The 72,089-nt window shown below is 39.0% G+C and overlaps 1 long non-coding RNA gene across 1 annotated transcript; it reads right to left on the bottom strand.

Moving 5' to 3' along the window:
• Positions 1 to 27,163: 27,163 nt before the first annotated feature.
• On the bottom strand, positions 27,164 to 67,756 carry LOC136863414 (uncharacterized). The gene is made up of 2 exons (XR_010859218.2): positions 67,673 to 67,756; positions 27,164 to 27,790 (listed from the first exon to the last, which is right to left on the bottom strand). It is a non-coding gene; the product is annotated as an uncharacterized lncRNA (long non-coding RNA).
• Between the last annotated feature and the right edge of the window lie 4,333 nt (positions 67,757 to 72,089).

The raw sequence follows: 72,089 nt of genomic DNA, 5'->3' as shown, positions 1-72,089 counted from the left end.
CATGTGTCACTCAAAATCGAGGAAGAAATACAATATTATGGAAGTTCTATGTAAAAAAAAAAGAATATCATTAAGAATATTTTCACTTATTATTTGCTTATGTGAATAAATGTCAGTGTTGTTTTAATATTTCTTTTTATCCTGCTTGGTCATCAACCCTTAACTTCCCTTAAATGCCTATAGAAAGTGATAGCCAACGATCGAACGGTCCACCTCGGGATCTCTCGTTCGCTGGCTGGGCTTAGCCCGGGAATAATGGGGGCAATATGATTAGATAAAACCAACCATATTTACTTTATTTGTAGATCTAACAGTCGTGTTCAACATTTATTGTCTTTTTAGATTTAGAAGTACTGCCTTTCAAAGAAAATTGCCAGTATAACAGAAATACATTCAAGGTTTGTTAAAGAATGGTATAGAATGTTTATATGTACAATTTATAGCTCTTTATAGGCTAGAAGTCATATGTTCACTGCACAAAATTTGAGGTTTTCATATATTGGACCCCCGTTTATATTTTTGGCTGAAAAAGTGGAAAAAAATGCGGTCTTATACGCGAGTAAATATGGTATACATCCGTATTTGTGTTCCTATCTTTCTAATCAGACCATTTATTTGCCACTCATTTGTTCGCTTCCCTTACTTATATTTATTCAAGTACATTTAACCTTTTTTCAAAAGTACTACATAAAGAAAAAGAGATGCTGTGTAATACGCGTACAATTTTTTTTTTTTGAATCCTGGAAAGGGGCTAAAGAGAATGGGTCAATGACTGAGCCTGCAGTGCCTACAATAAATGTATACAGTAATTTGTGAAGTCCTACTCACAAAACCCAGCTTTATCGTAAACATTTATTAACTGTTCAAAATGTTTAGTATATTTCCAAATAACTTACAAATTAGAAATTCAGCCTGTGGTTAGCTTCCTTATCGCAGACAATGTAAAGTGTAAAAATAAACTTTTTAATGATGAAAGAGGGCAATAAGGGAGGAAAATGACCAAGTCTCAAGCATCAACCCACAACACATCTGACGTAAGTGGTAATAAGACAAACCATATAGTACCGAGCTCGATAGCTGCAGTCGCTTAAGGTGGCCAGTATCCAGTATTCGGGAGATAGTGTCGGCAGCCATGAAGATGGTTTTCCGTGGTTTCCCATTTTCACACCAGGCAAATGCTAGGGCTGCACCTTAATTAAGGCCACGGCCACTTCCTTCCCACTCCTAAATCCTTCCTGTCCCATCGTCGCCATAAGACCTATCTGAGTCGGTGCAACATAAAGCAACTTGTTAAAAAAAAAATAAAAAAAAAAAACATAGTTTGGAGCTCTAGGTCCTCATCATCAGCACTCAAGCTCTGACTATTTTAGGTACACTAACAGCATTCAAGGTGATACCTACCCTGCGAACCATGTGACCTTGCCATCGTGGGAGGCTTGCACGTCCAAATGAAGCATATAGCTGAGCTGCAGGTGCAACGATATCAGACGGGTATCTGTTGACAGACCAGACCAACTAATGGGTCATCGAAACGAGGGTAGCAGACTTTCGGAAGTTGCAAGGGCGGCAGTCTAGATGATTGATATGTCCTTGTCGTAATACTCAACATGGCATAGCTGTGTTGATACTGCTACACGGCAGAAAGCAACGGGAAACTATAGCCGTAACTAATTCCCGAGGACATGCAGCTCTCCCCGTATGAATGATGTACTGATGATGGCTTCCTCCCGGGTAAAATATTCCGGAGGTAAACTAGTCCCCCATTCTGATCTCCGGGTGGGGACTAGACGAGAGAAGGCGATCATAAGGAAGATGGATACCGACATTCCGTGAGTCGGAAAGTGGAATGTTAGAAGTTTGAATCGTCGTGGTAGGTAGGAGAATCTGAAAAGGGAGATGGATAGACTAAAGTTAGATGTAGTTGGTATAAGTGATGTACTTTGGCAGGAAGCACAGGATTTATGGTCAGGCAACTACAGAATCATCACAATTTATTAAAATTCGTATCCACCTTATCCAATACCAAAATTGTTAAGATGAAATTACAGATACACAGAACACGTCAATGCAATAAAATATAAGAGATTTTTAGTGGTAGGCCAGCATGTACATGATCTAAAACATAATTTCACTTCTATAGAACAAGACACTGAAATTTTGGACAGCTTAGGGAAAGGTAATTTGCTGGATGTTACAGAGGGCTGTTATATACATTTAGATCAGTATTTTAATCCAAATTTTAATTTAAATGAAATTTCCAAAAAACCAAATATTCTTTTTGATTTTCTTATTGAGTTTTTTAAAAATATACATATACCGGACAATAAGACGGTTTTTCATATTATGCGCAGTAGCTTTACATACTGCCTTCCACGATCACGCCCTCCGGAGCTCCAACAGGTTGCCGCCCCTCAGTTGCTCCTCCCTCCTTCCCCTAGTTCCCCTCTTTGACCCAAAACCAACCTTGGACACTGGATTGCTGACACAACAAGGTTCACTTGGCTACACGGTGGTTTGCAAGGACAGAGATCTCACGAGGTGAGTCACATGTTATAAGACGTAAAGATTCACACTTTTTCAGTTAAAGTGAAGTTTAATATATTCATATTATTTCAGGTCCGCATTGAACTGAGAATGAAATAATTGGTAACTTCATAAAGCACCAGCTTCTGAGTCCGCCTCTTTTCACGATCGCCACATTTCAACATTTTGAAGATTTCATAGAATAATTTTAATATGGTTTTAAAAGATTTTGAAGTGTCAAACAGTGTCAATGTCATTTAAGAAGATTGTTTAACCTTATTCTGCGACATTATGTTCACTACACGGCAATAGCCTGAGGACTTTATTAAATGGTTTTAATATGGTTCTACAAAAACATTTTTAAAAAAACGTCAAACAAAGTGAATGTTTTTAAGAAGATCGTGATTTTATTATTAGTTTTGTTTAATTTTAATGATTATTTAAACCAAATTGCATCAGATTGAGCAATCCGAAGTTTAATAATTGCAAGTCTTGGACAATATGGACTTGGAAATAGTATAATTATAATATGGTTTTTAAATCTTTATCATAGTTTTTATAATGTGTGTGACACAGATAAACTTATATATGTTTGCCAATGTTTCCAGTGTATATCAGCTGATGACGCAATATAAAGCGTCGAAACTAGTCCTGATAAAATAAATATACATGTTGTAATTTCATCTTAACAACATTTTTGGTATTGAATAAGGTGGATACGAATTTTAATAAAATGTAATCTTGGTTCAATACGGATGAATAATGAAATTTATATACTTAACTACAGAATTATCAGCACAAAATCAAACAGGGGAAATGCAGGAGTTGGTCTAATATTGAATAAGAAAATAGGGCAGTGGGCAAGCTACTACGAACAGCATAGTGAATGAATTGTTGTAGGATGCTAATTAGTTTATTAATAACATAACCTATTCAATACATTAACATTTTTAACAGTTAGGAATTTATCATTATTACCATAAGAATGTGAGACATATTTCGCCTTTCATATAAGGTATCATAAGTCACTGTACCTCCTCAAGGTTAAATCAGGTACCTATTTTATATTTAAATTATAATTATTAAGAATTAATATTAACATATTTACAGTAGGAGCAAGGCATATAACAGCGTCCATCAGCAAAGGACTGACTTGAAATTCTGACACTACACTATTTGCAATGTTAGGAAATGTAATTACAAAGATTTATATTGACATATTTACATGGGAGCAGTCTAAGGTAAAAGATACAATTAATCGGCACCAATGCGTAAAACAACATCAGCCATTGGCTGCTGATCATTAGTTGTCACGAAGGTACAATACTCTGAATTAATGTGTATTACAACTCATAAGCCGTTGGTTGTTGATTGCTAGTTGTGTAAGGCACATAACGGCGTCCAGTACCAGTGGTCCGAGATGAAACTTTGACACTATACTATTAGAATTGTTAGGAAAAGTAATTACCAAGTTTTATATTAACATATTTACATGGGAGCAGTCTAAGGAAATAGAATACAAACGTCCAGCACCAATGCGTATAACTATATTTCTGCCGTTGGCTGATGATCACCAGTTGTGACAAGGTAACTACACCGTGGCTAGCAGCAGTGGTGTGATTTCAGCTCTCCCTGTATGAAAGATGTACTGATGATGGCTTCCTCCAGGGTAAAATATTCCGGAGGTAAACTAGTCCCCCATTCTGATCTCCGGGAGAGGATATTATTAATAAACTAATTAGCATCCTACAGTATAATATCTTCAATATGGATCCATAATGATATGTATCACTCGAAAGAATTAATGTCGTGAAGATAGACACCAAACCAAGGCCTACCACAACAGTGCAGGTCTATATGCCTACTAGTTCAGCGGATGATGAGGAAATCGAAAGAATATATGAAGAGAGAGAAGATTTTATACAATATCTAAAAGGTGATGAGAATCTAATTGTGATGGGAGACTGGAATGCAGTGGTAGACCAAGGAAGAGAAGGTAATACAGTAGGAGAATTCGGATTGAGACAAAGGGAGGAAAGAGGAAGACGGCTGGTTAAATTCTGCACTGATCATAATTTAGTCCTTGCCAATACTTGGTTCAAACACCACAAATGACGGCTGTATACGTGGACGAGACTTGGAGACACTGGAAGGTATCAAATAGACTTCATTATGATTAGGCAGAGATTCAGAAACCAGGTGTTGGATTGCAAAACTTTCCCAGGAGCAGACGTGGACTCTGACCACAACTTGTTGGTCATGAAATGCCACCTGAAGTTGCAGAAATTGAAGAAAGGAAGGAATGCAAGGAGATGGGATCTAGACAAATTGAAAGAAAAGAGTGTTAGGGATTGTTTCAAAGAACATGTAACACGGGGAATAAATGAAAAGACTGAAGGAAACACAGTAGAAGAAGAATGGACAGTCATGAAGAATGAGATCAGTAAGGCTGCTGAAGAAACGTTAGGAAGAAAGGAAAGATCACCTGAGAAACAATAACTCAAGAGATACTAGACCTGATTGATGAACGACAAAAAGTACAAGAATGCTAAAAATGAGGAGGGCAGAAAAGAAATACAGGCAAATAAAGAATGAAGTGAATAGAAAGTGCCAGGTAGCTCAGGAAGAAAGGCTGAAGAAGAAATGCAAGGATGTCGAAGGTTGTATGGTCCTAGGAAAGGTAGATGCTGCATATAGGAAAATCTAGGAAACCTTTGGAGTAAGGAAATCTAGGTGTACGAATATTAAGAGCTCCGATGGAAAGAAGACAAAGCAGAAAGATGGCAGGAACATATCCAACAGTTGTATCAAGGTAAAGATGTAGATGATTTGGTTCTGGAACAAGAAGAGGCTGTTGATGCTGATGAAATGGGAGACCCAATTTTGAGGTCAGAGTTTGACAGAGCTGTGAGTGACCTACATAGGAACAAGGCACCGGGAATTGATGACATTCCCTCTGAATTACTGACTGCCTTAGGAGAAACCAGCATGGCGAGGTTATTCCATTTAGTGTGTAAGATGTATACGACAGGAGAAGTGCCATCCGATTTTCGGCAGAATGTTGTTATACCTACTCATAATAAACCCGGTGCTAACAATTGTGAAAACTACCGTACCATTAGTTTAGTATCTCATTCCTGCAAAATTTTGACACGTATTATTTACAGAAGAATGGAAAGACCCATTGAAACTGAGTTGGAAGAAGATCAATTTGGCTTCAGAAGAAATGTAGGAACACGTGAAGCAATCCTGACTTTGTCTGATCTTAGAGGATTGAATTAAGAAGGACAAGCCCACGTACATGGTGTTCGTAGATCTGAAAAAGGCATTAGATAATGTTGATTGGACCAAGCTATTTAACCCTCTTAGTGCCAGGCCTGGGTGATCAGGGTATGCCAAGAGTGCCAGACAGATTTAGAGGATTTTGCAGGTTCTCACTATCTGGGCTACATAGTTCACAAATATTACCACTATGACTTGAAATTTTTAATAAATGTTAACAAGAAGACACTCTTACTGCTGAACTAAATTAAAACACTATAATGTTCTTGGATATTTTGAAACGAAATATTTTCCAAACAATTTTAAAACACAAAAAAATTAAAAAATCAGAAACAAAACAGAAAAATCAGAAAATTCAACTCAACGATAAATATTGATGACTTCTTTAATATGTCCTATTTCAGATGAATAAACATGTAAAGTATCATATTTTTATCTTGAGTAGTTCAACAGTTATGTACAATGGTATCGTAATAACAATTGGCATGTTCAACAATGGGATTGAACCTGGCACATGGGTTGTAGTCAGGGTGACCAGATAGTGATAGATTATCATTGTTCACAAGGTGAATCTCAAGATCAATTGGAATCTGTTTCTTGAGAACATATTTCCAAATTATGGAATTTAACAGGAGTTTTTGACCCTATATGAAAATATGCTCAGCCTTCTAGTTATACCCATTTCCAAGAAAACAGCAATGAAAGCCTTCATTTCTGTCAATGTAACTGGGTGCCATTGCTGTGCTCTGGCATGTGTTGACAAGACATGATTTCTCATACCTGTTTGTTCCATAAGTGAGCCGTGAAAAGTAAAATAAAAATACGCTATAGGTTTTGCGACTGACGAAGGGGGTGTGTCTCGGGCCAGGAGTATCATAATAATCATCTTGACCCAATTGAAATCCACGGAAAACAGGAAATCACTCAGACGGTCATTACCACTTTCACTGTTTACACTAAGACAATGAACACGGGCTCGGGTGTTTACAGAAAAATCGCCGTTATCACTCCCAGTAACACTTTCACTTTCCCCTGACTTGTTGGAGGAATGAATTTCTCATCCGTGTCTTCATCATCCTCTTCTTCACTTAAATTATAAAGATATACAGCCAGTTCATCACCATTAACAAAGTAACTTCTCCTGCTAGTTGCCATTTTACTCACGCGGCAAGGAGATCATACGTCGTAGATGAACACGTACTTTAGAAATTCAATGCATGATAACGAATGAATTTATGCACTATCTAGTGGCGTAGTTAAAATCTAATGACCATTCTCTATGGACGCGACACAAGCTGTTGCCATCTGACGGCCCAAGTTGTACCAACTCGTATAGAATAGCGCGCTATCCAAACAATGATATATCGTGGTTGGCACTCTACGCATATACAAGAAACAACGATATATCATTGTCTGGCTCTCTACGGGTTAAGATTCTGAAGGTGATTGGGGTCAGATACGAGAACGAAGAATTATCTACAATCTGTATAAAAATCAGTCTGCAGTGATAAGAATCGAGGGCTTTGAAAAAGAAGCAGCAATCCATAAAGGAGTGAGCCAAGGCTGCAGTTTGCCCTGCCCCCCCCCCCCCCCTCCTTTTCAATGTTTACATACAACACATAGTCAAGGAAATCAAAGAAGAATTTGGAAAGGGAATCACAATTCAAGGAGAGGAAATCAAAACCTTGAGATTTGTCGATGATATTGTTATTTTATCTGAGATTGCAAAAGATTTCGAGAAGTTCCTGAATGGTATGGACGGAGTCTTGGGTTTGGAGTACAAGATGAAAATAAATAAGTCCAAAACAAAAGTAATGGAGTGCAGTCGAACGAAGGCAGCTGATGCAGGAAATATTCGAATAGGAAATGAAGTCTGAAAGGAAGTAGCTGATGATTAGTTACATGGGTAGTAAAATAACTAACTATGGCAGAAGGAAGGAGGACATAAAATGCAGACTAGCACAAGCAAGGAAGAACTTTCTTAAGAAAAGAAATTTGCTCACTTCGAACATTGATATACAAACTATAAAAATGTGTTTGAAGACTTTTGTTTGGAGCGTGGCATTGTATTGAAGTGAAACATGGATGATAACTTGCTCAGAAAGAAAGAGGACAGAAGCTTTTGAAATGTGGTATTACAGAAGAATGCTGAAGGTGAGATGGATAGATCGAATCATGAATGAATAGATACTGAATCGAATTGGTGAGAAATTGATTTGGCTAAATTTGACGAGAAGAAGAGATAGAATGATAGGACACATCTTAAGACACACAGGACTTATGCAGTTGGTTTTTGAAGGAAGTGTAGGCGGTAAGAACCGTAGGGGTAGACCAAGGTATGAATATGACAAGCAGATTAGAGCAGGTGTAGCATGCACTAGTTATGTAGAAATGAAAAGGTTAGCACAGGATAGGGTGGCATGGAAAACTGCACCAAACCAGTATATGGACTAATGACTCAAACAACAAACAAAAACATTTCAAGTGAGAGAAAGTCTTGTCATTTATGAGCAAAGCAGCCAAGTTTGTAGCATTACATATCCCTTTTCGGCGGAAGATTTTCTATTTGTGTCCACGAGTTGTCTGCCACATCATGTCAATTACAAAAATTCTAATTCCATTTTGCATTCAAGTTGGCAACAATGAAGTACTGACCTTGCACCTCGAGAAAGTAATATCGTTACACTGAATAACATTCCAGCTTAGTGTGGAAGTTGTGCATTTAAAGTCAATATGTTAACAATTGAAATGAGTGTTTTTAGTGGAGTACATCTTCTGTAAAGGCAATAAGTTCTCGAAAAACAAACTTATATTAATTAAATTTCATGTGTCGGGCTGAGTGGCACAGATGGTTGGCAGGTTCGATCCTGACTAAGTCCGGTGGTATCTGAAATTACTCAAATACATCAACCTCGTGTCCATAGATTTACTGACACATAAAAGAACTCTTGAGGAACAAAATTCCAGCACCTCAACATCTCTGAAAACCGCCAAAATAGTTAGTGGGATGTGAAACAATAACATTATTCATTATTAAATTTTGTGAACATCTTCCAAATTTGGTACGTCCTAAACGTGACACAATTAATAAATTTTGTGAAACCATATCTGTACATGATGCTCCGAGATGCAGAGACATAAAATTTTTTCAGAGACACAATAGGACAACATTTCTGATGTAATGTTGAGGAACCCCACTAAATCAATGCAGAAATTAGGACAGGAGACAAATGTACCTGTGCAGTCGACACATAACGAACCGTATGTAACGTATTTAAATCGCATCCTCATAAATTTAGATGTCCACGAATTAAAAGAAGTAACAATGGTTAAGTCATTCAACTCAATTTAATTTAATTCAGTACATCTTCATTTCCAATAATGTATCCAAGTTTAGCAGGATCTATGCTAATGTAGCTGACTGTGCAAACATACCAACCTCACTGTGGATACATTTTTGCCACATACCATCTTGAATGTTGCCAGAAATGTATACCAAGTTAATGGGTTTATACCCCATGTATTGGATTTTCCTCCATTCTTATTTCTACGAATTCTGTAACCTTTTACTTAGGTCAACTCTGATTTCAAGTAACTTTTGTATCCCCGTCAAGTTCAGCAAAAGGTTGTGACCTTATGAACATTCCCACTATACCTCCTGAAGCTCCAATTAAGATGTATAGTTACAATATACTTATGCTCATTTGAAAAAGTCACTGTTAACATAGAATGACTGAGGTTGAAGGAGATAAACCATAATTTTATTTTGGAGATGTATCCCTTCTCCCACTTTGTTTAGTAATTTATTGAATGAAAACCAACAATCTGATTTCCAGTCAGTGACCGGGTCAGCGATAGATGGAATGAATGAAGCCCCCATCTTGCGGCAAGGATAGAAATTGTGCCGGCTGCCGAAGCCTGTCACACTTCTCTGGGGCAATGATTAACGACTGACAAATGAAATGACAGTGGAGAGTGTTGCTGGAATGAAAGATGACAGGGAAAACCAGAGTACCCGGAGCAAAACCTGTCGTGCCTCCCCTTTGTCCAGCACAAATCTCACATGGAGTGACCGGGATTTGAACCACGGAACCCAGTGGCGAGAGGTCGACGTGCTGCCGCCTGAGCCACAGAGGCTTTTAATAATTTATTAATATTAGTTTATTTCCTACATCTGAGAACATGATAAATCACAGACGATAAGAACTGGACCAACATAAACGAGGACAAAGTAGTGGCATCTGTATACCATAGGTTTGCCGGTAATTTTCATTAAAAGACAAGGAAAATCCCTCATCTATAATACACTTGGAACTAATGCGTTAACATCAAAGTGTATAGTTGCTTTCTACTGGAAAACTGCAGAAATATGAAATGCATTTAACGTTGTAATGTGATAGGAACGTGCATACTGTATTTCCTCGTGTATTAGACCCCCTGGTTTTCTGAGACAAAGAAAATGAAAAAATAACCTTGCATGTAAGATCCCTCAATGTAATTCATCAGAGAAGAACACTGATTCCACTTCGAAGTGGATTCCAGCTGTAATGCAGCTCTAATGACATCACACAAATAGGTGAATGGTTTTGTCCGTCCGACCTGCGCAATGCAAACACGCACCAAAGTTGTCATAAGTACGCCAACCTACTCATAACCTAATAAAACCCTCAATTATAATGTTTAATATATTTTACTTATCTTTTATTGAACGATAAGTACTACTATACCCTTTAAATATGTATTGCACATTTGTATAACCTCAAATAGGTATTCTTAAAATATTTAAACGTTTTATTAAATGTTAAGTACGACCATATTCTGCAAATATGTACTGTACATTTGTATAACCTGAAAATTTGTGCAATCGAAAACTGCAGAAAAATCTGTAATATTTGTATATTGGGTATAATCCACTATCATTCTGTTACATATGGAGGTTTCTGGAAACTTACAATAATGGTTTATTATCCAGATACAAGTGGAAACATTAGGAATGTTGTAGACATATGTGTGTTTGTACATGACAACTGAACATTCAAGTTTGATCCACTCAAATCGAGAGGCCGGTCGATAGACTGTCCCTCGTATGTTCCATTTCGAGTGTTGCAACTTGGTTGCAAGAACAGTTCCAGAAGTCAACATTTCTAGACTGTTTGTTGAACAGTATATGTATTGGGCGGACAGGCCGACAGTCTTTTGCTAGTTGCTTTACGTCGCACCGACACAGATAGGTCTTATGGCAACGATGGGAAAGGGAAGGGGTAGGAGTGGGACGGAAGCGGCCGTGGCCTTAATTAAGGTACAGCCCCAGCATTTGCCTTGTGTGAAAATGGGAAACCACGCAAAACCATTTTCAGGGCTGCCGACAGTGGGGTTCGAACCTACTATCTCCCGAATACTGGATACTGGCCGCACTTAAGCGACTGCAGCTATCGAGCTCGGTAGGCCGACAGTCAGTCAGTGAGTGTTGGACTCTGCGTCAAGAGTTCGGCTGCATGGTGAAGTAAGTCAGTCAGTCAGTCAGTCAGTCAGTCAATGAGACAGTGCAGTAAGAGAATGTACAGTGTGGATTAGAGTGAGCTGATATCTGTATTTGTCAGAATCAACTTAAGTGAGAGGGTAGTCAGTCTTGCCTTGTGATGGCAAAGGGAATAACCAGTGTACGGACTTGCTGATATCCGTACTTTTCAGAATCGACTGTGCAATGGTGAGGTGAATAACCAGTGTGAGAACTTGTTGATATCTGAAATTGAGAGAATCGATAGTAAATTGCTTCAGTGTGTTTCCCTTAATAGTGTAGTGTTGTGTATAACTGTGTGTTGTTAAAGAATAGAAATAGAGGCAATAAAGTGGTTTTATGTAAGGAAATTAACGTATCTCATGTGATATTTATTTACATCAAAATAAAATCGCATTGAGAATGATAAAGTAATGTGGTAAGTTTGTGTTTCATAGTTACAAAAAGTCCGCCTCAATAGCATACTGCAGCTCTGATGATGCAGGCGATGACATGGCACAAATAGGTAAATATATTCATATGTCCAACCTGTGCACTGCAAGCATGCATCAGTCATGATATATATATCTGTGTTTTGTAGTTAAAAATGTCTGCCACTGCAGCATACAATTAAATGCTGTTCTCGGGGACCCAAGTATGAGTCCCGGTATTGCCAGAGATTTAAGAATGGCAGCTCATCTTTTTTGGGGCATGCTTAAAAAAAAGCTGTAACACCTCAGAATGAGTTTACGTCAGTTTAGCTATTGTCATGAATATACACAGTTCAAAAAAAATTAGGGGAACACGTATTTGAACATACCGTATTTCACGGCATAATCGTCGCCACCGCGTAATCGTCGCATCCTGTATTTTCAATACAAAAATCAGACTTTAAACCTTTAATTACATAATCGTCGCACGTCCAAATTTTTTTCACTAATCTGGTTAAAAGGTAAATGGAACTGCAACGTAAGTTGCACATGAATGCGCAATTTAAATACGTGTATGGTTTATGGGCAATTTGGCAACACAGTCACGTTTGCGACATGTTGCACAACGTATAAATAAATAATACCGGTATATGTACGACGCATGGCTTACCGGTAGACTATCGGCAGTTTGACAACGTGGTCGCGAGACAGTGTACTATTTATTCACCACCTACATATTATGCTTACCGGTAGGCTATCGGCAGTTTGACAACGTGGTCGCGAGACAGTGTACTATTTATTCACCACCTACATATTATGAGTTCCCATTTGAAATACGTAAGGCTGTAAGTTATCGCTTATCGGCAACGTCGCCAGGAAATACCGGCTAGGTAGGTTGAATGGACCTCGAACCAGCCCTCAGATACAGGTAAAATTCCCTGACCCGTCCGTGAATTGAACCCGAGGCCTCCGTGTAAGAGGCAAGCACGCTACCCCTACACCATGGGGCCGGCTCCTGTGTTATTGCGCACGAAGTGAAATCCAAGACGATAACGCAGATTTCCACGGAATTATTCAGCCGAATTATTTACGATGTCTCAGTTGTCATCGCTAGACTCTTATCTTACTACTACGTCATAAGTGTCCGGGCATGGGATGAAAACTTTTATCCAAGCAGTCAAGATAATTATTATCCAATGCTATTAAAGTTTTATTTTATAAACTCGTCAGTAATGTAATGTAAAATCATCAATAACTGGGAAGAAATATTAACCTAATTACCGTATGTTTAAAAGAAAAGAGCTCCGGTTTGCGAGCTTTGCGCAAGCGCAGTAGTGTGTCGCAACCAACGAGCTGAACTGATAAATTGTTGCATGCTTCCTTGCTGCCTAACAGTATTGGCTGCTCTGGAATGGACAGATCACAGATGCATTTATTTGTTTCAGATTTACGTGATTACTGTAGACATGTGTGCGTGAGAATTTAAGTTTTTAATTTGTGTTTTGGGTGTTTGCAGAAATAATTTGTTTTAATAGTGAACAATTACGGAAAGTCATTTATATCGCAAAACATTAACGTGTGAAGCATTTATAAGCGATTATGTGTAAATATAGAAACTATACTGCGGGCTTCAAGCTAAGCGTAATTGCCTTCGCTGAACAGCACGGGAACAGAGCTGCAGAAAGAAAATTTTCTGTGAGTGAAAAGTTGGTGCGTGACTGGCGGAAAGTAAAAAACAAGCTAAAAAGCACAAACCCTTCTAGACGCGCGTTTAGAGGTCCTAAAACAGGGAAGTTTCCTATAATTGACGAAGAAGTGTTTAGGTACGTCAGTGAAATACGTAACAATGGCTGCAGTGTATCATATGAAATGTTACAAATTAAGGGACAGGAGGTAGCGCGCAAACACAACATACCGGTAACTCAGTTTAAAATGGAAATTCTAAGTTCCCATGGAGGGAATTAGATTCTTTTCCACCAATAGAGCATATCAAAAATCAGATGGATGGCTTTTCCGGCGTTTGCTCTATTAACCAGCGTTTCGTCTTAGGTCTGACACTAGACTCTTCAGAGTGGGATGTGTCAGACCCTACCCACTGACGCTGGGGTGTATGCAGGTGAACTTATCAGAAGCTTATTTATGAAGCACAGTCTGATAACTGCATACAGGAGACAAAACTCCACAATGGAACCAATGCCCGCCTAGCAATTCCAAATGGAAATTCTAAGTTCCCATGGAGGGAATTAGATTCTTTTCCACCAATAGAGCATATCAAAAATCAGATGGATGGCTTTTCCGGCGTTTGCTCTATTAACCAGCGTTTCGTCTTAGGTCTGACACTAGACTCTTCAGAGTGGGATGTGTCAGACCCTACCCACTGACGCTGGGGTGTATGCAGGTGAACTTATCAGAAGCTTATTTATGAAGCACAGTCTGATAACTGCATACAGGAGACAAAACTCCACAATGGAACCAATGCCCGCCTAGCAATTCCAAATGGAAATTCTAAGTTCCCATGGAGGGAATTAGATTCTTTTCCACCAATAGAGCATATCAAAAATCAGATGGATGGCTTTTCCGGCGTTTGCTCTATTAACCAGCGTTTCGTCTTAGGTCTGACACTAGACTCTTCAGAGTGGGATGTGTCAGACCCTACCCACTGACGCTGGGGTGTATGCAGGTGAACTTATCAGAAGCTTATTTATGAAGCACAGTCTGATAACTGCATACAGGAGACAAAACTCCACAATGGAACCAATGCCCGCCTAGCAATTCCAAATGGAAATTCTAAGTTCCCATGGAGGGAATTAGATTCTTTTCCACCAATAGAGCATATCAAAAATCAGATGGATGGCTTTTCCGGCGTTTGCTCTATTAACCAGCGTTTCGTCTTAGGTCTGACACTAGACTCTTCAGAGTGGGATGTGTCAGACCCTACCCACTGACGCTGGGGTGTATGCAGGTGAACTTATCAGAAGCTTATTTATGAAGCACAGTCTGATAACTGCATACAGGAGACAAAACTCCACAATGGAACCAATGCCCGCCTAGCAATTCCAAATGGAAATTCTAAGTTCCCATGGAGGGAATTAGATTCTTTTCCACCAATAGAGCATATCAAAAATCAGATGGATGGCTTTTCCGGCGTTTGCTCTATTAACCAGCGTTTCGTCTTAGGTCTGACACTAGACTCTTCAGAGTGGGATGTGTCAGACCCTACCCACTGACGCTGGGGTGTATGCAGGTGAACTTATCAGAAGCTTATTTATGAAGCACAGTCTGATAACTGCATACAGGAGACAAAACTCCACAATGGAACCAATGCCCGCCTAGCAATTCCAAATGGAAATTCTAAGTTCCCATGGAGGGAATTAGATTCTTTTCCACCAATAGAGCATATCAAAAATCAGATGGATGGCTTTTCCGGCGTTTGCTCTATTAACCAGCGTTTCGTCTTAGGTCTGACACTAGACTCTTCAGAGTGGGATGTGTCAGACCCTACCCACTGACGCTGGGGTGTATGCAGGTGAACTTATCAGAAGCTTATTTATGAAGCACAGTCTGATAACTGCATACAGGAGACAAAACTCCACAATGGAACCAATGCCCGCCTAGCAATTCCAAATGGAAATTCTAAGTTCCCATGGAGGGAATTAGATTCTTTTCCACCAATAGAGCATATCAAAAATCAGATGGATGGCTTTTCCGGCGTTTGCTCTATTAACCAGCGTTTCGTCTTAGGTCTGACACTAGACTCTTCAGAGTGGGATGTGTCAGACCCTACCCACTGACGCTGGGGTGTATGCAGGTGAACTTATCAGAAGCTTATTTATGAAGCACAGTCTGATAACTGCATACAGGAGACAAAACTCCACAATGGAACCAATGCCCGCCTAGCAATTCCAAATGGAAATTCTAAGTTCCCATGGAGGGAATTAGATTCTTTTCCACCAATAGAGCATATCAAAAATCAGATGGATGGCTTTTCCGGCGTTTGCTCTATTAACCAGCGTTTCGTCTTAGGTCTGACACTAGACTCTTCAGAGTGGGATGTGTCAGACCCTACCCACTGACGCTGGGGTGTATGCAGGTGAACTTATCAGAAGCTTATTTATGAAGCACAGTCTGATAACTGCATACAGGAGACAAAACTCCACAATGGAACCAATGCCCGCCTAGCAATTCCAAATGGAAATTCTAAGTTCCCATGGAGGGAATTAGATTCTTTTCCACCAATAGAGCATATCAAAAATCAGATGGATGGCTTTTCCGGCGTTTGCTCTATTAACCAGCGTTTCGTCTTAGGTCTGACACTAGACTCTTCAGAGTGGGATGTGTCAGACCCTACCCACTGACGCTGGGGTGTATGCAGGTGGAGTTTTGTCTCCTGTATGCAGTTATCAGACTGTGCTTCATAAATAAGCTTCTGATAAGTTCACCTGCATACACCCCAGCGTCAGTGGGTAGGGTCTGACACATCCCACTCTGAAGAGTCTAGTGTCAGACCTAAGACGAAACGCTGGTTAATAGAGCAAACGCCGGAAAAGCCATCCATCTGATTTTTGATATGCTCTATTGGTGGAAAAGAATCTAATTCCCTCCATGGGAACTTAGAATTTCCATTTGGAATTGCTAGGCGGGCATTGGTTCCATTGTGGAGTTTTGTCTCCTGTATGCAGTTATCAGACTGTGCTTCATAAATAAGCTTCTGATAAGTTCACCTGCATACACCCCAGCGTCAGTGGGTAGGGTCTGACACATCCCACTCTGAAGAGTCTAGTGTCAGACCTAAGACGAAACGCTGGTTAATAGAGCAAACGCCGGAAAAGCCATCCATCTGATTTTTGATATGCTCTATTGGTGGAAAAGAATCTAATTCCCTCCATGGGAACTTAGAATTTCCATTTGGAATTGCTAGGCGGGCATTGGTTCCATTGTGGAGTTTTGTCTCCTGTATGCAGTTATCAGACTGTGCTTCATAAATAAGCTTCTGATAAGTTCACCTGCATACACCCCAGCGTCAGTGGGTAGGGTCTGACACATCCCACTCTGAAGAGTCTAGTGTCAGACCTAAGACGAAACGCTGGTTAATAGAGCAAACGCCGGAAAAGCCATCCATCTGATTTTTGATATGCTCTATTGGTGGAAAAGAATCTAATTCCCTCCATGGGAACTTAGAATTTCCATTTGGAATTGCTAGGCGGGCATTGGTTCCATTGTGGAGTTTTGTCTCCCGTATGCAGTTATCAGACTGTGCTTCATAAATAAGCTTCTGATAAGTTCACCTGCATACACCCCAGCGTCAGTGGGTAGGGTCTGACACATCCCACTCTGAAGAGTCTAGTGTCAGACCTAAGACGAAACGCTGGTTAATAGAGCAAACGCCGGAAAAGCCATCCATCTGATTTTTGATATGCTCTATTGGTGGAAAAGAATCTAATTCCCTCCATGGGAACTTAGAATTTCCATTTGGAATTGCTAGGCGGGCATTGGTTCCATTGTGGAGTTTTGTCTCCTGTATGCAGTTATCAGACTGTGCTTCATAAATAAGCTTCTGATAAGTTCACCTGCATACACCCCAGCGTCAGTGGGTAGGGTCTGACACATCCCACTCTGAAGAGTCTAGTGTCAGACCTAAGACGAAACGCTGGTTAATAGAGCAAACGCCGGAAAAGCCATCCATCTGATTTTTGATATGCTCTATTGGTGGAAAAGAATCTAATTCCCTCCATGGGAACTTAGAATTTCCATTTGGAATTGCTAGGCGGGCATTGGTTCCATTGTGGAGTTTTGTCTCCTGTATGCAGTTATCAGACTGTGCTTCATAAATAAGCTTCTGATAAGTTCACCTGCATACACCCCAGCGTCAGTGGGTAGGGTCTGACACATCCCACTCTGAAGAGTCTAGTGTCAGACCTAAGACGAAACGCTGGTTAATAGAGCAAACGCCGGAAAAGCCATCCATCTGATTTTTGATATGCTCTATTGGTGGAAAAGAATCTAATTCCCTCCATGGGAACTTAGAATTTCCATTTGGAATTGCTAGGCGGGCATTGGTTCCATTGTGGAGTTTTGTCTCCTGTATGCAGTTATCAGACTGTGCTTCATAAATAAGCTTCTGATAAGTTCACCTGCATACACCCCAGCGTCAGTGGGTAGGGTCTGACACATCCCACTCTGAAGAGTCTAGTGTCAGACCTAAGACGAAACGCTGGTTAATAGAGCAAACGCCGGAAAAGCCATCCATCTGATTTTTGATATGCTCTATTGGTGGAAAAGAATCTAATTCCCTCCATGGGAACTTAGAATTTCCATTTGGAATTGCTAGGCGGGCATTGGTTCCATTGTGGAGTTTTGTCTCCTGTATGCAGTTATCAGACTGTGCTTCATAAATAAGCTTCTGATAAGTTCACCTGCATACACCCCAGCGTCAGTGGGTAGGGTCTGACACATCCCACTCTGAAGAGTCTAGTGTCAGACCTAAGACGAAACGCTGGTTAATAGAGCAAACGCCGGAAAAGCCATCCATCTGAACTCAGTTTAAGGCGACTCGTGGGTGGATTAAGGGGTTCATGCGACGAAACAATCTGTCAGTGCGAAGAACAACACTAAGCCAAAAGTTGCCTGCTGATTACACGGACAAGATTGTAAATTTTCACCAATTTGTCATACGTTTGCGCAAGGAAACTTCGTACTTGCTTTCTCAAATCGGTAATGCCGATCAGACTCCAATCTTTTTTGATATGCCTCGCAACAGCACTATTGCGCTAAAAGGATCACGGAGTGTATTAATGAAAACCAGCGGTAGTGAGAAGTTGCGATGCACGGCAATGCTAGCCATTACAGCTGACGGGAGAAAGTTGCCGCCTTACATCATTTTCAAGAGGAAAACGATGCCTAAGAATATACAGTTTCCCCGTGGAATTCATGTACGAGTGCAACCAAAGGGTTGGATGGACGTAGAACTCATGCTGGACTGGGTGAAAACTGTGTGGAATAGAAGACCTGGTGCACTACTAAAACAACCAGCTCTGCTTGTTTTAGATAGTTTCCGGGGTCACATCGTGAACGAAGTGAAGCAAATTCTTACTACAAATAAGACACGACAGATAGTCATTCCTGGTGGCCTAACATCTGCTTTGCAGCCACTAGACGTATGTGTTAATAAAACCTTTAAAGACCACTTACGTCGATTGTACAACGAGTGGATGATGAGCGGCGATCAGCAATTGACGCCCGCCGGAAATATCAGGCGTCCACCCTTGGACTTGTTATGCTCGTGGGTGAAGAAGAGTTGCGATCTTATACCACCTGAACTAGTCTCCAAGAGCTTCAAAAGGACTGGGATTTCGAATGCACTAGACGGTTCCGAAGATGACGCAGTGTGGCAGGGAGACGAAGAATCTGATACTGGTATTAACAGAGGCGAGGATGGCGCATCAGATAGCGACACCGAAGATTTGGAATAAATTGCGTACCGGTAAGTCCGCATTTCACAACAAAGCGATAATTTTTTGCAAGTGTAATATTTTAACTTTAATACTCAAATTAATGACAAATTAACTTAAGAAGATGTACAATATTATAGGGAAGGATCCACCTTTCAATACTCCGTAGTAAGTTGAACTAAAAAGTAGTTACAACCTGTTTATTCGGACCGGTTTCAACATATTTCAAGTGTCATCATCAGCCAATTAGCGAAGATCTTAAAACAACTAATATATTGAACACAGGCAAAATATTAACATTGTATCATATCGTAGCAATTCAGTTAATGTTCAAAACACAATAGTCACAGTCAAGAGAGTAAATAGAACATCACTATCTTGCGCCGAAAACAAATATAGTTGAAGTCCATAAGCAGATCAAGTATGCACTTATGTAAAGTCGTTGCTAGGCAGGTCTTGTAGGCATTTGTTTCTCTGGCCGAAGAGTAAAAGGTGACGTGAATGAAGTCTTAGGAAAACAGTGTAGGATTTAATTTCGTCAAATTCAAAGTGGATATATAGGTTTTAAAATAATTTAAAACGTTAAAAAAGAATAAAGCCAAATAAAAATATATTAAAAAATAGGAAGAAATAATGAAAGAAATACGAGGTTCAACTCGAAACAACTTGCCGTAGTAATTGATAAAGAAATGATAAATAGAGAAAGGGGGTGGGGAACGTTTATTAGAGGGTGGTGATGGTGGTTATTGTTATTAGAGGAAATACAATTGGGCAACAATCCTTTATATAACACTAATTCGGGGAAAAAAGAGGAAGAGAACCGACACTTCGAAAAATGAAGATATCGGTTAAAGGAAGACAAGAGCCACGAAGGGCATGAAAATGAAAGACTCCCTAGCCCTCGCAAACCTAATAGCATCGGGGTCGGAAAAGAACAAGAGTTGACCAAGGGAGGTCGGACAGGATAGATGAAAGTGAGGAGCCTGGCACAAGTAAGTGGAAGCAATGCCAGGACTCAGCTAAGGGCCCCGTGGTCGCCAACCCACGCTCCGAAGTTCAGAGCCCCTTGGGTGGGGAGGGGGGAACTAAGGAGGATCAAGGGGGGTGTTGCGGAAGGGGGAAGTGGCATGAGAGGGTATTGTGTAAATTGTGAAAGATTGATTCCTTATTTGTTGACTTCAGGTTATTTAAAAAGGAGATGAGAAAATCGAAAAGGGCATTGGGTTTCTCAGAAATATCATTCAGATTAAGATTTGGATTGAAAAACTGGTCAAGGTGTATAAAACAGTTTTCGGTGATGTCTAGGAGAGGGCCTTTATTTAGAGTGCTGAGAATTTCAATATCCTGGTTTATTGTAGTGAAAGCATGTTTTGTGTCATGTATGTGTTGTCCCACTGCCGAAAATCTGTTGTGCTTTATTGCATTAACGTGTTCAAAGTACCTAATTTTGAAGTTGCGACCAGTTTGACCTATGTAAGAAGAATTACAGTTGTGGCACTTAAAACGGTATACGCCTGATTTAGAAAAGACACTTGTTCTATTTAAAGAGTGGGAGTTATGTAATAATTCAAGGTTTCTATTATTAGTTCGAAAAGAAATCATGGTATTGTGTTTTTTGAAGACATTAGCTATACTATAGGTATTTGTATTGAATGTGAATGTGGTGTAAGCAGCTGGTTTGGGAATATCTTTTAAGAGTGTTGTGTTAGGGCGGTGTCTAAATTTGTTAATGATTTGTTCAATAAAATAAGAGTTATAACCGTTAAATTTGGCAATAGAGCGGATGATATTTAGTTCTTTATTTAAGTTTTCCTTTGATAGCGGAATTTTGAAGGCGCGGTTAACCATACTGTTGTATGAAGCACGTTTATGTGACTGTGGGTGAAAAGAGTCTTGTTTTATGGTATTAGGGCTAGGGAGTCTTTCATTTTCACGCCCTTCGTGGCCCTTGTCTTCCTTTAACCGATATCTTCATTTTTCGAAGTGTCGGTTCTCTTCCTCTTTTTTCCTCGAATTAGTGTTATATAAAGGATTGTTGCCCAATTGTATTTTCTCTAATAACAATAACCACCATCACCACCCTCTAATAAACGTTCCCCACCCCCTTTCTCTATTTATCATTTCTTTATCAATTACTACGGCAAGTTGTTTCGAGTTGAACCTCGTATTTCTTTCATTATTTATTCCTATTTTTTAATATATTTTTATTTGGCTTTATTCTTTTTTAACGTTTTAAATTATTTTAAAACCTATATATCCACTTTGAATTTGACGAAATTAAATCCTACACTGTTTTCCTAAGACTTCATTCACGTCACCTTTTACTCTTCGGCCGGAGAAACAAATACCTACAAGACCTGCCTAGCAACGACTTTACATAAGTGCATACTTTATCTGCTTATGGACTTCAACTATATTTGTTTTCGGCGCAAGATAGTGATGTTCTGTTTACTCTCTTGACTGTGATTATTGTGTTTTGAACATTAACTGAATTGCGACGATATGATACAATGTTAATATTTTCCCTGTGTTCAATATATTAGTTGTTTTAAGATCTTCGCTAATTGGCTGATGATGACACTTGAAATGTGTTGAAACCGGTCCCAATAAACAGGTTGTAACTACTTTTTAGTTCAACTTACTACGGAGTATTGAAAGGTGGATCCTTCCCTATAATATTGTACATCTTCTTATTTCTCTATTCAATATGGAACAATCATGAAGTTTTTAACTTTAAATTAACTTAATACGTTCATTTTTATTTTCAGGTTGGAAAAACGTTCGCCGAATTGTTGCGAAAAATTATGAATTTTGTTTTAGACTATTTTAATTATTTTGATGTATAAACGCGAGTATTACGTGCATCTTAAATTTGTAACAAACACAATTTAGTTATAAATACATTTTTTGAGTAATACAAATACTGGTATTAAATATTCACCGTATAATGGTCGCACCCTACAATTTTTTTCGAAAATTTTGGTATAAAAAGTGCGACGATTATGCCGTGAAATACGGTATGCCATGCTCCACAAAACAATACCTTACACCCAGGTATACTAACAACTAAACCTTTATTGTTTACTGTTGAAGTATACAAAAGAACATTGATTGATTCGCGTTCATTTTCAGAACACAAACGGAAATGTCCAAATAGGGGCGAAAACAAAGTGATATCAGTTATCCAGGGTGGATTTTTATCACAGTTGGAGAGCTTCAATCATGGTGTATGTCTTCCACGACCATTTATCACAGCTTGGCATGCTCCGTATAAGTCGACGGAAGTCACGTTGCGGTATCTGGTCCCATTCTTCAATGAGAGCCTGTTCGAGGTCTTGGAGAGTCTGTGGTGGAACAGGATGCCCACGAACACTTCTGTCAAGCCTATCCCACACATGCTCGATGGGATTATGGTCGGGACTCACTGTTGGCCATTCCATCTCTTGAATGTCAAGTTCTCGCAAGACAGCCCTGGTGATGCGCGCTACACGAGCCCTGGCATTGTCGTGCACAAGTACAAATTCAGGGCCAACACCGTATGCAGCAACCAACATATGCTGTATCTGCTGAACGTACCCCGCAGCGGTGAGATTACCACGGACGACGATAAGATCCGTACAGCCATCAGTACTGATGCCACCCCACATCATCACAGAACCTTGTCCAAATCAGTTGCCTTCCAGGACATTTGGCATGTACTACTCATCACGGCGTCTCCACACACGTTGACATCCATCACGCTGTGTCTGGGAAATCTGGACTTGTCTGTGAACAACACAGGTCTCTACTGGCAAAGTTGCTAGTTGACGTGGGTACGGGCAAACAGAAGGCGAGCTGCATGATGTTGCTGTGTTAAACGGGGCACTAGAACTGGACGTCTGGGTCGTAAGGACACTTTTCTTAACCTGTTCCTCACTGTCTCGTCAGACACCGCAACCCCAGTGACCCTCCTGAGGTCTTGTTGCAGTTCTCTGGCAGTTGCTGAAAGACGCTGCAACGCACAGATGGTCAGATATCAGTTATCCTGTGGGGTTGTCATGTGTCCACGACCTTGTCCAACCCTCCTTGTGAACTGGCCTGTCTCACTGTTACAGATCTTATCTGTAACTGTAAAATTTCGATTCAATACGGACCAAAAAATGAAATTCTTGACGTTAAAAAAACTGTCTCACTGCAGCGATTCCACAAGCGGTGAATAACTGACAGAGACATTGAAATCCACAGCAACATGAGGAAGAGGCCATCCTTCCTGGATGAAAGTGATGGACCTTGAGACTTGAACCACGTTAAGATGTCTCATGGGATGTGCTGGTTGACGTACGTGCTCAAATGACCGCAGTAGTCTGTGTACCTCACAACAACGCACAGATGCACCGCTATTCACTTTGTTTTGAGGGGTCACCTGACAGTTTAATCCATGGCTACGCCTACAGATGGAGTATAACTTCAATTTGATATACCCTGAGTAGATAAGGTCTCAAGGCATGCTGTATGACCATTGGAACCCCATCTACCAAATTAACGTTCACATACCAGACGTTACAAAACATGTTCCCATAATCTTTTTGAACTGTGGAGCGGGCGAGATGATTATCAAAGTAATTGTTTAGTAAAAACGACACAATCATAATGATGGTTTTACTCGGCAACGTACCAAACAAATCATAATAATAATAATGTTATTGTTTTTATATCCTACGAACTACTTTAAAGGTTTTTGGAGATCCAAACAAATCATACAACGTGTTAATACAAAACAATCCAACTGACGTGCCCACTGCTACACTGGAGTGAAACGCTGTTAATTTCTTCATTGAAAAAGGCCTGAAGTTCTTAAATGTTTTAAACATTTGCTATCGATGAAATTAAATTATGGTTTCCTTCTGAAAATTTAATTTTTTAAATAAAATCATGGGTACAATGAACGTACAAAATTAAACATTATGACAGTAATACGCATTACATCCACACCTTTAGACATCCATAAGACCGGCAAGCTTTCCTGTTATTTTTTTTTTTCTTCGTGGCACTATCTGGGCACTCAGAGATAGCATACCTAACCTAATCAATAGGTAGCCGATTTTTACGGGCTAAAAATGTGAAAAACATTTATTTTTTATGTGCTGAAAAACTTCAAAATATGTGATAACAAATTAAAATTATTTTCCTTTAAATATCACGTAACTACTCGCGCTCAAGAAGTAAATAAGTATAACGTTTTGTATTAGATTATGGTGCTACCAAACATGCTCATTAAGGCAAACTGGGGTCTGTGTATGGAGACGTGCAGTATGGTATATTAATGTTTCAAATGCCAGAATAGATATTATGGTTATTTTTTTTAAAGTAATGTTTTGTTTAAATATGGCAAAAGCAACATATCATCTTTGAAAAAATGGTAAGAGTTTGTACTCACCCATCATACGCTGGAATATTAGTTGCTAGAAGTAGTCTCAGAATTGCACTGATCAACAAAGGTCATCTCCAAATTGTCCATCACAAATGTATGCAGATCATCACTAAAGAACGCCTTATACTGCGAATCGTAATCTATAATCTTCATTTCCGTATTGACGAATTACACAATTAAAAATAGGAAAGAATTTCCACCAATCAATACTTGTTTTTTTTTAATGCTTATATTAAGCTACAGGACCGGTTTCAACCCCATATACAAGGTCATCTTCAGCTGAACCATGAATACATATTTATATGATGAAGCTTTGATTAAATTGCATTGTCAAAGGAATGTTATATGATGTGCATTTAGTCACATACAAATGGGGCATGTCTTATCGTGAATTGGCATATATGTCAGTATGTACAATATTGCAACTGTATGTCTAAAATACTGCGAAAACGATCGCTCCACATCACGGGAAGTCAGACGTGCATAGTTGAAGAGAGGAATGTCACCAACACTAACGCAATCAATTTCACCAATATGAGCAACCTCTAATACATTAGAAATTTGGTACATTGTTTGAAATCCTGTTTTTCCTGAACAAGTTTTGATATTTGACCTTTAACAGTAACTGTACCTGTGAAGCTGGGAGGGAATCTAATTTATTTTCAACAGCACGCACTTCCTTCACTGTTTCGGACCACAGGTTAGTGGATTTTTCAAGTATGTCTATAGTTTTACACAAAGACTGGCAGATATAAACGCCAAATCATTTTTCAAAGAGCTGTCTTTCAGTATCTCTTGGAGAATCTCAATTGACGACGCGCTGTTTTTATCTAGTGCATTCACAACGGATGAAAAACTTTCAAAATTGCCTGCGTAGTACACCACAGCGCTAAGCCAGGTACCCCACCGCATAACAATAGGCAGAGGAGGAAGCGCAAGATCCGGGTTTTTCTTTTCAAACAGGTCGATTCTTGAGGCTGGTTTTACGGAGACTTTTTTGCCATTAGACACTAATTTATCCACTTGAAGATACTTAGCCCGCACAGTTTCACATAACCTGTGTAGAGCATGAACAACGCAAGTTACGTGTATCATTTTCGGAAAGCTCACAGAGAGGCCTTCGACTGTCTTTTTCATGTATGCTGCACTATCAATGAGGAAAAGCTATACATGGTTGTATTTTATACCTCTTGGCCAAAGTAAGTGCATGGCTTATTGAATAACCTAGCTACAGTGACATGCTTTGCAGCAAGCATTTCTTTACAGGCTAGCAAATAAGAAAGTTCACAAGCGGTTTTGTCATTCTTCAACACACCAACTACAACATTTCCTACTTTTCTGCCAATTGAATCAGTGGTTTCGTCAATGCTCACCCACAAATTTTCGCCCGAATTCTCTGCAAAATTTCTTCGTAATATTTTGGGAGATAGTTTTTCCTTAATGTGGATTCTTCTGGAGGCTCAAAATTAATGTACTTTGTTAGGAAACTTCTCAGTCCCGGATTATTTACTTTGCCAAGAGGAATGTCGGCGCAAACAAATGCTCAGCACACATCTAAATAATACTGGGAATATTTAGATCGGCCTGCATTTGAAGTAGCTGGTTCAACTATTAGTAATTGTCGCGAACGCACAGCAGCCGCAGTATGCTTATTTCCAGACAAATGCTGGGTTACTTGAGAACGTTGATCTGCACATACTGTTTTCCCACACGGTTGGTAAAATAATACTTTTCCATCGGTAGTGAAAATGCTCTTAAATTCCACTACATATTGTTGAAGACGCGAACTTGTCCTCGACTTCTCTTCTGGCATTATTTTGCAGGTTATAAAACGCGCATTTACGGTGAATCACTGTTTCAATAAAAACAATAGCAGCGGACACTGAAGGAAATATTTCTTAGAAATCCATACAAAACCACACGACCATGGGAATGATATATGGACCCGAACAGCTAACCTTACTCTTAGGAGTGATGAAATCCCATTACCTAATGGTGGGACAATATCCTTCCCAGTCTCCCATGTCGAAACGATATTACCAATCACCTTATCTCTCCGGGATTGCCTTTCGCTGATATTCTATAAACAAAACCTGAGCGGGCTGACTCATAAAAGAGAGTTGGAATGACATCATGTAAGGAAACATCTTTTGCACCAAATCAAAGTCTAAATGTAACGGCGTAGCCAGTGACCAGCAAGTTTTTTTTTTTTCCTATTTGCTTTATGTCGCACCAACACAGATAGGTCTTATGGCGACGATGGGACAGGAAAGGCCTAGGAATGGGAAGGAAGCAGCTGTGGCTTTAATTAAGGTACACCCCAGCATTTGCCTGGTGTGAAAATGGGAAACCACGGAAAACAATCTAAAGGGCTGCTGACAGTGGGCTTCAAACCCACTATCTCCCGGATCCGAGCTCACACCTGCGCACCCCTAACCGCATGGCCATCTCGCCCGGTACCAGCAAGTTTTAGAACTTGGAGGGAAGTCTATAAATAGCTGAAACATTCAGATACATGTTAAATACACTGTTAAGAAAACAATATCGTAATCGTAAAATGAAAATATGAGCATTATTTTATAACACAGAACCATTTTAAATTTTATTGATCAACAAATATTGCCGATTTATGGGCTTATTATAGATTTTCTTAAAATATGTATTTACATTTTTAAAACTGTGAAAGAATGTGTTTTTATGTGAAATAAGATTAAGTGTTTACACTTGGGGATGCACAATAGGAATAATGAACTTTGTAACTTGCGTTAAAACTTACGGAAAAAAAAGTAATTACATAAAAAACTGCTCCCTACTAATCAATGTGGTCTTTCTATCTCAATTACAGCTGTTTAGATAAATCCTGATGTGATAAATTTAGAGAAGAATGAGATTTAGTTGTCATAACGGGGGAGGGGGGGAATTATGCCATAACAGAATGGCCTAATGTATCCCACATGATACATCAGGTCTGAAAAGGTTATTTATTATGATGGCTCTGTACTATAATTTATACGATAGATAGTAACAAATTTATAACCTGATATTCCTTAAAGAATAAGTTGAGGACATTCTTTGGATCTCTGTTGGTTTTCATAGTCTTCATTGCCTCTTCATTAGCTAACACACCTAAAATTGGCCCAACTGCTTCCTGAAGTTCCTGCAGTTGTGATAACATCTGAACATGTCGCCCCTTCAAAGCCTGGAAAATATAATATTATTAAATTAATAACAGAAATACCTTCTTATTTTAATGTCCAATTCAATGAAAAAATAAAAGCAAGTTCTAAGCACACAGGATTATGTTGCTTAATATGACTTAAAAGCCATGAGCAGTCAAGCAATTCATTAAAGAAACAAAAGAAAGTAATCAAACATAATTAACATTTCAGAGAAAAACAAGTACGGTATCAATGTTTCTAACTAAGCATAAAACCAGGACATGAGAAATACCTTAGCTGAAGGTAAAAACAGTATAGCTCACCGCACATAGAATTGTCTCCCTCCAATGTAAGTGAACTATATATCAAAAATTCTCCAGTGCTTTTTTGGGTTCGATATCCTGGCACATAAATGTGAATCTAACCATTTAAGAAAAACACAACATGCAAGATGACATACTGGTAAGTGTGTGTGTGTGAAGCCTCCTACTTGCTAACAGACTAATGCATTCACATCTATCAAACTTTTGAAGCATTGTACAATAAAAATGACTTTTTCACATTATGAAAGTCCTTGTTTACAGGTTTACACAGTTTTAACATTTTTTGTTATTATTATTATTACTCCTTCAATTACACATCACAGAATATGAATACTGGTAAAAAAAGCCAACACACACACACACACAATAGGAAGAAAATTACACTTCAAAATGTACTCCAAGATTAATAATTTGTGTATATTTTACTCAAGTAGGGTTGATGGCAAATTTTACTCCAAAGGATACAGGAACTAGTTAAGGCAGAGACCATGATGGACCTCAACTTATTGTGTTCTCACATGCTCTTTAGAGTCCTTAATAACAGGCCTCCCCAAATAATATTGGAATATAGATCAAAATAGGCAATGATTTTGCCTTTTCTATACACAAAGGTTTACTCAGCTTCTATAAACATTACTGTTGTAAAGAAAAGAAAAAAAGAAAAGCGTTGCCATGAGAGAATTTCCCCATTCATCAACTTTCACAAAATGATAACTTTCGGAAGGAGGGACATTATGCAGCTATAAGGAAACACCAATATTTAATATGTGGTATTAGTCGCACAGAAATCTTAAAGTGTAAATGATGCAACAATACAAAGAAAAATTATATTAATTCAGTGTAATTTTTATGTGATCAATTAAATGCAGTATGTGTCAGTCCATAAAGCTGCTACAACTATCATGTAAAAGTGTAAAATTAATATTGATATCCCAGTATGTCATAATTACATAACCTCATAACTTCTTTCCCATAACCTGGATTTCACGGAATGGTAGCAGGCAAGAACATTCAACATCAAATAAAGAGACTCCACTTTATTAAATACTTCATTTATTCAGATATTACACAAAAAACAATGGAGAGAAAACATCAATTTGCAGACACAAAAAGCACAATTATTGTTATGGGGATACCGTGGTGGACAGAGGTGTAAGAAGGTGCAGGCATGAATGAGTGGATAGAAAGATCAAATTTTAATTTAAAACTTTAAAATTTGGAATTTCTTCCCTTTATTTTCATATTTTAAACAAATAACAATGGACTAGATCAGGTTAGCTCATGGGCTTAAGAACAGTTTTAGAAAAACAATCAGACAACAATGATTTAACAAATGAGCTTGAAGCTCCCAAGTTATAATTTTACAAGAGCACCATTGCTCCCTGTGATAAATCCACAAGGAGCCTGAGCTCCCAAAATTTACTACATTCACATGGAGCGTCTTTGCTTCACATAATTAAGTAGGAGACTATTCTCCAAAAGCTCTCCAAGGCACAACCTAACTTTCACAAAACAAATCGTATTCACTGTCTTATCTGCTCACCAGTCAAAATTATATAGGAAATACAAAAATAGTAGTTAACTTTAACAGGGGCAATAAGTACCCATTTTACCTGGCCTTAGTAAAAGGAAAAGGTTAATGTTACTGGCCAGAAATCAAAATGCTGCGAGGCAAACACTTGCACTCCTTTGAAATACACTACGGACGTGACTAGATTACAAAGAAAAAAATCAATTTTAAAGTTTACGAAATCATAGTCACCTCTAGACCTAATAATAATAATAAGAAGAAGAATAATGTTATTTGCTTTACGTCCCACTAACTACTTTGTCGGTCTTTGGAGACGCCGAGGTGCCGGAATTTAGTCCCGCGGGAGTTCTTTTACGTGCCAGTAAATCTACCGACACGAGGCTGACGTATTTGAGCACCTTCAAATACCACCGGACAGAGCCAGGATCGAACCTGCCACGTTGGGGTCAGAAGGCCAGCGCCTCAACCGTCTGAGCCACTCAGCCCGGCCACCTCTAGACAAAGTTGAAGGGTTCCCACTCTTTATTCCCTAATTTAAATTAAGATCTTAAACCAGATGTAGAATTTACATGGCCGGATTACCTTAAGAAAGAATTTTTAAACCTTCCCCTCATGTTACCTTTCTGAGACAATTACATAATTAAAAAATGTCTGCCATTACCTTGAGCTGGTGGACCTTCCGGAGATGGATGAGGCAAGCCAAGCCCCCCCCCCTCCCTCCTCTACTAACACACTGTACTGCTGCACTGGAGCGATCAAAAGACAACATGGCCCAAAAGGTCCCAGCTTTTATAGCGAAGAGGAAGGTTCCAGAATCCTTTGGGCTGAAGCCCTGGACACACCCACAAAATTCTATTGGTTGATTACATAAATTTCAAAAATTCCTAATTGGTTGATAAAATAAATGTACAAAATTCCCTATTGGCTACAAGTTTAAATGGGCAGGAAGAGATAGAAGTACTAGAAACCTTAGAATTCCAAAAGCAATTCCTAAACAATTTAGTTTAGGAAACCTTGACACACAAAATTACTTTGAAAATTGATTGTTCATCCATGCACCAGAGAACGCACATAAGTCGACAGTATAGACATCCGACGATAAACGTCCAAACTTCTTCCACAAGCAGTTTCAGACTTTATATTGCAGATGGCGCTTGATTAAAATGCACGGAGCGGGTGTACGTCCTGTACAATGAACACGATCTTAATTTTACAAACAGTTACATGCCTGTACATCATATTACATCTCATTCCCATAAAAAGTACATATTGTTCCTTAAAATAATTTTGAAAACTTGGGCTCCCACAATGTATTTTTGATAAGGTAGGAGAGGAAGGGAAAACACAAATGATACATTTCTATCACCATACCAGCTCAAATAATTCAGTTAGATTTGGAAAAAAAATTACAAGAAGAGAGACCAAACAAGGCAAGAACACAATATATATATATATATACACACACACACACGCACGAAGCATGTTTTTAAGTAAGTACAGTTTTGAAATAAAAACAAAGAGATGTTTTAACAATTTTATTTTTATATGAAAGCCTGTACATTACTCTACTTTTCAACATATATTGAGGCACCTGTCATATCGTACAACGAGCTTTTGCATACCTTCCTCATAGAAGTTGGCTGCCTGATTTGTCAGCCACTGCAACACTGCCATCTTGACACCACCATCGTCGTCGTGGCGTTTGCCGGCCATATGTTTCTTCAAATGCAGGAACAAGTGGTAATCACTGGGTGCAAGACTGGGACTGTTTGGAGGGTGATCGAGTTGTTCCCTGCGAAATGATGTGATGAGGTCTTGGGTTCGATAAGCCGCATGTGGGCGGGCATTGTCATGAAGCGAAAGGACACCCTTACTGAGCATGCCACGCCTTTTGTTCTGAATAAAGTGGCGCAATTTCTTTTTAAGGTCTCACAATACGTTGCTGAATTGATTGTCTCACCACAGGGCAAAAAGTCCACCAGTATCGCCCCCGTTCTGTCCCAAAACATGGTACACATGATGATCTGGGCTGACATTGTTTGCTTAACCTTCACTTTCTTGGGTGAAGTTGAATGTCGTCATTTCATAAACTGCTGTTTCGATTCAGGTGCAACGTAGGCCACCCAGTTTTCATCCCCGATACAATTTGACTCAAAAAATCATCACCTTCTTCATGGTAACAATCCAGGAAAGTTAAGGCGCTGCCCGAACGTTTGCTTTTGTGCTCCGCCGCCAATATTTTCGGTACCCACCTTTAGCACACCTTTCGGTAATTTAATCGTTCACTCACATTTTCATAAAGAACACTTCGAGAAACTTGAAAAAACACGTCAGATAACGATGTAATCATAAAGCGTCTTTTCTCTCACTGCTCGGTCAACTGCCTGCACCAAATCTTCACTAATGACTGACGGTCGCCCACTCCGTTCTTCATCATGCACATCTTTGCGGCCACCTTTAAATGCTCGAACCCATTTCCTAACCATTCCATCGCTCACAATGTTTGGTCCGTAAACTGCACGATGAATATCGTTAGCTTTCAAACATTTTGCACAGAGAAAACGAATAAGAGACCGGACCTCACAGTTGGCGGGACTCTCGATCAGCGAGGCCATTTCAAACGCTTGCCAACAAACGTACACAAGGGTGACTATTGCCGTAATGGCATCTCAGCCTTGCCAATAGATGCAGGTACACAGCATGCATGCACGGAACGCCGACCGCAGCGCTGCATTGGCGGAATATCAAAACGGTATTTACTTAAAAAACATGCCTCATATATATATATTCATTGTACCAGGAAAAGGTGTTGGAACAGAAGCATGAGATGGGTCTTAGGGAGTGAGCGGTTCTTAGGAGCCGGTACAGAGAAAGGTACTTGCAGTGCGAAATAATAGATGGTTCATTTCTCATACTAGCTTTATTCAATTTATCTGAGATGCAGAAAATCCTATTATTTCACTGGTAAAACCAAATTAAGAGTAACTTCCTTCTTGTAAGAATTGTTATTTGCACTTTCAAAATCTCCAAAGCCGGGCCGAGTGGCTCAGACGGTTAAGGCGCTGGCCTTCTGACCCCAACGTGACACGTTCGATCCTGGCTCAGTCCGGTGGTATTTGAAGGTGCTCAAATACGTCAGCCTCGTGTCGGTAGATTTACTGGCACGTAAAAGAACTCCCGCGGGACTAAATTCCGGCACCTTGGCGTCTCCGAAGACAGAACAGTAGTTAGTGGGACGTAAAACAAATAACATTATTATTATTATTAAAATCTCAAAATACTTTTGTAGTAAATGAAAATGAATCACCTTCATGAAAATGAATGTTTCTTTCAGATTTCCTGGAGTCTTTTTTAGAAAAATATGATATCATTCGTAAATTCAATACAATATTCTCTTCTTGAAACCTATAGTCCTTCTAATGAAATTCCTACAGTCTGTTTAAGAATTATCACTGAGCAATTATATAAAATTATTATGGGAAAACTTTTTAAAGTTCTGAGTTCTATGAATATTCACTTGAATATTTAAAAAAAACTATCACTGAAAATTATGAATTTCAGAGTTCTTTGAATGTTCACTTGAAAATAAAGTTATCACCTCACTAAGTCGTATTATGAATTAGTGACTGAATTTAACACGTTTGAAATGACTTCAAGATTTATCACTGTCTTTATAGTTCAAATAAGAATTGATTAAATGCACTCATATCACCTGAGATGTTATTCGAGCTGGAACTGATGAGGTGTAGTACAGCATCGATGAATTCCACTGATGTCGTGATGTACCGTCTCCTGCGTCGTCCCGCGCCGTATCTCGTACCATCTCCCGCGCCGTATCTCGTTCAGGTTAATATGGTGAAAGCAACACTCGGTCAAGATTTCTCTGTCACACGTTAGATCGTCATGACACGAGAAAAATCAATTGACACTTTGACTATTAAAAAGTGTTGAATTAATACGATTTTATCTGCTTGAAGTCGAAACGATAGCACTGAGGACCACAGTTCATACCACAGTCTATCACTTAAATTGAACTCAAAACACAGTTTAGAGGAAAGATATTTGACACCTTGAATTAAAAGCACAGTTCTGGGTTCCAAAGTATAGTCCCTGGTTCGAAATACTGTTTTACAACACAATTTATAGCACAGTTTTTCTCTTTACATTATTAACATTTTATAGTACACTTCATTCTATGTTCAAGAAAATAAAATCACAGTCTCTTTAGATTTACGTTATTTAGTTGAGAATGATATTAAATATCGTCGTATCGTGAAGTGCGAGTCGCAGTTAGTTAACCGCACACGAATATCTTTAAATGTTCTTGAATGTTCGCTACACCAAATACGGATACGGAAAATGAAATTTATAAATAATAATACGGAAGCCAACCAGGCAAAACGTAACGCATTCAAATATCAAAACTTGAAAATCAAACTAATGAACGCAACCAAAAGCATTGCCTTTTTGAAGGAATGCCTTTCAAACAACTTAACGCCGAAGTTTCTCCAGAAATACAATAACAAACACAGACAAACTGCTCAGACACGCAAAACACAAAACAGGACTAATGAAATTTGGTTAAAAGAAGAAATAAAATTCTTATATCATAAGAAACAACACCTCAATAATGAACTTTATTCAACACATCTGAAAGCATCCCATGAACTCCCACACAGCTATTGGAATTATTTTTCAACAAATTTCCAGAGATAAAATAGAAGACTTAGCCATAAAGAAACAAAACACACTAAACAAAAAATTGGAAACACTGAAACAACAAAGTAAACCAAAGCCACTAACCATAATCCAAAACAAAGATCCCTCTCTTCCTAACAAGGATTCCCAACATAAATTCCATCCACCTATAAAAAATCTTACACTAACCGCATTTGACGACATAGAAACGGATATGTTGAGCAAGAGACCCAAACACAACTGGGGTAATGCATCATCCTACCAGAATATTATAACTACCGTTACCGAAACAGAACTTATTTTACAAAGGATCCCATATGATATACAAGACGAAGTTAGACACGAAATCAGTAGAAAGATCCCGCAATACATCAATAATATTCACGATAATAACTTAAACATGAATACCACCAATAGATCGAACTTAAAAAAACTCAAAACTAAAATAAAACAGAACAATCTACTAATAACGAAGGCCGACAAAGGCAACACTACGGTCATTATGGATAAAAATGAATACATAACAAAGACTAAAAAATGTTTCCAAGACAACACTTTTTCTATTAAACGCCAAGATCCAACCAATAACATACAAAGGAATTTTAAAAATTTACTCAAAAACACACATTTTCTTCTCACCGAAACTGAATCTGCTAAACTTATAACAATGAACCCCCAATTACCATCCGCGAAAGCCTACCCTAAAATACACAAAGAAGATGTACCCATGAGACCAATTATAAACTATAGAGCTAGTCCAACCTATAAATTATCGCAATTCATCCAAAATTTTAAAAAAAGCATTCATTTTTAGCAAACAAAACAATACAAAACTCAATAGATTTTTGCAACAAAACCAAAGAACTAAAGATCGAACAACACCATACCCTTGCTTCATTTGACATAACAAACATGTACCCTAACATTCCTGTTAAACAAACAATCAAAATAACAGAATCTAATTTTAAAAACCATAGCAACTTGAGCACCTTAGAAATAAACGAATTCATAAATTTATTTGAATTCGCCATAAACAATAACTATTTCAGATTTCACGATACCATATATCAGCAACAAGGCCTACCTATGGGGTCTCCTGCCTCTGGAATATTAGCAGAAATATATATAGATTACTTAGAACACACGTCAATTAATAAAATAGATAATATACATTTTTGCTGCAGATTTGTTGACGATATCTTCGTAATTATAGATAATAGAACCACTGATGCACAAACTATACTAGACAAACTTAACACTTTAGACCCCCAAGTTAAATTCACTAAAGAAACCAAAAATAACCGTACACTAAATTACTTAGACTTGACAAAAACCAGACACGACAACCACTTATCTTACAAGATCTAAAGGAAACCCACACACACCTTAAATACCATAAAAAATGACTCCATTCATCCCAATACACACAAAAGAGCAGCCTATTATAGTATGATATATAGAGCTTTTAACATCTTTTAACAATAGAAGACCAAAATAATGAATTGAAATTAATCCACGACATAGCTAAACGTAACAGATATAGCAAAGAAATGGTCAACAAAATCATTCACAAAATAAAATCCCAACCTAAAACTAAATTAACTAAAACAGCCAAACCCAAAAAAGATGATGCCCTATTTACCTTTAACAACACCCATATATATACCATAACTAATTTTCAAGAAGCACAACATGAAAATAGCATTCAAAACCATACACAACAGCACCAACATTATACCTAACACTAAAACAGTCAATAATAATAACAAATACAACCAATCAGATGTCTACCGTATCAAATGTAACAACTGTGACACAAGTTATATTGGACGTACAGGCAGAAACTTCACCATCTGCTATAATGAACATATAAATGCAGTACAATATGACCATTTCTCATCAATAGGCCAAAATGTAGAAGAATCTAAACATAGTTTCACAGACATCAATAACGATATGATGATACTCAACATAAACTCTGAGGGCCCCCAGCTCAACATAACTGAAGATTTCTATATTTCTTTGGACCAATACCCTAATCCCAATCATAACATTAACGATATTACAGAGAAAACCAGCATCATTTTTGATAAAGCCATTCCAGCATTAAAGAATGATTACCTCAAAATAGTAAACACACGCTCTAACAAACCAACGAATCATAAGCCCGATCCCGCCCCTACTTCCCCAATAGTCACTCCTTCTTCCCCTCCACAGCTAATATGAGCCCCAGACGCACTCGTAGTAGAACACAGCAAGCCTTCAGACATATTGGTACAAGACCTCCACAACAACAATAGTAAGTACTCTTTCCATATACACACCAGGCATTCCTTCATACACACATTATACTTATATTAGCTTATCTTTACAGACTACAACCACAAACGAACATAGACGAGAGAGGTGTCGCGACCGACAGCTTCTAAATTCAAACTCAAGACCTGCAGTTTATTATATTAAAATTTACTGGAGTACATCACAGTTGGATTATATAACACAAAAAAAATTTTTCATGACAAAGGACCATACCAATATGACACATATCAGCCTCAGAACATTATCGAAGATTACCTCACACTGCTAAACCAACACGACATAGAAGCAAAGGAACCACACAGAAGATAGAAGAATGGAATCTAAGCTACATTAACTTAAATTTTAATAAGTGTCTAACCTATACATACCAAATTTCAATGTGTTAAAAAACTTTTTAAGTATTTTATATTGTGGCCCATATGTTTTAATGTGTTCTGTATACTCATGTTCTAACTTATTGTAACTTTTTACCTCTGACCACAGATATTTTAACTTCATGCTACTGTATATTGCATTTCCATCCGTATGTCTAACATAACAACTTGTGATTTGTCTAATGGCTGGAAACTAATCATGTACTAGCTGATGATGGCCGTGAAGGGTCGAAACCGGTACTAGTGTAATCTATTTACAATAAATCGTGTATTGATTGGTGGAAAAACACATTTCTTGTCTATACAAGCCGTGCTATTTCCAATACTTGATAAAATAATGAGCTATGTCCCAGGAATAAATATGACCTTAGGCATTCCTGGTACAATATATACATAACATATTAAAATGCGATGCTACGGGTATCATGTCTCTCGAATCCTTGGCTAGGATTGTTCCTTTTTCCTTATCCTGTGTGATTTGCTACCCATATTCTGTCTCTGAAGTCACCCAAGAAGTTCTAATATTCATAACTATGTCTAAAACAAATTACAGTACAATCAGCTTAAATAGTGAGATTTGCCAACTAATTTAAATTCAATTTTGTTACAGTACCACTTTATGTTTCTTAGGTACATAGTACATGCCACATTTCAATAGGGACTCCAGATAAATGCTGCCATACTCACAGCAAGTGAATAGTCTGGAAACTAGAGTTACTATGATATATCCCCAGTGTGCATACTTAGTTGTGGTTAGGATTGGAAAAGTACAAAGAACCTATATAGGTATTTCCTAGAATCTGAAATGTGAAACCATGAAGATCATCTAAGTAGGGAATGCCAATAGGATACAAATCTTCCTGTTCTCCGAGTCTGCAAGTACATGTCACACTGTCAATGAACCAATTGCACTTTGAGGTTGCTGACAGCTCTAAAAATGCTGCTCAACATCTGATACACATGCACATGATTAGCCGCTAATGGGAAACACTGTCCACTGTAAAAGGACGGTAAGTTTGCCTTTGGATGAAGCAAAAAGGAACAAAGAGAGAGAAGTTACACTTCGTTAAGTGGTCAGCTTCAGAGTTCATAAAATGTTCATAGCAGACTTTTTAAAATTGAACCCTAAGCACTAATGACGAACAAGTCACTGTAATAATTATAGAAATCCAAATCAAAAGCAAACTTCTTCCGTGTCATAAACATACATGGTAATCAAAAATGTAGTTCAAGAGTGGTTACATGGTTTACCATAACAAAGGGATTCGCTCGATCGACTCGTTCTTCAGGCCGTGCTCACGCTGAAAGGTGAAAATCTACTTTGATCATTTTGTAAACTCTAACAAAGATTACTTTGTGAAGTGTATCTCTGGTATTTACAGCTATATAAAAAACATCGTGCTTTACCGACCTCAAAGCTGGATAGGTTCCTCGTGAGTTATACTGAATGTTTTCACCATCAGTCCGATGTATTTATCTAGCATAAATTCTGTATGTTAACCCATGTTATATTGGTGCCTATAATGATGTTCCTTCATAATTAAATGAGTACGAAGTATGAGCACAGCCACCATGGATTTAACAAGATGTCACTCTATAATTATATCCAGCGGCTGGAATACCAAAAGAAGAGAGAAAACCCCAACAAGAATCAAGCCAGTCAACTTTGTGTTTCAAATCCTCATGAGTCATGACTCAAGTTCATTTCAACAGCTATAAAGAACAGTTAAGAAATCTCTTAGCCTGGATAACAAGCATTTTTATAGTGACAAAGCAGGTCCATACCAGTTGTTAAATTTACTGAACATTAAGTAAATTTAATGGATGATATTCCCAGTCATCTAAGTACTCTGATTGTTATACGGAAGGTGAGAGTATGGGAAGGAAGGAGATGGCGGGTGGATTGGGTACAACCAAGCTCTCTGCTCCTCACTTACAGGCACTCATGCAGGATAACTTCTAACATATCAAATAAAGGATGTCCCAAAAAAACACGAACAACGCTTAGTATGTTGTGCAGGAAGGCAAACTGATCGGTTTTGAAGAAGGAATCCATATCCAGAAATGCATGGATTGGACGCTGTAGCACATCGAAGTGTGAGATGGTGTGCGGTTCCACATATCATCGATAAACCCAACATCGGGCTCATTACAAACGGGGTTTGAACTGTACCTCCTACGTCATTGCAGAGTCTACATCGGTGGTGCTCAGCCTCACGCATGACCCAATACGTGTGGTTGTCCTTGAAGAACTTAAATCGCTCCATGGATTTGAGTAATAAAGCTCTCCGCTGTCAAGAGTGTCATACACCATACTCCTCATACTACCCCACAGAAAGTAGTCGAGAGGTGTCGAACCTGGTGACCGTGCTGATCGTAGAACTGGACCACCTCCGCCAATACATCGATTTGGATATGCGATGTTGGAGTGACTCCGCACATTTACATCAAAGTGTGCTGGATCTCCGTTGTGTTGCAGCCACATTACCTGTCGAACATTTAGTGGCACTTCCTCCAATAGGGTACGCAAAACATCTCTAATAAATGTGAGGTATATCTGTCCCGTCAAGTTTGTTTGGCAGTATATATGGACCAATGATATGGTCACCAATTATCCCAGCCCAGATGTTAATACTGAACCTGTGTTGGCGATTTCAAATCATCTGCGCACGTGGATTTTCGTCCGCCCAACCATGCATGTTGTACAAGTTTAATACGCCTTTTCCTTTAGTAAAAGTGCATTCATCCATGAATAGCACCAAGCTTGGGAATTGTGGCTGGAGTATGCATTGTCGTAAATACCACTGTGGAAACTGAACACGTCATGGGTAGTCCTCCTCCTGTAATGCCTGGACTTTCTATAGATGGTATGGATAGAGCTGCTCTTCATGGACAACACGCCATACGGCACTTTTACCTGTGTGAGCACCTGTGCCACTTGCCGAGTGCTGGTCAGCATTGTCAGCACATCCTCTTCAAACTGTGGTGTTCGAGCTGAGCGTGGACAATGATTCACTACTGATCTGCATTTAGGGCAGTCGCCCAGGTGGCACATTCCCTACATGTTGTTTTCCTAGCCTTTTCTTAAATGATTGCAAAGAAATTGGAAATTCATTGAACATCTGACACGCATCACGTTTTGGCACCTAACAGACGACAAACAGTAGAATGGGAATAGTACGCATTCGCAAGTAACTGGAACCTCTATCAACACTGATGGCAGGAAATTCTAAAATTGAAAAGAAACAAATCTAAGATTCAAGATTTTTCTTCTGTGTAACTATAGCAACAGAGAAAATTTTGGCACCCAAGTAATTCTCAAATTCCTTTTATGCAATCTGTGATAAAGGGAAACAGGATGCATTCATATTTAAGTATGTGAGAGCTAACGTTCCTAGGCAGGTGAATGCACAATGCATGTGGAAACCTAAGGGCTTCACATACGAGTATATCATTCAAAACCAAGCTGGTAACTACACATCTGTCTCTCTATATACTTTTCCAAAAGTCCACAAAATTACTAAGCAAAGAATAATAGGTGTGTTTACAAGATTCAAAAGTGGCAATGCTCAAATACCTGTTAAAACTCGTGAAAGATATCATAAGGAAGAAAAGCATGAAGGAAAGCGAGAAGCTGTAAAATCATTTATCAAAGGTTTGAAAGGCTGGAAAGTCATTACAGTAGGGAAAAGAGTGCTAGAATCTAGCTTTCATCTGAACTAAGTATTGGAAAGCTTTTCAAAGCCTATAATGAAGAGAAAGTTTCAGAAGGGCGGCCAGACTTACAGGTTATGAAGTATTTCTTGTACAGAACTTTTAGCAGAAAATTCGACATACGATTTTCCACACCTACTGTAGATGAATGTAGCATTTGCTTGCAACTTGATGTCAACATAGATGAGGCTAAAGAAGACACTGATAGGAAGAAACAACTGGAGACTGAGAAAATACTTTATACAAAACAAGAAAACTGCATTTTTCAACACTTGAAAACTAAAGACAATTGTTACTTGATTTCTTATGACTGTCAAAAGACACTGTTCTTCCAAAACTTAGTGACCAATCTGCATACTACAGTAGGCAGTTGTATTGCTACAATTTGTCTGTCATGAAAAGTGTGATATAGATGTTGATACCCATAGGGAAGCTGAAATATTTGTCATGAATTAGTAAATTTATAATACCAATATAAAGCCCAATTTAGCACACTGGGGCAAAACGCTGGCAACCAGGAATGAGTTAGCAGGAAAATTTATAATGCCCAATAACAGACCAACTATATTGGTATTATGAAAGGTGTGTCAAGTGATACTCTGATAATGTTACAATGTACACTTGGATGGAAGATCAGTGCAAGAAATCATCTAATGAAGTTGCATCGGTGTTTTTAATGAGCTGAATTGTTCCAGTCTGACAGATTATAAGAGTGTACAACTTGTTGCTGATGGGTGTGCTGGCCAAAACAAGAACATTAACATTCTTACTATGTGTGGAAAGTGGTTGTGTAATCATGCACCCACTGGTATCACACAAATGGAAGTTGATTTTTCCCGTTACTGGCCACTGCCTGCTGACAGTGTTTTTGGAATGATTGAAAAAAGGTTGAAAAAGATAAAAACCACAATAATCACTGTAACCATTACCCTTAAACGCGACTGAAATTTGTGATCTGGACAGAAGGTCCTGAGAACTTCATCTATTTCTGGACTACCTAAATCAGCAACATCCGTCAATAAAATTCACTATGGAGATGGAGTCGGACGAATGACTTCCTTTCTTGGATGTTCCAGTAAGAAAGAAACCGGACGGCTCCTTAGGACATACCATCTATAGTAAGCCTACCCAACAAATCGCTACCTTCATGCAGATTCTCACCACCATCCAACACAAAAACAAGGTATCCTCACGACACTCGCCAAGAGTTGCAAGTAATCAGCTTCATTTTCCGTATCAAAATCTAATCACTAAATTTTACACTATTGAGATTCTTCCACCGTTTTGATACTTTATTTTGCCTATTGGCAAATTTTTATTTATATGTCAACAGTACATGTTTCGTTCCTTATTTAGGAACATCCTCAGCTGTTATAGTGGCTTAGGTGAATGGTTGAGATTTTAAACACATAGATTTACAAATACATTGATTCACTTAATTCGCATTTAGTTTTTAAGTGAATCAATGTATTTGTAAATCTGGGTGTTTAAAATCTCAACCATTCACCTAAGCCACTATAACAGCTGAGGATGTTCCTAAATAAGGAACGAAACATGTACTGTTGACATATAAATAAATATTTGCCAATAGGCAAAATAAAGTATCAAAACGGTGGAAGAATCTCAATAGTGTAAAATTTAGTGACTCGCCAAGAGGGCGAGACAAATTTGTGAGCCATCACATATCCAGATGGAGATGGACACACTCAAAGTCGCGTTTAAGGGTAATGGTTACAGCGATTTGCAGATTCATAGAGCCCTACATCCCAGAGAAACGACCAAGCAAATCTCACAGAAGGAAGAAGTGAAGGGAACTGCCTACTCGCCTTATATTCACAACACGTCAGATCGAATCGCCAAGGTCCTCCGCAAACACAATATAAAAACCGTGTTTGGCACCGCCACTAAAATTGCTCAGTCTGTGTAAAGCCAAGGACAAATCGTCCCCACTTTTACATCCTGGGGTATACGAAATTCCCTGTACGTGCGGAAAAGTATACATCAGCCAAACATGCCGGTCCATTGGTACCCGTATCAAAGAACATGAACGTAATATTCGTCTCAACCAACCTGACAAATTGGCAATAGCTGAGCACGCTCTATCGTCGGGTCATGATGATGTGTTCCAAGATGCTCGAGCTCTTACCCACACTAGACACTACAGGTCCAGGATTATACGGGAAGCTGTGCAAATACGTAGAAATCCTAACAATTTCAACAGGGACACCGACTATCAATTAAGTAATACCCGGTTGCCAGCCATTAAGAATTTACGTAGGTAGTTTCCTTCCCTGCCCCTTCACTACTGTTATTTCGTCTCACTGTTTTTCCAAATTCGTACGTTCCTCGTCGCCAGATGTTTCATTCCAGGCTTATGTCTATGCCTTACACCTGTCATATGTTACGCTAAAAAGTTGTGTGAACCGCTTAGTCTGATTATGATGGTACGGTCAGCTTCCGCTTCGAACACTAGCGTTGTGCCATGTCCTGGGGTCCATCTGGTGCTGAATGAACGTACCATTTCCACTTCTACTTCTATTATAACGTTCCAAATTCAAAAGTGTCATTGTTTAAGAAGCCTTTCCCGTGGACAGTCGAGAATTCTTCTGAGGACGCAGAGCACAGTTTTCTCCGAAACGTTAAGAATTTCACCTTATTTTCTTGACACGGCACAAGCCCAAAAGCCTATACAATATCATGTCAATAATAATGTTATTTGCTTGACGTCCCACTAACTACTTTTACGGTCTTCGGAGATGCTGAGGTGCTGGAATTTAGTCCCACAGCAGTTCTTTTACGTGCCAGTAAATCTACCGACATGAGGCTGACGTATTTGAGCAACTTCAAATACCATCGGACTGAGCCAGGATCGAGCCTGCCACGTTGGGGTCAGAAGGCCAGCACCTCGACTGCCTGAGCCACTCTGCCCAGCCAGGACTTACATAATATCATTTACTTGATATATTTTATTGAAATTTATTCTTATAATTGCAGTTCAATACAGAACAAAAATGAAATTTACAGTTAATAATCATATTCTACAAACAAAGAATAATTCATTATGCAATTATCAGAGTTTGAGAAGAACACGTGGCATCTGATGGCCTAGCAGTCATCAATTTTGTAATGGAGGCAAAGTCTCTCATAGTGCATTGACACTGCCTGTGGCTCCAAGCGGCCTAAGCAGCGGCCCCCACTATATGCACTAGCCACGTGCCTTGGTATGAGTGTGCTACTTACCAACTGATGAGCCAAAATTCGCACACTTGGGCCAAACGCTGGCAACCAAGAATGAATTAGCTGGAAAATTTATTTGTTGGAATTATGCATCCACTCATTTGTGAAAAATAGGTTCCTTATGGGAATCAAGATCTACATCATACAAAGGGATGACATGGAACTAAAATGCCAACTAGAGCAACTACATGACAAAATCTTCTCCGTGCACAGCTACAACAGCACCAACTACAGCATTCCCAAGCACAGGTCAGTACAATAGTGAACCACGTAGCAGTTAAATTGCCAGTGTTCTGGCCAGATAAACACGCTCTGTGGCTCATACAAGCAGACACACAATTCAACAGTTCCGTGATTACACAAGATTCAACCAAGTAAGCGTATGTTGTCTCGCAGTTGGATAGCCGAGACGCCTCTGAACTGGAAGACATTATAACTAAACTACCAGTACAAAATGCATAAGTACATTTGCGTTAGGAACTCACATCAATGGCCTAGTTAGAATACCTCGTATCTCCTAATGCTCTTCCTATCCATTATTTCCCTTCAGACTGGTCACACCTCCCGGCCACATATGGATATGCAGTCAATCAGAACAATGTTCATTGGGTTTATTTTCCTATGCTTATGTGTAAAGGAAAATTAACTTTAAATAAATTATACTCTAGGAGTTCTTACATCACGCAAACATAGATCCCTATAGTACGGTATGGTAGGGTTCATTTTCCTTTACACATCTGCACAGAAGAATGAACACAACAAACATTGTTCTGATGGACTGCATATCCATATATGGCTAGGCAGCGTGGTCAGTCTTAAGGGATATAATGGATAGGAAGAGCATAGGGAGATACATGGTACTCTAAACATTGTCTGAGGAACAGTACGTCCATCAATTCCTTACGGAGGAAGAGCTTGGTGATCACAAACCCTTCAGTTTTGTGACATCTCCATTCTCTTGCAGGCACCACGCAAGTGCAAGATGATCTCCTGAGGCAACTCTGGAACCAGCATCTGCCACTGCAAGGACAGGCCATTTTGTGAACACCAGGTGAGCTCCCAATGGATAAGGCTGCTACTCCTGCAGACAAAATTCTCCAAGTTTCTCCGCCAGTTCTGCTGCTCCATAACAGAGACTACCCCACCCGCACTGCAGTAGCCAGTGAAGTCAACCAACTTATGAAACGACTATGAATTTTTGCAGACCTTCCTTCACACTCCTCCGTTGTCGGAATTGGTCAAGCCGATCACTCATCCACAGGTCTTCTCCAACAACTTCTATCAATCAATACTGATCTGCATTTAGGGCAGTCGCCCAGGTGGCAGATTCCCTATCTGTTGCTTTCCTAGCCTTATCCGAAATGATTTCAAAGAAATTGGAAATTTATTGAACATCTCCCTTGGTAAGTTATTCCAATCCCTAACTCCCCTTCCTATAAATGAATATTTGCCCCAGTTTGTCCTCTTGAATTCCAACTTTATCTTCATATTGTGATCTTTCCTACTTTTATAGACGCCATTCAAACCTATTCGTCTACTAATGTCATTCCACGCCATCTCTCCGCTGACAGCTCGGAACATACCACTTAGTCCAGCAGCTCTTCTTCTTTCTCTCAATTCTTCCCAACCCAAACATTGCAACATTTTCGTAACGCTTCTCTTTTGTCGGAAATCACCCAGAACAAATCGAGCTGCTTTTCTTTGGATTTTTTCCAGTTCTTGAATCAGGTAATCCTGGTGAGGGTCCCATACACTGGAACCATACTCTAGTTGGGGTCTTACCAGAGACTTATATGCCCTCTCCTTTACATCCTTACTACAACCCCTAAACACCTTCATAACCATGTGCAGAGATCGGTACCCTTTATTTACAATCCCATTTATGTGATTACCCCAGTGAAGATCTTTCCTTATATTAACACCTAGATACTTACAATGATCCCCAAAAGGAACTTTCACCCCATCAACGCAGTAATTAAAACTGAGAGGACTTTTCCTATTTGTGAAACTCACAACCTGACTTTTAGCCCCGTTTATCAACATACCATTGCCTGCTGTCCATCTCACAATATTTTCGAGGTCACGTTGCAGTTGCTGACAATCTTGTAACTTATTTATCACTCTATAGAGAATAACATCATCCGCAAAAAGCCTTACCTCCGATTCCACTCCTTTACTCATATCATTTATATATATATATATAAGAAAACATAAAGGTCCGATAACACTGCCCTGAGGAACTCCCCTCTCAACTATTACAGGGTCAGACAAAGCTTCACCTACTCTAACTCTCTGAGATCTATTTTCTAGAAATATAGCAACCCATTCAGTCACTCTTTTGTCTAGTCCAATTGCACTCATTTTTGCCAGCAGTGTCCCATGATCCACCCTATCAAATGCTTTAGACATGTCAATCGCGATACAGTCCATTTGACCTCCAGAATCCAAGATATCTGCTATATCTTGCTGGAATCCTACAAGTTGAGCTTCAGTGGAATAACCTTTCCTAAAACCGAATTGCCTTCTATCGAACCAGTTATTAATTTCACAAACATGTCTAATATAATCAGAAAGAATGCCTTCCCAAAGCTTACATACAATGCATGTCAAACTTACTGGCCTGTAATTTTCAGCTTTATGTCTATCACCCTTTCCTTTATACACAGGAGCTACTATATAAGCTGGTACCGCCACAATTTCTGTGGAAAAAGTCCAGAAATGCAACACACCATGAAGCTTCCAGTGAAACTCCAACTAATGGCAGTGAATGCTTGCCCTTCTGGTGGAAACTCTCTTTATCACTGACAGTAACAGCAAATATAAATTCCTGATCGTTACCGGCACAGACTTGTGTTGTTTCCATTGGAACTTTCCGAATTACCCCATTCACCCAAATGGGACATTACTTTTAAAGCTGAACATTAATGGAAATTCACTGCAGCTGATGTCACTCTTCCCACACTAGGCTCTGATTTTCTTACTCATTATCACCTCCTTCCTGATTGTCATCACAAGAATCTAGGAACTCTTCTAACGACTCTATGAGCATGGCATTCTCGTGAATGCTAGTAAGAGCATTTTAGCGCGCGCGCGCACACACACACACACACACACACACACACAGAGTGTCAACTTTTAGGGATATGAAATTTCAGCGGAGGGCACGAGACCACTAACAGATGTTAAAAATTAAATAACTGGAGGTTCAACCTATTCAATACTCAAAAGAAAGAAACGTAGCAATCACATTTCTATTTAAATGGGACCGGTTTCGACCTTAGTCTAGGTCATCATCAGCCATAAAAAACATGTAAAATGTTTAAGAATGTTGGAGGTCAGTTTTTCACTGTTAGGCACAAAGACATGACATCACATTCTGTTCTGCACAAAGTCACAACATTAACAATCAACTTGCGAAGATCAAAAAGGCTTGAATTCGCAGACGAACAGATCTGTAGATGAAAGCCGCCAGCTCCCGGTGACTACGTGGCACACTCAAGGTCACGCGCTGCGGCCAAACACCAAAGCAGAGTGGAGAACGTTTCGAAGGTCCAGAACCTGTCACGGCTGCGGGAAGCCAAGTACGTATATAAAAATGTACGATGCCAATTAGTATAACCGAACGAGCACCCGTACTCCAGCTAAGATCTTGGTAAACAGTTGATTTGAAAAAACAATTGTAGAGAGAAGAAAAAAATGTAGTAAAAAGCGCAATATCGGAAAACAAATGAAAACTTATATGCACAGTGCGCTATTTAAAAAAAAAAAAAAAAAATTTTTTAGGTTATGATTGAAGTAGTCGAAGTTGGCGCAAGACAAAAATTTTTGAAAGAGGAGAATAAATTAAACGAGGAAGAGTGATAGTGAAATAAGAGAAAGAATAAAAGAAATTGAAGTTAGATGGTAATGAGGAAAGATAAGATAGGGAAATGAAGGAGGGGTAGTTTAAGGTGGGTTAGGAGGGTGGGTTATTGGAGGTAGAAAATGTGGGTGGGAACTATGTAAGACATGGAAAATAGAATTGGGGTTTTGGAATTTGGAATTTTTGAGAAGAAGAATTAGGAAGTCAAAAAGGATATTGGGTTTTTCAGAAATGTCGTTTAAATTGAAATTAGGGTTGAAGTACTGGTCAAGGTGGATAAAGCAATTTTCAGTAATGTTTAAGAGGGGGCCTTTGTTAATGATTTTAAGTATGTTTATGTCATTGTCAATACTGGTGAAATTATGTTTGGAGTCTTGTATGTGCTGTCCTATGGCAGAGAATCTGTTGTATTTAATGGCGTTGACATGTTCAGAGTACCTGATATTGAAGTTGCGGCCAGTTTGTCCGACGTAGGAGGAACTGCAGTTGTTACATTTAAATCTGTATACACCAGATTTAGAAAAGGCATTAGACTTATTTAGAGATTTAGAGTTGTGTAAGATATCAAGACTTCTATTGTTAGTTCTAAAAGAAATTTTCATATTATGTTTTTTAAAGATATTAGTTATTTTATAAGCATCCTGAGTAAAAGTGAAGGTGGAAAAAGCAGTTGGTTTTATTGTGTCTTTAGATAAAGTGGTTTTTGGACGGTGTTTGAATTTGTTGATGATGCGGTTAATGAAGGAGTTGTTAAAGCCATTAAATTTAGCAATGTTGCGGATGGTGTTTAATTCATTATTTAAATCTTTTTTGGACATAGGGGTGTTGAAGGCACGAAAAATTAAGCTGTTATAAGTAGCACGTTTATGAGCTTGGGGGTGCGAAGAATCTTGTCTTATTGTAGTTGCTGTTTGGGTTGGTTTTCTGAAAATTTTGTAAGATAAAGAAGAAGGATGTCTAGTAATAGTTAGGTCTAGAAAATTAAGAGTTTGGTTGTGTTCTGATTCGAGGGTGAATTTAATGTTAGAGTCTAAGTTGTTGAGATGAAGAAGTGTAGAGGCTGCGTTAGTTGATTCCTCATTTAATATTACCAATGTGTCGTCGACATATCTCGCCCAAAAGAGGATGTTGGAGAAATTATTATTATTATTAATTCTTGTGTTTTCTAAGAAGTCGAGGTAAATTTCAGCAAGAATGCCAGAAGCAGGTGAGCCCATAGCCAAGCCATCTTGTTGATAAATGGTGTTGTCAAAGGTAAAATAATTATTGTTGAGAACTAATTTTAAAATAGACATGAAGTCTTGAATTTCAAGTTTACTTAGGTTACTGAATTTGTTTAGGTTGTTGTTTATAATGGGGAATAATTTTGGAATTGGAATACTAGGGTACATGTTGACAATGTCAAAAGAATGGAGAGAAAAATTTGGTTGGATTTCAAAATTTTCTAATTTGTTGATTAGATCAGAAGTGTTTTTGATAGATTTGTTGGATAAAAATCGATAATTTTTTAGTAAAAATGTTTGGATGAATTTAGAAGTGTTGTATAGGGGACTGGGTCTGTAATTAATAATTGGACGGATAGGAATGTTAGTTTTGTGAATTTTAGGGAGGGCTTTGGCAGTGGGTAGTCCAGGGTTCATGTTTATTAGTTTAGTTTTTTCTTGATCTGTGAGGAGAAAGGAAACGTTTTTTAAAGTATGTTTGAGTAGGCGTTGGATTTTTGTGGTTGGGTCTTTTTTTATTATAGAAAAAGAAGGGTCACTGAAAAAGTTTTTGGTTTTATCTAAGTAGTCAGTTTTATCCATTATGACAGTAGTGTTGCCTTTATCAGATTTGGTGATAATGAGATTATTGTCATTGATTTTCTTTTTAAGATCTGAAATGGTTTTATTATCTTTAATTAAATTATTATTATTATTATTATAATTAATAAGAGAAGTGTTTTTGTTATTGTTAATGAAGATTTTTTCAAGTTTCCTTTTTACTTCATATCTGATTTCATCTTGTTCATCTGTTGGCATTTTGTTAATGGCTATTTCAGATTCAATAATTAAATTGGTGGCTACATTGACCCTTCTTTTTCTATAATAAAAAAAGACCCAACCACAAAAATCCAACGCCTACTCAAACATACTTTAAAAAACGTTTCCTTTCTCCTCACAGATCAAGAAAAAACTAAACTAATAAACATGAACCCTGGACTACCCACTGCCAAAGCCCTCCCTAAAATTCACAAAACTAACATTCCTATCCGTCCAATTATTAATTACAGACCCAGTCCCCTATACAACACTTCTAAATTCATCCAAACATTTTTACTAAAAAATTATCGATTTTTATCCAACAAATCTATCAAAAACACTTCTGATCTAATCAACAAATTAGAAAATTTTGAAATCCAACCAAATTTTTCTCTCCATTCTTTTGACATTGTCAACATGTACCCTAGTATTCCAATTCCAAAATTATTCCCCATTATAAACAACAACCTAAACAAATTCAGTAACCTAAGTAAACTTGAAATTCAAGACTTCATGTCTATTTTAAAATTAGTTCTCAACAATAATTATTTTACCTTTGACAACACCATTTATCAACAAGATGGCTTGGCTATGGGCTCACCTGCTTCTGGCATTCTTGCTGAAATTTACCTCGACTTCTTAGAAAACACAAGAATTAATAATAATAATAATTTCTCCAACATCCTCTTTTGGGCGAGATATGTCGACGACACATTGGTAATATTAAATGAGGAATCAACTAACGCAGCCTCTACACTTCTTCATCTCAACAACTTAGACTCTAACATTAAATTCACCCTCGAATCAGAACACAACCAAACTCTTAATTTTCTAGACCTAACTATTACTAGACATCCTTCTTCTTTATCTTACAAAATTTTCAGAAAACCAACCCAAACAGCAACTACAATAAGACAAGATTCTTCGCACCCCCAAGCTCATAAACGTGCTACTTATAACAGCTTAATTTTTCGTGCCTTCAACACCCCTATGTCCAAAAAAGATTTAAATAATGAATTAAACACCATCCGCAACATTGCTAAATTTAATGGCTTTAACAACTCCTTCATTAACCGCATCATCAACAAATTCAAACACCGTCCAAAAACCACTTTATCTAAAGACACAATAAAACCAACTGCTTTTTCCACCTTCACTTTTACTCAGGATGCTTATAAAATAACTAATATCTTTAAAAAACATAATATGAAAATTTCTTTTAGAACTAACAATAGAAGTCTTGATATCTTACACAACTCTAAATCTCTAAATAAGTCTAATGCCTTTTCTAAATCTGGTGTATACAGATTTAAATGTAACAACTGCAGTTCCTCCTACGTCGGACAAACTGGCCGCAACTTCAATATCAGGTACTCTGAACATGTCAACGCCATTAAATACAACAGATTCTCTGCCATAGGACAGCACATACAAGACTCCAAACATAATTTCACCAGTATTGACAATGACATAAACATACTTAAAATCATTAACAAAGGCCCCCTCTTAAACATTACTGAAAATTGCTTTATCCACCTTGACCAGTACTTCAACCCTAATTTCAATTTAAACGACATTTCTGAAAAACCCAATATCCTTTTTGACTTCCTAATTCTTCTTCTCAAAAATTCCAAATTCCAAAACCCCAATTCTATTTTCCATGTCTTACATAGTTCCCACCCACATTTTCTACCTCCAATAACCCACCCTCCTAACCCACCTTAAACTACCCCTCCTTCATTTCCCTATCTTATCTTTCCTCATTACCATCTAACTTCAATTTCTTTTATTCTTTCTCTTATTTCACTATCACTCTTCCTCGTTTAATTTATTCTCCTCTTTCAAAAATTTTTGTCTTGCGCCAACTTCGACTACTTCAATCATAACCTAAAAAATTTTTTTTTTTTTTTTTTAAATAGCGCACTGTGCATATAAGTTTTCATTTGTTTTCCGATATTGCGCTTTTTACTACATTTTTTTCTTCTCTCTACAATTGTTTTTTCAAATCAACTGTTTACCAAGATCTTAGCTGGAGTACGGGTGCTCGTTCGGTTATACTAATTGGCATCGTACATTTTTATATACGTACTTGGCTTCCCGCAGCCGTGACAGGTTCTGGACCTTCGAAACGTTCTCCACTCTGCTTTGGTGTTTGGCCGCAGCGCGTGACCTTGAGTGTGCCACGTAGTCACCGGGAGCTGGCGGCTTTCATCTACAGATCTGTTCGTCTGCGAATTCAAGCCTTTTTGATCTTCGCAAGTTGATTGTTAATGTTGTGACTTTGTGCAGAACAGAATGTGATGTCGTGTCTTTGTGCCTAACAGTGAAAAACTGACCTCCAACATTCTTAAACATTTTACATGTTTTTTATGGCTGATGATGACCTAGACTAAGGTCGAAACCGGTCCCATTTAAATAGAAATGTGATTGCTACGTTTCTTTCTTTTGAGTATTGAATAGGTTGAACCTCCAGTTATTTAATTTTTAACATCAATAATTTCAATACGGAACAATAAAATTTTTATCTTTAAACCACTAACAGACCACATCACCGCTCTCCACAATTTCTCTCTTCCTAAGACAGCATTTGATCCGAGATGTTTAGTGGGAATGGTCAATTTCTACCAACAATTTCTTCTTGGTGCATCCAAGCACCAGGTCCCTATCTGTGCAACCATAGCCAGTCTATGCGGCTATCAACTGGTACCCTGGACACCGGAACTAGAATCTGTACTTAGTGCCTATAAAGACACTCCTGGTATACCCTGCTCGGGGGCTCCAGTAAGACTGATCACTGACGTTTCGAATAAAGCCATCAGAGCCAGCCTAGAGCAATATGTTGAATAGATGTGGCAAAACCTAGTCTCCAAGAAACTGTCGCCAAAGCAATCTGAGTGGCCAGCATACTGTCACGAACTGCTTGAAATTTACGAAGCTCTTTCAGTATATCTTGGAGGCCTACACAGATCACAAACCACTGACCTATGCATTTTGGCAATGCTGTGACAAACTCCCACTTGTGAAAGTGAACCAATTACTGTTCATCGTACAGTTCACGACATACATACAGCGGATTGAAGGTTAATCTAGTGGTGACAGACACCCTTTTTCGTGTTGATGGAATTTCCAGCAACACACTGAATTTCTCTACCTTGGCAAAACTCCAGGCAGATGATGATGAACTTTGCGATGTCACGAATAGTAACTCAGCACTTTGACTGCAAAAAGTCCAAATTCCAAGAACCAACACAGAACTTGTCTGTGAGATCTCGACAAACCAACTAAGAGTTTTCATCTAGAGCATCATACTGCCTACAAGCTTTCGCATCACTTCACGATCTGCAACACACACCAGGGCTACCACCCACTTGGTGTCAGAATGCTTCGTATGGCCATCCATGCAAGGAGACTGTCATATATGGGTTACCAGTCATAATGGCTCCAATGGGTGACACATCACACCAAGTTCTGCAAGTTTCCAACTCTCAGCAAGTACTAGTGAACACTCAGTCTAGTAAGCCATTGAAGGACAATCCACAACAGGTCTTTATTGTTGCTATACTTGATATACTCTGTGGTAATGAGAATATATAAGTATACTGATGCCCTATTAAATACTTCAGATACCTTTGATGTCTTAGTGCGACATTAAACCACAAGGAGAAAAAAAAAAAGATCAACAACTTAACCTTGTCTTGTAAAAGTGATCACTCATCAAATGCAACTTAATCATTGTTTCATTGCAGTAATGAGAAATTCACTTTCACCCAGGGAGGCTAATTCCTTCATGGAGCACTTACAGGAGAAGACTAACGATGATAAATTCATGACGCGGACAGAAGGTCCTGAGAAACATATTTAGCGATGTTCTTCTACCTGTCTGAAGTATAATGGTCTATGAACATAAGAGAACAAGTGGAAAAGTGATCAGTTTAAAGAAGAAAATTTCATGACCACAACCAGAGCATAAAATGCATTTCTTCGAACGTATCTTTAAGATGAACACCTCCCACTTTCTACAATTAGCATAGCAGCCTAAGAGGTGTCAGATGTGATTCTTGACTATGCCATTAATTGAAGACTAGTACAAGCTCTAAAATCAACATTCAACATGACTTGATCCAAGCAATGGAGGAGGTAAACTGATAAAACCACCGCAAAGTCTAATGTAATCAGCCACAGACAGGAAGCAAATATAGATCTAAACAATATTTTTTTTAAAGGTAGAATTTACACTAAATGATCTCATTTTTCAACATAAGAGATGTGGAAGCAGAAGAGGTCACAAAGCAAACTGTATAACAGGGGATCGTGGATATGTTCAGCCTGCTCAAAGGAGACTGACAACCAGCTAAATTGGTCATGCAGATAGGGGTGCGCAGCTGTAAGCCTGCATCCCGGAGATGGTGGTTTCGAACCCTAGAGTCAGCAACCCTGAAAATGGTTTTCCGTAGTTTCCCGTTTTCACACCATGCTGTACCTTAACCCTTTACTGCATACTGTTGCCCTCATGCAACATACAGCTTTTCACCTGTATAAATGGATACAGATTGTGAACAGAGGTAGTTTTCCAGCACACCTTTAACTGTACAGTCATTTAAAGACATATACCAGTGACGCCTTGTTTTTTTTTTACGTAAGACAAAACAGCCCTACAACCAAAGGTACTCCTTCCACCCCATCAGCATCCACGCGTACCAACCACCGTTTATTTTGCACCCTGCAATACATACCCATGGCCAGTAGGCAGTAATGTTCGGTCTTTGAATGTTAAAAGCTCAGCGTGAAATCGTGAAAAATCATATATATACCCCGTTATGGCAATCCACATCACATACGAGTGTTAAGCTATTAGACCCAGTTAAGAATTGTTGGTAAATCTAAAACACTGAACGTAAGTTGAATATTGAAGCTTGAAATGTTCTTCACCAAACAAAAACGAAAAATAATTCATGCAGTAAAGGGTTAATTAAGGCCACGGCAGCTTCCTTCCCACATCTAGGCCTTTCCTATCCCATCGTCATCATAAGACTTATCTGTGTTGATGCAACGTAAAGCCAATTGTAAAAAAAAAAAAAAAAAAAAAAAAAAAAAGACTGACAGATTGAATGGACAACTGAGTATTAAAACTTGAGGTAGTTTACTGCCTTCTTGTTTATAAATTGCAAATAACAATGGTTCTTGACTTTCAGGAGAAGCTTTTCCACCAAACTAACTGACGTATGCATTTTTTTTAAATGTAAAAATCTGAGAAAGCTCCTAAAAAAAAACCATTTTCAATATCAATGCTTATCTCCAAAGCTACTAGAGGATATTGTAATACATGTTCACACATAAGGGATTCTTCATATTTCAAAGCTAACATTCAGCCTCTTGTAAAAAAAAAAAAAATAAGGAATTCAAGTCAAAGTAGTTATTTCATGATTTCCTTCTATCCTGAGGCATAAATAAAAGACAAGTTTTATCACTCCTATACGATAAAATACAAAGATACATTTCTAAGAGTGTTATAATTCCTTCTGTCATTAAATTTGTAAATAGATTATGAATTTCATATTTTACACCCATTCAAATGCATGTGGTAATACAGTTTTTTTTTTTTTCCAATCACATCATAACACTGTAGATATTGCCACAGAACACTGTATAAAAATAGTCCTAAGGTACCTGCAGTATATTTCATCTTCTATAACATTCAAAAAAATTTCAGACAAACATTCATAGCTGATTAATACATCTGTCTGATGCAGTACTGGTACACAAAGGAACTCTTGTTTTCCAAGATGAATGTTCACAATTCACCATTACATCCATCAATGATATTTACATTAATACTGTTCTCTGCTACAAATGACAATGTGCACAGCCTAGCAGTCTCCAGCACAATTATTCTTCACCCCATTAAGACTGCTACTTCACTGTTCTCAAAAGAATTTCACCACATTAATTCAGAAATTCTTCACATCAGATCTACTGAGCAAGTATGAAATGTTTTGTCATTTGAATAAAGAACCTTGTCAGTTAATGGTATTAGAATGCAGTCTATATATCTGGCTCTACGAGACCAAACCATGCAATCCACTAAGCCAGTTTGGAACCTGACACAATCAAATAATACTGGTGATAAAAATGACAGTATGCCAATGATCAGATGAGCACAGCCATTTACCCACTGGTCACTGAAATGACATAGCTAAATTTTATGCTACTCATTGCCTATTCAATCATTTGCCTTTCCCTTATCTCCTGGGTATCAATCCATGTTGATAACCAACAGGGATAACCACTCTGTAAGAAATATCATCTATGACAAACATTACTTCATACTTGACTTTCAACCTATTAGATCGTGTTACATACGTTTAGTACATGTTGAAGAGATGTTAAGTACAGAATAAAAATGGCCATCTCTTCAACACACACTAAATGTGTGTAACATGACGGAATAGGTTGAAAGTAGATTTTGATTACAATGCAGTTGTGAAAATTCAATATTCAATGATTTCATAGTTTTGTTTTATGTGTGTGGGTCCTTTTAAAAAGTAAAAATATAATGGAATATTGAATCAAGACTGTGGACAAAATATATTAAATTATCACAGTCAAATTTATCATCAAACAGATGCAACTGAAATTGGTAACAATTATAGATGGTATGAGGTACAATACAAGCTTTCATTACTCACAAAATAATGAAACATGTATTACAAAATGTATATTTACAGGTCTAATAAAGTTAATGAGATAGATTTAATTATCATATTTATCATCAAAAAGAGTAACAAAATATTATATGGGAACTTAACTGTAAAAAAATAATTCTACACACCAACCCTTTTGATTCTGGCTCTAAAAGAACAAATTATGCAAAATATTACACAAGACAGTATGCCAATGATCAGATGAGCACAGCCATTTACCCACTGGTCACTAAAATAACATAGCTAAATTTTACACTACTCATTGCCTATTCTATAATTTGCCCTCCATTTTTCTCTTATCAATCCATGTTGATAACCAACAGGGAAGAAAATAATTCCACTTACAACCTCTTATAATGAAACTAATAAATCAAGAAAAAAAAAAAAACTCTTATGATTCAAACAAATTGCCAAATTAATGGTATTGATGGTTTTTACTTGTTTAAAGAGGCCTCACATCTAGGTCATAAGCCCAATTAATGGTATGAGAATGCAGTCTACATTTTCCAGCATCTTCATTAAAAGAGATAAACATATGCATTACCAAAAGTTAAAAATTACACATATAATGGACCATAGCTGGAAATAGGATGGAAGACACTTCACATGTAAATGGGTCCACCTTATCATTATAGTTCTCTCAATTTCCTCGTTAACACCCAGCGATTCAAACATTACAATGGTCAAACATGATTCTGATAAACATTTTGTTTGAGTAAGGTTTCATTTTGCCGGCCCCGTGGTATAGGGGTAGCGTGCCTGCCTCTTACCCGGAGGCCACGGGTACGATTCCCGGCCAGGTCAGGGATTTTTACCTGGACCTGTGGGCTGGTTCAAGGTCCACTCAGCCTACGTGATTAGAATTGAGGAGCTATCCGATGGTGAGATAGCGGCCCCGGTCTGGAAAGCCAAGAATAACGGCTGAGAGGATTCGTTGTGCTGACCACACGACACCTCGTAATCTGCAGGCCTTCGGGCTGAGCAGCGGTCGCTTGGTAGGCCAAGGCCCTTCAAGGGCTGTAGTGCCATGGGGTTTGTTTTGGTTTGGTTTAAGGTTTCATTTTAGTGTAAGAGTACGCTGCCCGATAAATTGTATAGCAGCTGATCCCTTACATAGCAGTTCAAAATATACGTGTACTTTTGCATAGCATCAAACAACTTTTTAACACAAGTAAATGAATGACTAAATGTTGGGTTAACTTTCCTTTCGTGTATCGAATGGTAGAGCTGTCACAAAATTTGTATGAACAAGTGAAAACAGCAATAGATATTAAACAGTATACAGTATTCAGAAAAGGTTCATGATGTGGGATACTGTAGTCACATCCTAGTTCGTGAACCATGGGCAACAGCTGAGTGGCCTAGTAAGTGGTCACGAGAGTCGCGATACCAGTTGCTACGGAATGGGAGTGGGCATCTCGGACATATTCTGAGTCATGGCCCCCCGCCTTGTGTTCCAGCGGCTAGGACTATACAATCCACCAGTGGTCCCTAACCCGTTAGAGGAGATATCCTCACTTGGACTATGTGTAAGTAGGGTAGCATCCTGCTTCACGAATTTATCGAGCTCACAACATTTTTAGCAAGTCTCGGGCCTATGGGAGTAACGGAGTCCCACTCCCATTTGACAGGGGATGGACTCCTTGGAAACAAGTTGGCGAATTAAATGGAATTCGATGGGGAGCTATCAATGGTAATGGGGCTTATGGAAGAAAGAAAGTAAAACTGGCTGAGTCAGCAAAGAGGATGAGGATGTGCTAGGAGTAAGTGATAGATATTTGGGTAAGGGGAGATAATGAGGAAGAGATAGGAGATTATAAAGTGTACTTGACGGGTGTTAGAAAGGGAAGGGCAGAGTGTAGGGTAGGGCTGTTCATCAGGAATACTATTGCATGCAACACAGTTTCTCTTAGGCACATAAACGAGTGAATGATATGGATAGACTTAGCAGGTGAATTAGGGCGAGAATTGTCGCAGTGTATTCAACATGTAACGGTGCAAATGAGGATGAAGTTAGCAAGTTTTATGAAGTATTGAGTGACATCATAGTCAGGGTCAACAGCAAAGATAGGATAGTGCTATTGGGTGATTTCAATGCAAGAGTTGGAAATAGGACTAAAGGACACAAAAGGGTGATTGGTAAATGTGGGGAACATACGGAAGCTAATAGGAATGGGAAGCATTGGCTGGATTTCTGTGCTAGTATGGGTTTAGCAGTTACAAATACGTTCTTAAAGCATAAGGCTACACATGGGAGGGTAGGGGTACCAGATTCATAATAGACTATATCTTAACCGACTTCGAATCCAGGAAATCTGTTAGGATTATACGGGTTTTCAGGGGATTTTTCGATGATACAGACCACATTGCAACTGCGATAAGATTTCAAGGATTAAATCAAGAAGTTAGATACAGATAATTCAGACCACTATCTGATCTGTAGTGAACTAAGTATCCCTAGGCCTAGGATAAGGAAAATGAAATCTGTCCTCAAACGAATGATAGAAAATCTACAGGACAAGGAAAATAGACAGAAGTACATGGATATGATTAGTGAGAAGTTCTAAACCATGAACAGTAAGCAGGTTCAGGATATAGAAAGAGAATGGGTGACATACAGGGATGCTGTACTGGAAACAGCAAGGGAATGCCTAGGAGCAACTGTGTGTAAAGATGGGAAAAAGCTAACATCTTGGTGGAATGATGAAGTGAGAGCAGCTTGTAAATGAAAAAGAAGGCTTATCAGAAATGGTTCCAAACTAGAGATGATGCGGACAGGGAATTGTACGTAGAAGAAAGAAACAGAGCTAAACAAATAGTTGTTGAATCCAAAAAGAAGTCTTGGGAAGATTTTGGTAATGACCTGGAAGGGCTAGGGAAAGCAGCAGGGAAACTTTTCTGGGCAGTAATAAATAATCTTAGGAAGGGAGGGAAAAAACAAATGAACAATGTTTTGGGTAATTCAGGTGAACTCATAACAGATCCCAGGAAATCACTGGACAGGTGGAGGGAATATTTTGAACATCTTCTCAACATCTGGTGGTGTCGCGAACAACCGAGCTCATGGGAAGCAGGAAAACGATGTTGGTGAAATAAAACTTGAGGAAGTGGAAAAGGTGGTAAATAAAGCAGCAGGTATAGATGAAATTAGTCCTGAAATGATGTAGTGGGAAGGCAGGGATGAAATAGCTTCACAGAGAAGTAAGATTAGTACGGGGTGTTGGTAACGTACCTTCAGATTGGGAAAAAGAAGTAACTGCACCTACCTATAAGCAAGGGAACAGGAAGGATTGCAACAAATATCGAGGTATCTCATTAATTAGTGTACCAGACAAAGTATTCACTGGCATCTTGGAAGGGAGGGTGTGATCAGTGGTTGAGAGGAAGTTGGATGAAAACCAGTATGGTTTCAGACCACGTCAGTATGCGTCAGGTAATTGAAAAATGTTACGAGAGGAATAGATAGCTGTGTTTACGTTTCGTAGATCTAGAGAAAGCATATGACAGGGTACCGAGGGAAAAGATGTTCACCATACTGGGGGACTATGGAATTAAGGGTAGATTGTTAAAATCAATCATAGGCATTTATGTTGACAACTGGCTGCAGTGAGAATTGATGGTAGAATGAGTTCTTGGTTCAGGCTACTTACAGGATTTAGACAAAGCTGTAATCTTTCACCTTTGCTGTTCGTAGTTTACATGGATCATCTGCTGAAAGGTAGAAAGTGGCAGGGAGGGATTCAGTTAGGTGGAAATGTAGTAAGCAGTCTGGCCTATGCTGATGAATTGATCTTAATGGCAGATTATGCCGAAAGCCTGCAGTCTAATATCTTGGAACATGAAAATATGTGCAATGCGTATGGTATGAAAATTAGCCTTTCTAAGACTAAACTGATGTCAGTAGGTAGGAAATTCAACAGAATTTAATGTCAGATTGGTGATATAAAGCTGGAACAGGAAGATAATTTTAAGTATTCAGGTTGTGTGTTTTCCCAGGATGGTAATATAGTGAGATTGAATCAAGGTGTAGTCAAGCTAATGCAGTGAGCTCACAGTTGCGATCAACAGTATTCTGTAAGAAGGAAGTCAACTCCCGGATGAAACAATCTTTACATTGGTCTGTTTTCAGACCAACTTTGCTTTACGGGAGCGAAAGCTGGGTGGACTCTGGATATCTTATTCATAGGTTAGATGTAAGAGACATGAAAGTAGCGAGAATGATTAATGGTACAAACAGGTGGGAACAATGGCAGGAGGGTACTCAGAATGAGGAGATAAAGGCCGAGTTAGAATTGAACTCGATGGATGAAGCTGTACGCATAAACCGGCTTTGGTGGTGGGGTCATGTGAGGCGAATGGAGAAGTATAAGTTACCTAGGAGAATAATGGACTCTGTTAAAGGAGGGCAAGAGAAGTAGAGGGAGACCGACGACGGTGGTTAGACTCAGTTTCTAACGATTTAAAGATAAGATATATAGAACTAAAGGAGGCCACTACACTAGTTGCAAATAGAGGATTGTGGCGGCATTTAGTAAATTCACAGAGGCTTGCAGACTGAACTCTGAAAGGCATAATGGTCTATAATGATAATGCACGTATGTATGTTATCGGTTTCTATCAAAGGGTCCACCTAGTCAATACAATTAGCTCATACAATATCTTGTATAATTGGGACTAGTTTCGACCACATATACAACTGGTCATCTTCAGCCATGATCCAATTGGAAAAACATATGCTCACATACAACACATAATAAATTAGACAATCTGGTATGTTTCAAATCACAATCCAAATTTTAAAATATTGATGAAGTCCAAACAACACATCCACAATTGAGATTGAATGACATTTCAAGACTACTGCTGTTGGTGCTGAACTATGTCGTCGCCCGTACAGCAACCAAGCGTTCCCGAGTTGATCTGGGAGTTGGCATTCCCCATTTGCATAGACAAGCCACTTGATTTATAGATTATGTTTTGTACAGTAGTAATATGGGTAATGGTTTGTTGAAATGGAGCATTCATAACTTGAATAGGTAATCCTTATCATCAGATCATCTGACAAAGTATTAGCAGAAAGCTAGGTAATTAAGAGTAGAACCACCACAACTGAGAAAATTTTGATTGCTGGAGAATGTATTGTACTGTATCAGTAACAAAAGTTACCAGTTTTATTATTTTGGTAATATCTGATGCACTTTTGAGTGTCTACTCGACCGATAAAAAAAAAGTTTACTGATCAGTATAATATTTGACATGATTTCAAGAGCCTAGTGCAAATAAATTAATCAGTTCCCTAGTAGTTACACTGGAGACAGGTTTTAGTGTATAATATGCACATACTGTGAACTTTCAACTTCCGTTAGGACAGGGGGTGTGGGTTGCGCCTGGGTTCTCCCACCCTGAAGACAAGTATCATACTGCAAACTTATCTGAAACAATATTTCACAGTTTTCTTTCAGCTCAGCAAATGTAAGCCGGTTATGCTTATGATGATCAAAAAAATAACCCCCTAATTTAGCAGCTGTGGCAACCGATATCAGAATGTAATTGGTAAAATACGATATTGCTGAAAATGCATTTACAAACAATAATGTTATTGATTAACTACTTTACGGTTTACGGAGACGCCGAAGTGCCTCAATTTAGTACCGTAGTTCTTTTATGTGCCGGTAAATCCACCAACACAAGGCTGATGTAACTGAGCACCTCCAAACACTACCGGACTAGGCCGGTACTGAACCCACCAACTTGAGCTCAGGAGCTACTCAGCCCAGCCAGGAGTAGAAACCCTTCTTAAAACCCATTCCTTGGTGTAAACCAACATTATTCGTCAAATGACACTGTATTATTCATAATTATGCACAGTGAGTTAAAACATCACATCGAATTGCTGCCTCAGCAGTACTGAAAGCACCACGCAAAACAGGACACATCCCCAGGAGGCAGACAGGGGCCCCTATACTTGGCTAGTGCGCGTATACTTCAAAACAGTGAGCCAGCGCAATCAGCTCTCTAGATGTCTCGACACAACAGCGCTTCACTGTTTCGAAGCAGTCACTTTTAAACAGTTGAGGTGCTTTGTTTGTCCTCGCACTTCAATAGAAATACCCGTGTAACATTGCCCAGAAGATGAGCAAACACTCGTTAAAACACGCTTCATATTCCAAATCGCAAGTCAAGTTACTAAAAGAACTATGTACTCCCCAATGTAAGGCCTGTGTTTTACAAGGAAAAAGGACATTATTGTGCTCAAGGCAGGGTCATACTCTAACAGAAAGATGCTCCCGTTTGTCAAGAGCAAAAGGTTCAAAAATTAGGTTTTTAAACTTCAATTTGAAGTAGACTTTTAAAATGGATTACGTTCAAGTTTGTTACTGTACATATAATAATGATTTTGGACTCTTCTTAGATATAATTACTCATTTTATAATCATTCAAATTAGTTCATTTAGTTTGTTAACTATGTTTTGTAACTAGGTTGTTTGTTAATGGACGTAAAATTCCGATTTGAGACTCGTCTTACTCATTTTATAATTATTCAAATTAGTTCTTTTACTTAGACTACACTCTTTTTTTTTTCTGTTTTATAATTTACTTTATGTCACACCAACACAGATAGGTCTTATAGAGACTATGGGATAGGAAAGGGCTAGGAGTGGGAAGGTAGCAGCCGTGGCCTTAAGGTACAGCCCGAACATTTGCCTGCTGTGAAAATGGGAAACCACTGAAAACCATCTTCAGAGCTGCTGACAGTGGGCTTCAAACTCACCACCTCCTGAATGTAAGTTCAGAGCTGTGCGCCCTTAACCGTGTGGCCAACTCGCTAGGTACTACTATTTTTCTATGCTTTTGTAACTGAATTATGTTAAGTCTGTTATTGTACATAGAATACCTATTCTGAATCCTTCTTAAACTTCATTAGTCATTTTATAATTATTAAAATGAGTTACTATTTTAGTGTACTTGAAACATTAAAACTGATCCCTTTTAGTATCATTGTAAGCACTTAGTGAAGAAGCAAACACATCTTATTACTGGAACTATTATACTGTACCTCAAATATTTATCATGCTGTATTCTGTACATTTGCTCATTAAATATTTCATTAACCTTATATTTTATTGTTATCAAAATGTCAAACTTTATTCAGTGAATTGAACTTGGATATGAAGCAATAGATCATTCACAATTCACTGTCATCATCTGAAGTTTCACCATAGGAACTTTCATCGCTGGCATGTTTCCACAAATAGTCATCCTCACTACCGTCCACTGAATTTGAAATTCCACATTTCTTAAAGCTTTTGGACACTAGATCGTTGGGAACGCGTGGCCACGCGGTCTTGATACAGCTGCATATTAGTCCCACTTCAGGCCTCTTCACTTTTCTGGTTGGTGTTAACGCGTGATCACCATCAGACATCCATTAGGTGTACAACTGTTTCATTGCAGTTTTGAAAGGCCGGTTCACGCACACATCCAACGGCTGTAGAATAGAAGTGAGTCCTCTGAATTATCGCAAGATCGGTTTTTCCTTTCCTCATCAATCTTTTACGGTGTCAGTTGTGTGTCCTCGGTAACTGTCAAACACAAGCAAGTTTCATTTTTCTAACAAAGCTCCTGGGCGACATTGCCAAACGCACTTCACCCAGTCTTCAACTAACGCACTGTCCATCCAGCCGGATTCATGTGTTCTAACAATAACACCAGACAGCAAGTTTCCTTTTGGAAGCGTTTTCCTTTTCAGAACCACATATGGAGGGAGTTTGGTTCCATCCGCTAATACGCACAACATTACCGTACATCATTGCTTTTCGTTACCACCTGTTCTGATGGTTACACTTTTAGAACCCTTAGTATCCACTGTATTTTCCAACGGCATTTAAAAATAGACAGGTGTCCGGTCAGCATTCCCAATTTCCGACAGCAAATAAGAATTTTGCTTCCTCAAATGAATAATGTGACGCTGAAAGGCCGTTAATTTTTCCTTCATACGCCCCAGGGAGACGACGTGAAATAGACGTGGGATAGACTATGGGATAGGAAAGGGCTAGGAGTGGGAAGGTAGCAGCCGTGGCCTTAATTAAGGTACAGCCCGAACATTTGCCTGCTGTGAAAATGGGAAACCACAATCCCTTTCTCCAATAAAAGTTTCAGATCCATCCGCGGCTTGCAGTAAAACCCTGTGTTTTGAGTTCTTTTGAGATCTCTAGTGCTTTCAATTGACAGATTTCACTAGAAACACCATATTCTAACTCATGTTTTTCTATCACAAATTTGTGGAGACGTTCTTCAATTTCCGGAAACACTGCACTCCGCCCGCGGAACGCTCTGCGAACGCCGTTACTTTTTAGAAGCCAATCGCGAATACACGATTCATCAATATCGTACTTTCAGCCAACGGCACGATTTCCACATATTTCGGCTTTGCTTACAACTTTAAGTTTCTCACGCACAGCAAATGACCGCAGATGCTGTTTTGAATCCATCGCTTCCTATCGAGACAGCACTTTCACGGGAGAGATACGGAACTCGAATGTGAGCAAGGTAGACTTCCATAACCAACAGTCTCGACTCTCGCAAAGTACGATATCCCGCGAGATCAGCTATTCGCGCACTCAGCATGCCAGCAACACTTGTGAAAAAAATGACGATCAAGCATCTGCAGCAGCGGCTTTCATACTTACCGCATATTTACCCATACTCCTTGATTTACCATATTCCATTACCTTACATTTCACATTTACATGCCACTGTAACCGTTTTGAGAAAAAAATCGATCTTGCTTTCCAGAACGCAACTAAAACACAATAAGACCTCAATGCCCGTTTATATGTAGTATAATGAGTACGGTAACTGTATTCAAATCTATTTCAATACTCCATGTAAATGTAGTAAATATTTACGAGAATGAATGGCTTGAATACGACCCAGACCCAAGATTTAGAACCAATATTTTGGGGAACAAAATGCGGGTGGTATTCGGGATTATATGGTAACCCAATTTCTGTACCTTACCCATCGAATGCAAATGATATACAATAGTTGATTGATCACATTCAAAAACCTGCGCCATTTCCCGCGACGTTTGACAAGCATTCTCATGAAGCAACTCATTCAAGTGATTTTCGCCAAAAATCTGTAGGTCTTCCAGAAACTGGATCATCGGACAACTCAAACCGTCCTGCTCGAAAACCTGAATACCATTTTTGTGCTGTTCTTTCAGCAATTGCTTCATTCCTGTACACTTCACAAATTGTTCTCGCAGCTCCTGCTGCACTGGATCGTCGGTTAACTCGAAGAGTAAAATGTGTCAGAAATGCTCACTTTTCTCAACGTGACATTCTATATCCGTTTGTCTGAAATATACACAAATATGTTCACAATCAAGAAAACCTGTGTTGCACAACACACAAACTCCAAACTCAGTTAAAACAATGGAATAATGATAAGCAATCCCTTCACGCCGCATTGTTGCCAACCCAAAAGAATACCGCACACAAACTTATGCATCAGCCCTATATATGTGGGAGAGAAAAAACCTTTCAATTCCACTGCTGGGAAGTGGGGACCTACCAACCCTACCTAAACAGTGGGTAACTTTAATTTTATAGTAAAATATCATGAAACGGAAGGCATTTTACACAGTAGCCAGGCGAAATTATTCAATAAGGTGTCACTCCCATAACTCAATACATGTCAATACCAACTATGGCACAATAAAATCAATTCTCACACACCAACAGGAATGCCGTTGCACGTAACTGAACATAACCCTGTGACCATCAGTGTTTTGTGGTGGATCATAACCTAACCTGTCACTATCAGTGTTTTTTTAATGGAGCAAAAAAATAACCTGTCACTAAAAGATCAATAGCTAATTTAATTTTTAATTTGCTGGATTCAATATTTGTGCCTGACTCATTGGCTGAATGGTCAGCATTGTGGCCTTCGGTTCACAGGTCCCGGGTGGGTCAGAGATGTTAATTGCGTCCGATTAATTATTCTGGCTCAGGGACTGGTTAGGCCCTATTTGTGTTTACCCCAACACTTTCATCTTCATATTCAAACAACATACTACACTACCAACCACCACAGAAACATGTAATAGAGATTATATCCCTCTATATAGGGTTGGCATCAGAAATGACATCCAACCGCAAAGCAGCGCCGAATCCACGTGCTATCCACGTGCTACACAGTTCGCACCCGCAACCCCACAGATGTGCGAAAAGTGGTAGAAGAAGAAGAAGACTGCATTCAATATTTGTCACAAACATTGATTTGAATGACAACAGCAGTTCAATTAAGAATGGTGTCACACAAAACTAAACCTAACCTAATCCAACCTAACCCTGTGGCTATAGTTGGTTTTTGGGCGATCTCAACCTAACCAGTCACCATTAGCGCTTTTCAGTGGATTACAACCTAACCTGTCGATATCAGTGGTTTTCGGTGGCTCACAACCTAACCTGTATCATCAGTGTTTTTCAGTGGATCACAACCTAACCTATAAATGTATGTGGTATTTAATGGATCATAACCTAACACGTCATCATCAATGATTTGAAAGACAACAGGTCACTTAGGAATGCTGTCGCATCTAACTGAACCTAACCTAATCCAACCCTGTGATTATCAGTGGTTTTTTGGTGGATCACAATCTACTGGCCCTTGATTTGCTAGGCCTAACCTATATCATAGGCCTACTTGTCAAACAGCCAAAGATACCAGATATTCAGGTTTTTCACTTTGCTGTCGCTACTTAAAATTAACTGGCATACTGTAAATATCAACCTCCCAATACAGTCTCCCTTCACGTCATACAGTCGTATGGCCCACACGCACGGAATTCATGCCGGCGGACGCTGGACTTATACCACACACAAATAACCAATGAAGTTAGGCCTTCTTGATACTTTACAATCATCTGCAGAAGTAACAAGAGCACCGTTAATTGTACCTACCTTCAGAAGATTGACAAGTACATACTTAGAATACTACAACAAGAAGTTTACTGAATTCAATTATGCAAGGTTCATAAGAGAAGTGCAAATGATACAATGTGCTCCATATACCACAATATGCCCCTCTTTTAGAATCATCCATAAACACAGAATTAATACAGAAACAAACCTACGGAAATCATTAGTCCAGTCCGTGGGCCATTCACGCGTAGCGGCTGTCGTTTGTTTCCTCGCTCGCTGCCTGCTGTACCGTTGCCTACGCTATAATAGAAGGCCTGGACAAGCCGACTTATTTCTGGGCGAACGAAGTAGTTCAGGCAATGGCCGCTTGGATCGCGTTTATGTTCTGTTGTTCTCATTTTCTGTCAACCAATCAATCAATACTGATGTAGATTTTTATTATCATTATGTCCGGTGTGAATGAGATATAAATATATAAAACAACTTAGAACACACTACACTTCATAGAGTTCTTTCATTTTGCACTTGTTTATCACAAAGGAGTAAAGAATAGGGAAATAGGCCTAAATAGAAGGACTGGTCCGATTTTTCCCTATTTCTATAATTTCAACACTTTTCTGCTCAGAGGCTTGCTCTTGAATTTGTTTAATAAATCACAGTCATTAGTCACTTTCTTTGCATTATTATCAAGAACAGGCCTGAAAAATGTTGTAAGTATAACGCATGTGATGTGTGCTTGATCACAGTCGCGGCACTGAAACGTCTCTTTAAACTTTGGAGCGGTAAGGAATTTCAGCTTTCGGACAAGTTTACATTTTCCGAGGTATCCTAACTCCCGCGTTGTAAATATTAATACATTTTTAATAAGAAGAATTTGCATCGGCACTTTGTCGGGGAGGCAGAATTCCCCTCACATTACTTACACCGTAATCTGATTCGACAAAGTGCAAGCTACATATTCTGGAGTTATCATTTGGAGCTGGAAGAGATACTTTTTTCCTGCCCTGTCCAGAAATAGCAAGCCTCCATTTCTCCCGTAAACTCGGATCTCTAGGAAAAAGATGAAAATTTATATTTGTGTATATTTCTTCGCTGTGTCAGATGTGCAGTTAGGCACGCAAAATTAACCATCTTACTAGTATTAATAATAAATAATGTTATTGGCTTTACGTCCCACTAATTACATTTTCATTTTCGGAGACGCCGAGGTACCGTAATTTTGTCCCGCAGGAGTTCTTTTACGTGCCAGTAAATCCACCGGCAGGAGGCTGACGTATTTGAGCACCTTCAAATACTACTGGATTGAGCCAGGATCGAACCTGTCAAGTTGGGGTCGGAAGGCCAGCGCCTCAACCGTCTGAGTCACTCAGCCCGGCAATAAACCATCTTAACCCACAGAATGGAAAGAGAAACTTGACGGTAATTGGCCCCAGGGACTCTGAAATTTTGAGAGTGGGTTGGCAACCACGGGCCCTTAGCTGAGTCCTGGCATTTCTTCCACTTACTTGTGCCAGGCTCCTCACCTTCATCTATCCTATCCGACCTTCCTTGGTCAACTCTAGTTCTTTGCCGACCCCTACGCTATTAGGTTTCCGAGGGCTAGGGAGTCTTTTATTTTCACGCACTTCGTGGCCCTTGTCGTCCTTTGGCCGATACTTTCATTTTTCGAAGTGTCGGACCCCTTCCAGTTTTTCTTTCTGATTAGTGTTATATAGAGGATGGTTGCCTTGTTGTACTTCCTCTTAAAACAATAATCACCACCACCTTGACGGTAATTTGGAAGCACGTAACTAAACAAATGTTACTGTAAATGCATCTTAGCAACCATCCATATATTGCAAATCGTGAGACCAAATAAATTAAAAGCGACAAAACTCTTCATATTTCATGTTAGATAAGGCCTTACCTTATAAAATAAAGTTTAATATATTATTTCTTCTCATAAAAACATGTTGCAGTAACACACGTCATCACAGAATTCACGCCAAACAACAGAACATAAACGCGAACCTAGCGGTGGGAAAGAGAAAAACTATTACCCCGCTTTTAATGCAAGAAACTGGCTTTCTGTCCAGGACTTCTAGTATTTAGTAGGCTTTGGCTGTACTCGGAGAGATATTCTCTAGCAGTGGTCAGTGTTGCCAACCTCCGTACTTAGGAACTATTAGTTGGATTCTTGCCGTGGACAAGACCATTGGTATGGATAGTTAGGATTCCTGGCGTGGAGAAAACCATTGGTCTGGATAGTTAGGATTCTTGCCGTGGACAAGACCATTGGTCTGGACGGTTAGAAGCTGCGAAGCGGCGTTAGGCCCCTAGTTTCGTGAGGAAAGACGATTGCTCCGGACAGTTAGGATTCTTGCCGTGGAGAAAACCATTGGTCTGGATAGTTAGGATTCTTGCTGTGGACAAAAACTATTCCTCTGGACGGTTAGAAGCGGCGTTAGGCCCCTAGTTTCGTGAGGAAAGACGATTGGTCTGGAAAGTTAGGACTCTTGTCGTGGAGAAAACCATTGGCCTGGATATTTAGGATTCTTGCCGTGGACAAGACCATTGGTCTGGACGGTTAGAAGCCGCGAAGCGGCGTTAGGCACCTAGTTCCCTGAGCGCGGCCCTAGCTCTCTAGTTTCGTGGACTGGGACGACGACAAAAGCGCTATCTATGAGATCTAGTGCTTCGAATATGAATTACAAGATCTTTGTTTCACTTCCATTGCTGATTGTCGATTGTTTTCGATAACACACGTTCCCTCCATAATTGTTGCTTCATTATTGATGTAATGGCTGCCTGAGGTGGATGTGTCACTACCTACACCGAATTTGCAATCAAATATAACAGCAATTTAAACGATTTAGGGAATTTTATCAGCGTCACGGTTTGTTGTCGAATAAGACAGTTTGTCAAAAGTGCGGACGTGATGTCCCGTTGCGTGTGATCAAGTGTGCCGAAAAACTGAAAAAATTGTATTTCGGTGTCGACGTTCCGAACGGGGTGTGAAATGTAATTGGAAAGCCAGTGGGAGAACAAATACTTTCTTTGAAGGCTCGAATTTGAGTTTATTTCAAATTGGTCACTTCGCTATTCTCTGGTGCCTTTCACCGTAACCCCTGGGTCCTAGGCCCACTGTTAAACTTGAGTTGGGTTTCTCAGGTACAATTGTTGTCGACTGGTCCAACTTCTGCAGGGAGGTCTGCATCGCGCGGGTCGACGATAATTAAAAAAAAAATGGAGGACCCAACATCGTTGTGGAAACTGACGAGAGCAAAGTTCGGGAAAAGAAAGTACAATCGCGGCAGGCGGATAGAAGGGCAGTGGCTCTTCGGAGGCGTCGAGAGAGAGAACTTTCTTCGTAGTCCCTGTGGAGAAAAGGGATAAAGCCACATTACTTGACGTCATTAAAGAGTGGATCCTCCCAGGGACGATAATAATCTCCGATTGCTTGGAAGGCCTACGACTGTTTGGAGGACGAAGGATTCGTGCACCTCCGCGTGAATCACTCAGTTCAATTTGTGGACACGAAGAAAAGTGGTCACGTTTACAGGGGGAACAGGAGGGTGATGCCCATCAGTCGCCCTACCGTGCACACGCAGAATATAGAAAACCGGTGGCGTTATCTGAAGCACGGGAGCTACTCGGTTCCGGGATACGGCAGGAAGAAAGGATTTTTCCACGGCTATCTTGCCGAATCTTTATTTAAGAGCTCGTTCCCCTTAAACGCCCGAGTGCACGAATTCCTCAAGGCTGCAGCAACCCTCTACCCTCCTCTTCATTAAGGTAAGTTTCTCATATCCTGATTGCTGCTCTGGATTGTACATTCTTTTCTTCACATGTTACATTTACTTGCGCTTATATTGTGCTGCGGTTGGTAACGCATTATGATGCAGTTCCTTCTCGCGGAGGAGATCACGTGCCACTTTACATTGGCCAATAGGAATACAAGAAGCTCTTGAGAAATGAATATGGCGTGTAATAATCTTCATTAGGTTATAAAAGTAAATGTAAGATTATCAAAATGGCGCCTGCCGGTCGTGTTGCTCCTCAAGCTGTTGAGAATTTTCATAAATGTAATAGTTTAATGGAAAGTAGTGAGTGCATAAAATTTAACGACGGGAAGAAGAAGGTGTCAAATACCAGTGGAAGTGTGGATCAGGTCATAGGCCAAAGGAAAAATAATTCGCGAAGTGTTTGCGTATGTGACGCACGCATCGTGCATGCGGAAGCGGGAAAGTGTGTTGACTGTGTTACTTTATTATCCGAATTGGCCTCAAGGGATGAAATTATTCGAATGTTAAGGGAAGACATTCAAAGTATTAAACGTAATAGACTTAGTTTAAATGGTGTGACTGAAGTGCAAACTGAGACATGGTCGGAAGTAAGTACGAGGTGTTGTAACAGTAGGCCTAAAACTAATCATGATCGGGGCGTAGGCCTAGGTATTGAATTAAGGAATAAGTTCCAGGTCCTTGAATCAATTACCTCTAGTGAAGAAGAATGTGTAAAGATTAATAACATTCCAGCCATTACAAGGAAGCCTGCACTGGGGTTGAAGAAGAAAGACTGTAAGGTAGTTGTGTACGGGGATAGCCATGGTCGGGGTATTGCTGTCGTACTTGGTGATATGCTACCGGG

This window comes from Anabrus simplex, chromosome 2 (assembly GCF_040414725.1).
Source record: "Anabrus simplex isolate iqAnaSimp1 chromosome 2, ASM4041472v1, whole genome shotgun sequence".
Taxonomy (NCBI): domain Eukaryota; kingdom Metazoa; phylum Arthropoda; class Insecta; order Orthoptera; family Tettigoniidae; genus Anabrus; species Anabrus simplex.
Note: the sequence above shows the minus strand (reverse complement) of the source record. Positions and strands in the feature narration are given on the sequence as shown.